At 41.2% G+C, this 72089-nt stretch overlaps 2 long non-coding RNA genes across 2 annotated transcripts; both read left to right on the top strand.

Moving 5' to 3' along the window:
- Window positions 1–22420: 22420 nt before the first annotated feature.
- On the top strand, window positions 22421–23538 carry LOC145118949 (uncharacterized). Its single transcript, XR_013713558.1, has 3 exons — window positions 22421–22593; window positions 22786–22855; window positions 23469–23538. It is a non-coding gene; the product is annotated as an uncharacterized LOC145118949 (long non-coding RNA).
- A 6023-nt stretch (window positions 23539–29561) lies between these two features.
- On the top strand, window positions 29562–30753 carry LOC145118837 (uncharacterized). Its single transcript, XR_013713517.1, has 3 exons — window positions 29562–29734; window positions 29927–29996; window positions 30610–30753. It is a non-coding gene; the product is annotated as an uncharacterized LOC145118837 (long non-coding RNA).
- Window positions 30754–72089: the final 41336 nt, after the last annotated feature.

The raw sequence follows: 72089 nt of genomic DNA, 5'->3' as shown, positions 1-72089 counted from the left end.
TCAGAGCGTGCCTGACCTTCTGGTCAGTAGAACATGAACATGTAAAACAACATCCCTCCACGTCATATGGCTACCTCATGGCTATAACCGGGTCCTGAACCCTATCAAAAGTCGGGGCTTCGCATTATCGAAGTCCTGATACTCGAAAGCCTAACCGGCTTCTCCGCCTGCCGTTGTTACAGCTGCTATAGTTGCCACGAAAATCGTCTCGGCACTAGCTGTATAGCGCTCGTCGAAATACTCGACCGTAACGGTCTTGATAGACCCAACCATCTCCGCCAACAGTCCCCGAACAATCTCAATCACCTCCTCCCGGATGATCCTATTAACACGATCCTCTAATCAATGTTGGCCCATCCTAGCTGCCAACTCCCGATCCTAACCTGGATCCGTTCTCAAGACGCCTCGTAACCACCATTCTGGTAAGACACCAGAAGGATCTCTGATAATGCATAATATGACAGGGGACCAACTCCTTACCCAACCCTAGGGGTCGTGACTTACTTGCTACGCGTATGGGTCCTGTGCTTTCAGTAGTATGGGCCCATACTACCTTCCACACCTACCCATATTTGTCTCAAGTATCATCACAACGCCCTAACAATGTACATAAACATAGCGAGCGCTCAGTCCTCACTCCTAGAGGAATGCTAAATATCTCATAACTGTCCTCCCGGTCTCACACAACCCACCCATCCATGAAACTTCCATCAACCCCTGCAGCACTAGTGTATGCTAGCCATACATAACGCTGGACCCTATAGACTTTCGAATATCCATTCCTACCCTAAGCCCTAATCAATAAGACAGAACATAAGGCCGGATCAAACATTCTTAGGCTATAAGATCTTAATTATATACAACTGTGATGCATACACAAGTAACTACAGTAATGATGTAAATTTCACATAAAGGAAACCCTAGGCTAGCAAGCATCATGTAATCAGGCAATTCTATCATGCAATTCCTGAAGATCCCTAGTCTAGTACTAGCATGTTGTTCTAACATATCACAATATCAAATAGCTGTATGGTATTTTTGGGTCTACTTACTGGCTCCGGCTGATCGTACCCTCTTCATCCTCCTTTACTTATTTCGAAAACCTTTTGAAAACCATTTTGAAAATCCCTCCTTGATTTGAGACTGGATTCACATGAATATTCCTCCAATTCACTCAAACCAAGGCTCTGATACCAACTTGTAACACCCATAAAAATTGAGCCAATTTAAAACATTTTAATTCATTCAAAAACCATTAAGTTCATACATCTCGTTTTCAAAATAGTTTAAACATCAAAGTATCCCCCAGAACCATATCACATAAATCATAAAACATGAGGAGCGGTACGATCACGCCTTCGCCTTGCCACGACCTCTTGAAGTACCTGAAACATTACACTAAAACTATAAGCCCGAAAGCTTAGTGAGTTACCCCCAAAATACCAACCACACATAAACATACTCATAACATATCACAAACAGAACAGCCATGCACATCGAGTCTACTGTGTGACTGGTCCGCCCGCACCGGGCCTTCAGTCCACCTGGTCCACCCTCCGAGTCTAGCCATATACATCGAGTCTACAGTGTGATTGGTCCGCCCGCACCGGGCCTTCAATCCACCTGGTCCACTCTCTGAGTCTACAGTATGACTGGTCTGCCCGCACCGGGCCTTCAGTCGGCCTGGTCCACTCTCTGAGCCTCGGCATGTCTGGTCCGCCCTCTTGGGCCTTCAGCCTATCCGGACCGCTCGCTGGGCCTTCGGAATATCCGGTCCGCCCTGGGTATGTTGGCCTACAGCATAAAGCAGGATCCGCCTCAACCCAACCCCCGTCAGCTAACCATGTGCACATAAAACAATCAATTGCATAACAAATCCTTAACCAGACAAACAGTCTAACAGATCACATAGCATATCAACATCCTAACCAGGATTCCGACCTAACCGGTCACTAGCATAACATTACCCTATATACCGGGTACCGACCTTAACCAGGTCACTAACATAACACCATCCTAAGTACCAGGATACAGATCTAGCAAAGCAATAACATAACAAACAATACCCGGATTTCCATCCGATAAAGGGCCGGCCTTGGTGCCGTATACCCTGTCGATATAGTGAGGATAACTCACCTGAAATTGCCGACTGAAGAGATACGACCAAGCTGGTCCGACCACCAACACGAACTTCACCACAGCACACTACCAAACGACCAATACCAAGATTACCAAAATACCCTTGGAAGTCAAACTGGTCAACTCTTGGTCAAAGTCAAAGTCCTCAGTCAAAGTCAACTTCCTGACTGACCCTACTCGCTGAGTCAACCCGTTGACTCGTCGAGTCCTTATACTCTGAAAACTCTTAGAACACGACTCAACTCGCCGAGTCACCCCAAGACTCGTCGAGTCCAATGATCTCCGAGTCCCATCCTGTCCAACTCACTGAGTCACCCCTTGACTCACTAATCTGCGTCTTAATCAGAAGAGGTTAGGGGTTCTGTGACCTGACTCGCCGAGTCCAAGAACAAACTCGCCGAGCCCAAGGCAATCTTCAACAGACTCGCCGAGTTGTTCTTCCAACTCGCCGAGTCCATGCACATGTTCATACAACTCGTCGAGTACACCCATGTGGCTCGCCGAGTCTCTCCAGTTCTCAATCCATACAGTGGCTTTTCGAGCCATGCAGGGGCTCCAATCCATAGATCCACCCTTCTACAATCCAACCCTCGCATAAAGTTGCAAACTTTACGTGAAACAAGGGATTTAAAAGTCCAAATCACTCTAGGGCTTGGGTTTGAGACAAGGATCCTTTCAAACAAACCCAAAGGATGATGCTTTCTGCTCTCATAGCTCAAAACTAACCTAGATCCGAAGTTGCAACCTCAAATCTAGCCTCTAAACCCGAAATGGATCTCAAACAAGCTAAGGGACCCCAAATCCACCACCATAAAGGAAATAGGTTAGGATAAAGGATTCTTACCTCTAAGATGTGCCCGAACTACTGTAGATTCCAGATCTACACAAGCCCCTTGATGCTAGCCTCTAATTCCTCAAAGCCTCTTACACCAAAATTTTCTTCCAAGCTCCAATCTCCTCAATCAATGGTGTTTCATACGAACTAGGGTTTGCTGGAACTCTCAGGGTAGTAAGGAGGCTAAGGGTGGGTTATAATGTTCTTTATATAGGGCACAACCCCTGGGATTAGGGTTTTCTCTCTACAGCACCAACTCGTCGAGTCCAAGCCGCCGACTCGGCGAGTTGGCCACTTAATCCGTGACAGATTCCCGCTCCGACTCGGCGAGTAAGTGTGCCTACTCGTCGAGTCCCTTTCCTTAATTTACACTTTAAGTCCTTCAATTGCACCTCTGGAATTTGGGGTGTTACAATTAATGCCTGTGTGAATTCGGTTTTTAAAAATGTATCTGAAAAGCAGTCCAGAAAACCCTGTGTTTTCTGATGTAAGTAAAATAATGTATAATTGTGTTTATTCCAGAAAATCCGATATTTTCTACCTATGAGAGTGTTGAAATTATGAAAATCCCAAGAGCGAGTATCGATGTTTGTGTGTTTATAGTATCGTCAAGACTGGTATAAATATACCGAATCTTTGATGGAGTTAGTCTCTAAGTGAGCCGTTACAACCATGCTTGATAATTACTAGTTCGCCTGTCCTGGCGTTTTCAGGCGCCGGGTTTGATGTAGATAAGGTTTGTCGCCCTAGACTGACCTAGTCTAGCAGTAGCGAACAACTAAGGCATGGGGGGTCACCCCGTATAGATATATACACAAACTCCCGCTCTCCCTCCAGGAGACTCTGGTTATAACTATAGGCTACGATCATACACTCAAAGGTGTCAATCGACAAGTCTCACTAGATTCTCCACTTGATCAAGAGTAATGTATTTCACCATGTATAATGTTTACGAGAATGTTTTTAGTGTTCCGAATTCCAAGAGTAAATGATGTAACGTCCAAGCCCAATTATCATGTAAATGGACCACTAAGACCCAATAAACACGTAAAAGGGTAACTTAGGCCCAATAGGCATGTAAATGGGCCACTAAGGCCCAATGAACATGTGATCCATAGTTCAGGCCTAAATTAACATGTAAATGGACCACCAGGCCCAATAAACATGTCATGGAAAATATTAGGCCCAATATACACTTGAATGGGCCACTAAGGCCCATTACCCATGTAACGAGAGTATTAGGCCCAATAGACGTGAATGGATGCTTTTTATTTGCTCGTTTAAACATTGCTCATTTTAACTTGACCGTTTTTCCAAAGCGTTGAAAAAGCCACATTAATTATATGGATATTTTGATCCGTTAAGTCGTGTCATTTCGGTTTGAATTCGTATTTCATAAAAATTGTCACTTAGGGTCCCTTAAGACTTAAAATAGACATTTTTGGACTTATTTCAAATAAAATGACACTTTTGGTCTATTTTTATTAAAAATAACATTTTAGCCCATTAATATATGAAATTTGGCATTTTCAGCCCAATTGTAAAATAATTTACAATTTTGGTCCAAAATACATCCATTAACATTTTCAGCCCTTACTTCTTGATAATTGACATTTCCAGCCCTTATTTCGCAAAAGTTTACATTTTCAGCCCTTACTTTGTAAAAGTGCATTTTCGGCCCAATTTTTATAAAGTTGACATTTTTGGCCCAATTTCAAATTAAGTGCTATTTTCAGCCAATATTTTCGTTTATTTTCCGTTTTGGCTCAAATCTTGATTAAATAACATTTTAATCCTTAAAAATTGGTGTTTTTGCAAATTTGGGCCCCTAAAACCGTAAGGCCCAATTTTTAGGGCCCAACATGCTAAATTTCACACTTTTGGCACTTTGAAAAGTATGATTGTCATAAAAACTCAATTTTATACAAATGTGACATTTTTGATCCTCATAAAACCGTAAGTGTCAAATTTGTCCCAATCTTTTGTTTATTTTGACAAAAATGATCCTTATACACGACTTTTGTTTTGTGTTTCACATTTTAAGCATCTATAACACTTTTATCTTTGTAATATGATAACTAGTGCGTTTTAGTTCGTGAATCTCACATGTTTTTGTTAGAGATTTTGAGATATATCATGTTTCACCACACATTCACAACATAAACGATGAAAATCACACATAACATGCATAAATACATAGATCTACACATAAGACTTGTATTCTTCCCCCAAAAACATATAAAAACCGAAAACAAGTGGGCACGGGATTTAAACGGGGAACTCGGCGAGTCGATGCATGGACTCGGCGAGTTAACCTGTCTGGATGAAACCTCTATTTTAAGACATTGCACCCTTTCTTTATACCCATTTTCATCCCATTTACTCCTAGAGAACTGTAAAGCGACCCATTAGCCCCTATTTCATGTTTGTGAGTGATTTTGGCCTCGGAAAGGAAGGTTTTGGAGCTTAAGGAAGAAGGAAGAAGTCGGAGTGCTCCAGAAGTGAAGGTAGATCCGAATCTACTCTGTGGAAGGCTTCAAATCAGGTAATAAAACTCCCCACTTTGCTCATTAGCTTCTTAGGTTCCTTTTTATCCCCAATATGTGGTTTGCTAGCCCTAGAAACCCCCATACTACATGTGTTTATACCTTAGGAGCTTAGATATAAGGATTGGAACCGTTGCATGTCTCAGATTTGGCCAGTTTGGGTGAAGAGTCGAAGAGACTCGGCGAGTGCCAAAGTGCACTCGGCGAGTTCCATGTAGATGGCCTCAGACTCGGCGAGTTGGATGATCAACTCGGCGAGTCCCTTGAATGTAGCCTTGAACTCGACGAGTTGTTCCTCAAACTCGGCGAGTCCTATGAAGATTTCTTGGTACTCGGCGAGTTGCTCTTCCAACTCGGCGAGTCCAGTCGCGAGTCTGTCAGTTGTCCCCGTTTAGCGAGTCAGGCTGACTCAGTGAGTGGGAACAGGGACCCGGTGAGTCAGAATCGGACTAGACGAAGAGGGACTCGGCGAGTCGCTATATGGACTCAGCGAGTCCAGTCAATCAGAGCGTTGACTTTGACCAAGGAGTTGACTTTGACCAGTCATTTGACCTAGGAGGTATTTATGAGTACCTAATCCATGTTTATGGGTTTATAGCCGGAGGGATTACCGGTGCAGCCGCCAGGCGTAGGTTGAGCAGGTTTTCAGCAGCTACTCTCGAGGTGAGTTACCTTCCAGTAGCGGTGGGTCTACGGCCACAATGCCGGCCCACCAGTAGGAGTTGTATGTTGGATGATTGTCTTTGTGATATCATCTAGGTTTGTTACTATCTGATATGCTTTATGTGTTAGGAGATTATGATATATGGGTTATGTGATATGTTAATATGTGATAGTAGTAGTAGGGGGAGAACAGTCCCCGATCCGGTCGACAGGACCGAAGGGGTAGGCCAGCACCCAGATATGCTAGGCAGTATCCGGTCTACAGGACCGAAAGGGAAGGTCGGGCACCCAGAAATGCCCGGCAGACATGTATGCTATGTGATTGTATGGTATGAGGTTCGTTGGGGGAACTCACTAAGCTTTGTGCTTACGTTTTATAGTTTTGTTTTCAGGTACCTCTTCAGCTAAGGGGAAGGAGCCGGCGCGGTAGCGGCATATCACACACACTCTTATTTTCCGCATTATGAGCTATTCTGGGATTTTATACTCTGACATTATGGTTGTTTTCTTGTATGTTTGGTTTCAGACACTTAACATGTTTTAAAAAAAGTTATGATCGAATGTTGTTTATTTTCAAATGTTTTGCAAAGTGTTTAATTAAAAATGAAATTTTTGGACTAGAAAATTGGGTCGTTACAAATTGGTATCAGAGCCCTGGTTTGAGGGATTCGGACACACCTTCGGGGGTGTCTGGACTCAAATCGAGGGATTAAAAGGTTTTTATAAATAAATGATTTTCAAAAAAAAAATAAAAAAAAAACTAAGTAAAGGAGTTTTCGAGAAAGAACAAGGTGTGTGATGTGCGCGACCGGCCAAGCTCAAGTAAGTTTTCCCCAAAGTACCCATACAAGTTATGTTATGATTATCAGTTTCAGTTTCAGTAGAACAGCATGCTAGAATAGGACTAAGGATCTAGGAATGATGCCTTATGTGCCTGCTTTATGTGTTCCAGCTTTGTGAGAATTGAATGCTAGTACTGAGTTGACAGTAGTAGGGTAGCCTGTTTAGGTTATGCCTGGTAGTATGAGCTTAGCACTGAATGCTAGTACGGATCAGTCAGTATGATAGCCAGAATAGTATATACTTGATTATGTGTACTCAATGCCCGAATGCTGCTTGCTATGTGCTTTTAGGAGTTCTAGTTGTCTTTCACTAACTAGCAAGCGAATATGTTAAGTTACATATTACAAGGACTAAATAATTTCAGAAGGTTGGGTCTAGCCCTACCTCGCAGCTCTTGTTTGAGTCCAACCGTTGTAGGGTAGGACCTCTCATTCGAAGAACTATCTAGTCTGAGTAATATGTAATAGTATTCGTGAGCTAGTTAGGGGAGAAAGCAGGGACTTCTTATGCAGCTGATGGCGGAGAGTGGGATGGCGGTCACCTAGGGCAAGCCTAGGGCAAGAGTAGAATTAGATCAGCAATAGTAGTAGAAAGGACTTGGTTGAGTTGAGGCAATTCTTGAGAAAAGTACGGATAGACGTGGAAGGTAGTATGGGCCCGTACTACTGAAAGCGGAGGATCCGTAATCGATTCAAAAGGGCCGAGACGAGACTGGGGACTTGTGATGTGTATGTGAGCCACGTTAGTAGAATGTATTTTGATGGTGGTTATATTATGTTTTTCAGTATGGTGACCACACGACATGGAGCGGGAGGCTCAGGATCAGGATCGGGTTCGGGTTCAGGGTCTGAACCGGTTGATGAGGGTCTACGCGAGTTCATCGCGTCAGAGATTACCAGGGGCATCCTTGAGTCGACTCCCATCATCTTCGGGTCGATCAAGGAGGGTATTATTGAGATGATGGAGGACCGCCTCAGGGCGTTCATGAGTGATATGGCGGCTAGCCAGTCAGGACCGCGCACACTGTCCTTTAAGGACTTCAGGGGCAGTGGTGCACCAGATTTCCACGGGGAGAAGGACCCCATTGCCGCCAGACGATGGATTGCAGACATTGAGTCTGCACAGATGATCAGCTTCTGCACCGAAGGGTCGAAGGTGCGATTTTCAGCAGGGTGTCTACGTGACAGAGCTAGAGATTGGTGGGAGTCGGTTTGTGACTCTTTGGGAGCCGCGGCCCTTGAGGCTATGACATGGCCGGACTTTATGACACGATTCAAGATGGAGTTCGCACCTGCGGTGGAGCTCCAGCTGTTAGCCAGGGAGTTTTTGGATATGAGGCAGGCGACAGAGACAGTGGCGGAGATCACCGCCAAGTTCCGAGAGAGGGCGTTACTGGTACCTCAGTACGCGGGTGATGAGGACATGAGGAGGACCCGCTACCATGACATGCTCCCGGCCGACATCCGGGAGCATGTCAGTTTTTCAGCATGCCCTACCCTGGAGTCCATGATTGCCAGGGCAAGGGAGAGGGAGATTGACTTGAGTCACATTCAGAAGAGGAAGGCTGAGGAGAGACAGGTGACTGGGGCTTCGGGGAAGAAGCCCAAGGGATCAGATCCGGGCCCAAGAGGCCCATCGGGACGTAGCCGCTGCAGGAAATGCGGCAAGTCACATGAGGGACCATGCATATTAGGATCGTCAGGCTGCTATAAGTGCGGCAAGGCGGGGCACTTTAGCAGGGATTGTACTGCCCCTACTCCGGTATTTCAGACGACCGAGTTGCTGTGTTTCCACTGCAACAAGAGGGGCCACAAGAGGGCTAACTGCCCCCAGTTGACAGCAGCAGCGCCAGTGATGGCGCCAGCTCCAGCGACCCTGCGGATTACGGATGGCCGACAGGGCAATGCAGAGGCTCCAGTGGTGAGGAGTCAGACATTCCAGCTGACAGCCGAGGAGGCACGCGTTGCACCCGACGTGGTGACGGGTATGAATCTTTCCCTCTGACTTATGTATATGATGTTATGAGATTGATATGTGCTCTGTGTATATATGTTCAGGATCGTTCCATGTGAATGGTATCCCAGTACAGGTGTTGTTTGACTCGGGTGCCACCCGATCGTTTGTTTCCCTTGCGCTTAGCAAGAAGTTTTCTGAGTCTTCGGGCATGTTGGATTGCCCTCTATAGGTAGAGATTGCGGATGACCGATCAGTGCGAGCATCGACAGTATTCCGAGATTGTGTGCTGAGATTATTCGAGGAGCGCTATTTGGTAGACCTGGTTCCCATTCCTTTGCGTGGGAACAAGGTCATTATTGGCATGGATTGGTTGAGCCCCAATGGGGCAGTGATCGACTGCGCTCAGCAGCTGGTGCGGATCAGGACCCCAAGTGGGGGAGAGTTGGTAGTTCAGGGCGAGAGGCCACAGCGAGGACCGGTTTTGTGTTCAGCAGCGAGAGCTAGGCGTTACCTTCAGCAAGGTTGCGCAGGTTATGTCGCGTATGTTATGGATACCCGGGAGTCGGGTAGGACTACGGTGGACGACATGCCCGTGGTGCGAGAGTTCGCGGACGTATTTCCCGAGGAGTTGCCTGGGATACCTCCGGAGCGACAGGTGGAGTTCAGGATCGACCTAGTCCCTGGTGCGGCTCCGATATCCAAGGCACCATATCGGTTGGCTCCTCCCGAGATGCATGAGTTGTCTACACAGCTACAAGAGCTGTTAGACAAGGGATTCATTAGACCGAGTAGTTCGCCCTGGGGAGCCCCGATACTGTTTGTGAGGAAGAAGGACTGGTCGCATCGGATGTGTATAGATTATCGGGAGTTGAATAAGGTAACGGTGAAGAACCGTTACCCACTCCCGAGGATTGATGACCTCTTTGACCAGCTTCAGGGAGCATCTTGGTTCTCCAAGATTGATCTGCGTTCGGGGTACCATCAGGTGAGGGTCAGAGAGGAGGATGTACAGAAGACCGCGTTTCGGACGCGCTATGGCCATTATGAGTTCGTGCTGATGCCGTTCGGGCTCACCAATGCTCCTGCCGCGTTCATGGATCTCATGAACCGCATGTGCAGACTGATGCTAGACCGGTCGGTGATAGTATTTATCGATGATATCTTGGTTTACTCTAAGACGCGAGAGCAGCATGAGGAGCATTTGCGGGAGGTTCTGGAGACTTTGAGGAGGGAGAACTTGTATGCTAAGTTCTCCAAGTGTGAGTTCTGGTTGCGCGAGGTGCAGTTTCTTGGGCACCTTGTCAACCAGAACGGGATTTCGGTGGACCCGGCCAAAGTGGAGACCGTGATGAGTTGGGAGGTTCCGAGGTCTCCATCAGAGATTCGGAGTTTCCTAGGTTTAGCAGGGTACTACAGGAGATTCATCTAGGATTTCTCCAAGATAGCAGTTCCGCTCACCCGACTGACTAAGAAGTCAGTGGTGTATCATTGGGGGCCTGAGCAGCAGGCCGCGTTTGAGACACTGAGATAGAGATTGTGCGAGGCGCCAATCTTAGCCCTGCCAGAGGGCATGGAGGATTTTGTGGTATACTGCGATGCGTCCATCTCAGGTTTGGGCGCAGTATTGATGCAGAGAGGGCATGTTATCGCCTACGCATCGAGGCAGCTGAAGCCTCACGAGGCGAACTACCCGACGCATGATTTGGAGTTGGGGGCTGTTGTGTTCGCCCTCAAGATTTGGCGACATTACCTCTACGGGGTTCGTTGTACGATTTACACGGACCACAAGAGTTTGAGGTACCTCATGGATCAGCCAAATCTGAACATGAGGTAGCGTAGGTGGTTGGATGTGGTGAAGGACTACGACTGCGAGATTCTTTACCACCCGGGGAAGGCCAATGTCGTGGCCGATGCGCTTAGCCGCAAGGCAGCACCGATCAGAGATATCTGTTTGAGGATGACGGTGGTGACTCCGCTTCTGGAGCGGATCCGGGAGGCTCAACAGGAGGCTATGAAGGAGGAACATCGGAAGAGTGAGCGGATTGTGGGACAGGTTTCATCCTTCGATTATGATAGCCGAGGGTTATTGACCCTTCACCGTAGGGTGTGGGTCCCGTATCATGGAGGCGTGCGCCAAGTCCTGATGGAGGAGGCGCACAAGTCCAGATTTTCCATCCATCCCGGAGCGACGAAGATGTATAGGGATCTTCGTCCCGATTATTGGTGGCCCTGCATGAAGCGGGACGTAGCTTGGTATGTGGAGCGGTGCCTGACCTGCAGGAAGGTCAAGGCCGAACACCAGAGACCGCACGGCAAGATGCAGTCGTTGGATATCCCGCTGTGGAAATGGGAAGACATCACGATGGACTTTATCACCAAGCTTCACAGGACCGCGCGGGGAGTGGACTCGATTTGGGTCATCGTCGACCGATTGACCAAGAGCGCCCATTTTATCCCGATTCAGGAGAGCATTTCGGCCGAGAAATTGGTCGATATCTACATCCGAGAGGTGGTGACACGGCACGGAGTGCCAGTTTCGGTGATTTCGGATAGGGATGTGCGGTTCACTTCCAGGTTTTGGAAGAAATTTCATGATGACCTGGGTACTCGTCTGCTTTTTAGTACCGCCTTCCACCCGCAGACTGATGGCCAGAGCGAGCGGACCATCCAGACTCTAGAGGACATGCTGCGGGCGTGTGTTTTAGACTTCGGAGGTAGCTGGAATACCTACCTTCCGTTGGCGGAATTCTCGTATAATAACAGCTATCATGCGAGTATTGACTGTCCACCCTTCGAGATGTTGTATAGAAGGAAGTGCAGGACCCCGATATGTTGGGGCGAGGTTGGACAGAGAGTGATGGGGAGCACCGAAGTGGTGCTCAAGACGACGGAGAAGATTCATCAGGTCTGGAGCAGGCTTCAGACTGCCCAGAGTCGGCAGAAAAGTTATGCCGACAAGCGACGATCAGACCTGGAGTTCCAGGTCGGGGATATGGTTCTCCTAAAAGTGTCGCCTTGGAAGGGCGTCATCCGATTCAGGAAGCGGGGCAAGTTGGGTCCCAGGTATATTGGACCGTTTACGGTTGCAGCCCGAGTGGGCAAGGTGGCATACCGGCTGGATCTGCCAGCCGAACTCAGTTAGATCCACAGCACTTTCCACGTCTCCCAGCTGCGGAAGTGCCTGGTGGACGACTCAGCAGTGGTACCTTTGGAGGACATCCAGGTTGATGACAGCCTGAATTATATCGAGCGGCCTATAGCGATTCTCGATCGGAAGACGAAGGATCTGAGAAACAAGAGGGTCGAGTTGGTGAAGGTGCAATGGCAGCACCGGAAGGGCTCAGAATGGACATGGGAGCCGGCAGAAGAGATGATGGAGCACTACCCAGAGCTGTTCCAGGATCGAGCGACAGACTTCGAGGACAAAGTCTAAAATAAGTGGGGGAGATTTGTAACAGCGGATTCCTGGTACGATTTTATTTAAGTATTTTTCTTAAATTTTTTTTTGCCATGAACTCGGCGAGTCTGCGTCTCGACTCGCCGAGTAGTAGCGAGGTGGGCACGGGATTTAAACGGGGAACTCGGCGAGTCGATGCATGGACTCGGCGAGTTAACCTGTCTGGATGAAAACTCTATTTTAAGACATTGCACCCTTTCTTTATACCCATTTTCGTCCCATTTACTCCCAGAGAACTGTAAAGCGACCCATTAGCCCCCATTTCGTGTTTGTGAGTGATTTTGGCCTCGGAAAGGAAGGTTTTGGAGCTTAAGGAAGAAGGAAGAAGTCGGAGTGCTCCAGAAGTGAAGGTAGATCCGAATCTACTCTGTGGAAGGCTTCAAATCAGGTAATAAAACTCCCCACTTTGCTCATTAGCTTCTTAGGTTCCTTTTTATCCCCAATATGTGGTTTGCTAGCCCTAGAAACCCCCATACTACATGTGTTTATACCTTAGGAGCTTAGATATAAGGATTGGAACCGTTGCATGTCTCAGATTTGGCCAGTTTGGGTGAAGAGTCGAAGAGACTCGGCGAGTGCCAAAGTGCACTCGGCGAGTTCCATGTAGATGGCCTCAGACTCGGCGAGTTGGATGATCAACTCGGCGAGTCCCTTGAATGTAGCCTTGAACTCGACGAGTTGTTCCTCAAACTCGGCGAGTCCTATGAAGATTTCTTGGTACTCGGCGAGTTGGTCTTCCAACTCGGCGAGTCCAGTCGCGAGTCTGTCAGTTGTCCCCGTTTAGCGAGTCAGGCTGACTCAGTGAGTGGGAACAGGGACCCGGTGAGTCAGAATCGGACTAGACGAAGAGGGACTCGGCGAGTCGCTATATGGACTCAGCGAGTCCAGTCAATCAGAGCGTTGACTTTGACCAAGGAGTTGACTTTGACCAGTCATTTGACCTAGGAGGTATTTATGAGTACCTAATCCATGTTTATGGGTTTATAGCCGGAGGGATTACCGGTGCAGCCGCCAGGCGTAGGTTGAGCAGGTTTTCAGCAGCTACTCTCGAGGTGAGTTACCTTCCAGTAGCGGTGGGTCTACGGCCATAATGCCGGCCCACCAGTAGGAGTTGTATGTTGGATGATTGTCTTTGTGATATCATCTAGGTTTGTTACTATCTGATATGCTTTATGTGTTAGGAGATTATTATATATGGGTTATGTGATATGTTAATATGTGATAGTAGTAGTAGGGGGAGAACAGTCCCCGTTCCGGTCGACAGGACCGAAGGGGTAGGCCAGCACCCAGATATGCTAGGCAGTATCCGGTCTACAGGACCGAAAGGGAAGGTCGGGCACCTAGAAATGCCCGGCAGACATGTATGCTATGTGATTGTATGGTATGAGGTTCGTTGGGGGAACTCACTAAGCTTTGTGCTTACGTTTTATAGTTTTGTTTTCAGGTACCTCTTCAGCTAAGGGGAAGGAGCCGGCGCGGTAGCGGCATATCACACACACTCTTATTTTCCGCATTATGAGCTATTCTGGGATTTTATACTCTGACATTATGGTTGTTTTCTTGTATGTTTGGTTTCAGACACTTAACATGTTTTAAGAAAAGTTATGATCGAATGTTGTTTATTTTCAAATGTTTTGCAAAGTGTTTAATTAAAAATGAAATTTTTGGACTAGAAAATTGGGTCGTTACAAAAATTCTTTCAAAAGATAGGTTTACGAATGAGAGAATAGGTGAGGGTACTTCTGTTTCATCTGGTCTTCGCGTTCCCATGTGAATTCCGATCCACGCTTAGCGTTCCAACCAACCTTCACAAGCGGAATGCGACTCTGCTTCGTACGCTTCACCTCCCTATCCAGTATCTCGACTGGTTCTTCGACGAACAGAAGATTCTCGTTTATTTCGATTTCTTCTAGAAGAATGATAATATTTTCATCTGATAGACACTTTTTCAGATTCGAGACGTGGAACACGGGGTGTACGTTGCTGATTTCGGCAGGTAGTTGCAGCTTATAAGCCACTGGACCAATCCGAGAAAGAACCTCGAACGGTCCAATGTATCGCGGGTTCAGTTTTCCCCGTTTCCTAAAGCGGATCATCCTTTTCCAGGGAGAGACTTTCAATAACACTCGATCTCCGACTTGAAACTCTAGAGGTTTTTGCCGTTTGTCGGCATAACTCTTCTGTTGGTCTCGAGATGCTTGAAGTGGAGCTTTGATTTGGATTATCTTCTCTGTCGTTTCTCGAATAATCTCCGGCCCTGTGAGAGTACTGGCTGGTGATTGCCCTTTCGCTAGTTGGGTGTCACCCACCTCAGCCCAACATAGAGGCGATCTGCATTTACGACCATAAAGAGCCTCGAAATGAGCTACCTTGATGCTCGTGTGATAACTGTTGTTGTATGAGAATTCAATCAAGGGAAAATGGGTATCCCATGACTTGCCGAAATCTATCACACAAGCTCGTAGCATGTCTTCGAGTGTTTAGATAGTTCGTTCGCTTTGGCCATCGGTTTGAGGGTGGTAAGTCGTGCTCATGTCAAGCTGCGTTCCCATTGCCTTTTGAAGAGATTGTCAGAATCTTGAAGTGAATCTACTATCTCGATCAGAGATGATAGATACTGGTACCCCATGAAGTCTTACGATTTCTTTGATGTAAATCCGTGTCAACCTTTCCGTCTTATAAGATTCCTTTATTGGCAGGAAATGAGCGGATTTGGTTAGTCTATCGACAATTACCCATATGGCATCCAATCCATCAGTTGTCTTGGGTAACTTGGTTACAAAGTCCATAGTAATCCGTTCCCATTTCCACTTGGGTATCACTAGCTGTTGTAATAGTCCCGAGGGCTTTTGATATTCTACTTTCACCTTGGCGCAAGTGAGGCACTTGCCCACGTAAGTGGCGACCTCTGCCTTCATATTTGGCCACCAATAGTGTTGTTTGATGTCCAGGTATATTTTGTCTGAACCCGGATGGATGGAGTATCGTGTCTTGTGGGTCCATTTAGAGCCCAATTAGGGTTTCTAGGCCCAAAATAGTCAACTGGGATACTTATTGGTCCATTAGGCCCAATAAGAATGTCCTAGACCATAATAGACTTGAACCGAGAATTTTAGAGTTTCAAACTCTTAGTTGAACATGAGAGATGTATTTGAATGAGCATTGAGTGATATTTACTTAGAGTACATGCTTTACAATAGTTGAATGATTATATGTGAATAGAATTTCCTAGCTAAAATGCTAGTTGTGACAGAATAGATCTAGATGATTACCTCTTCTTGAATGTCTTGAATCTTCTTGTCTTGGAGCTTAGAGTCACAAATGTCACTCCTCTAATGGCTTACAAACACCACAAGCAAGAGAATGAAGTAGAAGAGAGAGGATGAGAGGCAAAATCGGCTCTAGGATTCCTTAGGATCAAGTGTAGCCGATTTTCCTAGCCCTAGGGGTCCTTATATACTTGTGCTACTAGGGTTTCAGTCTAAAACCCTAATGGATAGCTTAAGCCTTAAGCAGTCCAAGGAACCTTCTGGAATAAGGCCCCTTTGGACGAAATTGGATGGCCTAGCCTCCAAAATTTCGTCCACCCTTATTCCTTAGGGTTTCCCAGCCCAAATTCAACTATCATACATTTGACAGTTTTAGTCCCCTTTATTTAATTAATCTCTTTTAGCAACAAAATTAATTCTTATTAATTCTTGACCAATATTAATTAAAAAATATGATTTCTCCTTTAATATATTAATCTTATAATATATTAATAAGTCATAATTAATCCTCTTTCTTCATAAATCATCCCATCAAGTTGTTTTGGTGAAGGCAACCCAAAAGGACCATGCACAACATGATCAAGTACATACCAAATATAGTTATGGACTTAGACACTAATCCAACAGTTATAATATATATATATATATATATATATATATATATATATATATATATATATATATATATATATATATATATATATATAGCATGAGAGAGAGAGAGAGTTAGGTTCATGTGAAACGGCCTAATTTTGTGAGACCGTGAGACGCAATCATAGCCACTCATTTAGTAGATAAAACAAAAACATTTTTAAAATGTAAAATAATTGAAAATTTTCGAAATTTCTTTTTTCCAATTATATTTTCGGAATATATATTTTCCAAAAAAAAAATAAAAAAATACCAAAAATAAATACAAAAAAAAATACATTTTTTACATATTTTAGTAGAATATTTAGAATATTCTACATATCTGGTAAATCTAGTAGAATATTCTAAACATTCTAAAAATCATATTAGAAATGTAGAGTGTAATATTCTATTAGAATATTTCACGTATTTAAAAAAAAACGGTAATTTTTTATTTATTTACTTTTTTTATTTACTATTTTTTTTAGGTAAATAAAGTTCCGAAAATAATAATTAAAAAAAGAATTTTTGGATTTTTCATTTTATTTTGCATTTTAAAATTATTTTTAGATTTGGTCTCACGGTCTCACTAAATTAGCATGGTCTCAAATGAACCTGAACCTATATATATATATATATATATATATATATATATATATATATATATATATATATATATATATATATATATATATATATATATATATATATATATAGGGGATAGGGAATATACATTACAACCCCACCTAAGCTTAGTTACTAAACCTCTAAAATATGTCGTTTTAACTTGCTAAATATACCCGGTTTGGTTCACTTGGTAAATATATCATCCTCCATAACATTTCTTTCTTTCATTATTGTTTTACCATATCTGTTTTCTTTCCCCCATTATCATTTATTACTTCACCCAAGTGAACATTACTAAACCCTAAACCTAAACCCTAAACCCTAACCCCTAAACCCTAAACCCTAAACCCTAAACCTAAACCCTAACCACTTGGGTTGTGGTGACTTGGTAAAGCATGTGGAAGATATGGTGGATAAACCTTAAACCTAAACCCTAAACCCTAAACCCTAAACCTAAACCCTAAACCTTAAACCCTATTGTGTCGATCTTGAATTTACATCTTGAAGTATTAATCATGAATCCATTAACCGTAATCTTTATATAGTAAAACAATGTATTTTTAATAAGTTTAGTACCTAAGTTTAGGTGGGGCTGTAATGTATATTCCATTTTCCCATATATATATATATATATATATATATATATATATATATATATATATATATATATATATATATAAGAGGGCCGATATAATACAAATGGGCCAGGATGTATCCTAAAACAATATAAATACAAATATAGCGAATGATATAGCGAACACATCAGATTTAGCACTTTGATACAAATGGGCCAGGATGTATCCTAAAACAATACAAATGTAAATATAACAATGGTTTGATATTTTCGCTCGACCATTTTGTTACCATAAAATTTTCAAACACATGAGAATCAGAACAAGACGGATATACCTACACAAAATGCGTAAAATCATCAAAGAAATATGACATAATATTTGATACCATTTATGCTAGCAATAGGAGATGTCCAAACATCCTAATGAACAAGTTCAAAAGGAAAAGTAGTAATATTGTTCGAAGCTTTAAATGACAACTTAACATGTTTGCCGGTTTGACATTCATGACATAAAGAAGTGTCTTTATAATTAGAATGACATGAAATAAAACTACTAGAAACAAGGTGCTTAAAAACTTGATGTCCCGGATGGCCAAGTCGTTGTTGCCAAAGGGAAGAACCAACTACAACGAGAGCTTGGGAGAAGAGTTCGTGACACGATAGAGCTCTCCTGTGCTATCACATCTTATTACAAGTTGACAGGTAAGAAAATCCTTCATAGAAAAACCAAGAGGGTCAAATTCAGTAGTGCACACTTATTTTCACGAACAAAACGACAAACATAAATAAGATTTTTAATAAAGGAAGGAGTAATCAAGACATTATTAAGATGTAAAGGACAATAAGGGTTTGAAGAGGGAAGAGAGAGGTGTGTTCTATAATAGTTACAGGAATAGCTAAACAGATGGCAAAGAATTACTATTATTATCAGGAAACAGACTTGAGCTGCATTTGAGTGAAGATGAGATGTATCATGTACCATTCAGTTTGCCCCAGATGATTTAATGTCATGGCATTGAACATTTTAGGGAGGGCGGTGGGCTCGTTATTTTGTTGTAGGGACTGATGAGACGAGTGAAAGACTTGAGGTGGTGTAAACGAGCTGTTGGGCTGTAAAGGAGTAAAAAATTGGTGCTATTGGGCCGGTTGAAATGGAGTCGTTTGTTGTGGAGGCCCAGAAGGTACAAGCATAGGCTGTTGTTGCTGATTGGTTGGGCTAGGAAGACCAGGTTTAGTTGATGCAATATTAGGGTGTTGGACTTGAAAGTTGAAACCAACCATAGGCCCAAGGTGCAGTACCTTCTCATGTACATTGTTGCTGCCGCTGTCCACTTTGAAATTTTCCACCGCTGCCATTAAATTGCTGTCGTCCCCACAAACCGGCCGCCATCACCACCGTTCCTGCCATGCCGGCCACCACGTACGCCACGGTGATCGTGGTTGCTGGTGCTGCTGGTAGAATCCACAGTGAGGGCCGATTGTGAAGAGGGGTGATCGGAGTGAGTAAGGGAAGCATCAAGTTAATCATCCAATAGCATTTGTTGTTATTCACAGATGAGAATCAACAGGGCATTGCAATATACCGAACTTTAGAGGATAGGCCATTAAGCATGTATGCAACAAGATTACTTTCAGATACCATTGAGTCCATGTGTTCAAGACGATCCGACAAGAGTTACCAATCGTGATGTTGCGAAGCTCACGGTCAAGCTGAATAACTTTGGACGATCTGTTATCACGAAACACTTTTTCCAGACTTGTCCATACTTGATACTTCATACTCAGTGGCTTGTCATTTGAAGATCATGTGAAGAAGAGGAATGGAGAGAGTTCCGTACATCCAAGATCTGACAATCGAATCCATACGGGTCCATGAAGCTTTGGCAGCTGCTGATTCAGCAGTGGCTTTGTCCTTCTCTTTGTCGGCTGGATCAGTGGTTGCTTGGGGTGGCTGATGGTGATGCTCAACACCATATCGGATGCAGTGAATTTCAAATAATTCTCTCCAGATGTCATAGTTCATCTTATCTAGATCTAGCACAAGAGGCACTGCATGTTTGATAATAGTTGAAGATGGCTTATCATTGATCATGGTAGTCGACATGCTGAAAGAAGATGAGGAGAAAGCGTAGCAGAGAAGGGAGAAAGAATGAGAGATCTGCTGCAGTAATGGTGCCGACGGCTAGGGTGAGAAAAAGATGGGAACCAGAAATCGCTCAAATACCATGAAACAATTAATATTTTCCCATAAAAGAGATCTCTCGACTCTCATTCATTAAATACAATATATACATCATACAACTAAAGAGGGCCGATATAATACAAATGGGTCAAGATGTATCCTAAAACAATACAAATACAATAATATATATCGCTAAAAAATACAACTATGGTCATCGGTTGGGCTACTACTTGGCCTTACTATTGATTGAAAACATATGCAGTTATTTTTTCACTAATATTGAGAAACTCTTCTAATACAATTGATATTACTGATATCTTTAAGGTTTTTTTTTTAGAAGATATATATTTAACGTTAAAACGTTGTAACGGCCATTAACCGCTGTCTTCCATGTATAAAAAGAAGAAGATGAGCATTGCATGCAAAGATAACTGGTTATAATAACCGAGAACTGATCTTTTCTTTGAATCAAATTGTCTATCTGAAAACGCAAAACAACATGGAATTTTTTGTGTTTCAGATTTGATAGAAGGTTGAATTCGAAATCAATTGTTCTTTGATTATCCTAAATCAAATTTCATGATACCCACAAACAATAGGGTTAAATCACAGATTTTGAAAATTGTTACAAACACAATCCTAAAATTATGCAAGTTATTATTGACATTCAGGGCGGTCCATTAATTTTGAGGGCCCTGTGCAAAATATAAAAATGGGTCCTTCAATTTTTTTTTTGTTATACGAACAAAATCCATTAATACGACAAAAAGTCGATAATTATTATAAAAATAATAAAGAAAAAGAACCATAATACAATTGATATTATTATATAGTTACATGAATCGTCGTAAGACTCTTCCAACATCCTAGCATTTGATTAAGGTATATGACGGTGATTTAAAAAAATGGTTGGTTAAACGATTATGCAGAAATTTAGAATAAAGTGGATTAATAAACATAAAATTACCAAAAAGCAAGAAAAAAAAAAGAATTGAACATTTTTAGGATTAAGGTAAGCACTTAGACGGGTGGGAGCGGGCAACGCCTTTAGGCGTTATTTCGACGTGGACGACAAATAACGGCGTTATAACGCCCTCTAAACCCCCCTGCGTTTTTTGGTGTTATGGTAACACATGTTATGGTGGTAACGGGAGGAAACGAGGTATTTGATTGGAACGGTCACATTTTCGACGGTTTGCAAATGGTCACGAATATAAAAAAAATCCCTATTAATATAAATACACAACATTTTTATCTCCATTTTACCTAAAAAACTCAACAAATTCTTTCATTAATTCCTATTTCTTTAAATTTCATTTTATTTTCGGTAGAGTTCGAAGTATGTTGGGTGGTGTCGAAGTACAGATAGGACTGGTTAGATTTGAAGTTTGTGTATTGTATTTCGAATGTAAGTACTACATAAAGCATTGTTAGAAGGTAGAAGCTATCATGTTTAGTCCTTGTGTTTTTTTTTGTACGCGTTTGTATATCCCTATAATTAGGGGTAAATATAAGGGTGAGAGTAACTTTTGTGTACTAGTGAGCGAGAACACTTTACTCTTTCAGAACTCTTGTATTCTTTCAGACGCAATCAAAGAGCCAAACATATTCTATTTACATCTTTTGTCACACCCCCGAACCGAAGAGTACGGCGGAAACGTCCGGGGGTTGGGTGACTTCGTCTTGGAATATCATCACAGTGTATATAATTGAAACAAGACAAACATCATCATCATACATTCAAAAATACAACCATCATCGTTTACATCAAGTATTGTATTGAATATTACATGTCCAGACAATCAATGTGTAACGCCCGGGTTTCGGGGCTAAGCATTTTTAGACGATGTAATAGTCTAGGTCAACTATTGTAACTCTTTTGATGTAATAAAAATGAAATATTTGAGTATTTTGTGAATTTATGTGCTTATTATTTATTTATAAATGTATAATTAATAAAGAATAAAAATAAGCGTCAAAATTAAAATATAAGATAAGCCCGATATCTTTACATAAAGTTGTAGTGGTCAAAACAAGGATTCCGGAGATATAAAGAACGCCGAAATCCGAGTTATAACGAAGAAGTTATGACCCGACGAAGTTTCACGACGGAACCGGCACGATACCGGGAAGCGTGAATAGTGAATTTATGATAAAGCGAGTTTTTAGCCGACACGACCTAAACGAGAATCGAAGAGCTCTTTAATTGTGGCGTAACAATAAAAAGACAGACGAAAACGGACGTCGGATGAAGAAGTTATGAATTTTTAACGGACCAATCCTGTCCCGGCCTGTTAAAAATATAACTTTTAAAATAAATTCAAAATTAGCCAACGGAGTCTAAACGAAAGTTGTAGATTACGTTCCCGCCTTCGCGTGGATATAAATAACGTCAAAAACGGAGCTCGTATGCGAGAGTTATGATTTTTCTAAGACGGGAGGCCGATACGCGATATTGGGTGACATGGCACCACCAGAAATTGGACATGTGGCACCACCAGAAATTGGACACATGGCACCACCAGAAATTGGACATGTGACACCACCAGAAATTGGACATGTGGCACCACCAGAAATTGGACATGTGGCACCACCAGAATTTGGACAAGTGGCACCACCAGAAGGCCACCACATGCCCCAACTCACTATAAATAGAAGTGCCGGGTTCTCTCATTTCTTACACCTTTCCTCTTCCACTCTCTCTCTCTCTAAACTCTCTCTCTCTAAGCTCCTTGAGCCCCTAAAGTCTAGGTAAACCCCCTAGCACCCGAAGGAAGTTCCGAGGCTCCCGGAGTCCCGAGAAAAGAACCTTTCGGCTCGGAAACGCTGCTCCAGCGAAGCCCGGTTTTGAGAAAAACCCGCTGTAAGTAAGGTACGCCTACGAAAATTTTAATATAACTATTAAATAATTATAGTAATGTTATTAGGTCCTTAAAATAATTATTTGGGCTATTATTATTTATATATTGAGTGTTATTTAACGCTTATATAATAATAATCATAGCTAGACTATTAATTAGTCACGGTTAACGTTAAAACTAAACTCTAGTGGTATTAATACTAGGTTTTGGTCAAGGAAAAATTGTTTTGAGATAACGAAGTGCTGTTCAAATACCGAGTCACCACCTAATCAGGTGAGTGCATAGTTACTTTCATCTTACACATAGATATGAAGTATTTTATATTAATTACGTGCTATGTGGGCATATTATCTGAATACTTGCTGCCTATGCTGATGAAAGATTTTTATACATGTTTTAAATAATTTAAACTGTATATGTATTTTATATCTACAAAAATGTTGGGGTAAAACATGGGTAGATGTAATAAGACGACGTGTGAAAAAATGATGAGAGGCCTCGATGTTGTTGTTGTTGATTCTGTCATCTAGCGGAGTATGGATGACGACCACAGACTCTTCTAGACAGTCCAGTGGAACGCTAGCAGGCTCGCAACCTGTAGGTGTTTGTGAACGATGTGTTCACCGGTGTACTCCATCCCCCTCATGGTTGCCTTTAGGACATTTATTGTTGAGGAAACCCCTTGGCAGTAGTGTCCATCCCGATATTGATCCTTAGTCTAGGTCCCTTATGATAGGTGTTTTAGGGACGTAATGTGAGGATAACGGGAACGGGTAATCGGGTTATTGTTGATTGATGAAATTAATAAACTTATTTATTGTGGGTTGAAAACCCTATGTGCTCACCAGGCTCCCAAGCCTGACCCACTCAGTTTCTTGTATTACAGGTAGTGGCGCACGAGCATAGATATGATGTTTGGGATGAGAGAATTACGGATATAGGCCTGTAGATATGAATAAATGTAGTAACGCTTATATTGTACTGTTTATGCTTTTGATCTATATTGAACATGACATCCCGAGGTTTTTAATGAAATACATTTCTACGGAAATGCTTTGATAAATCTTTATCATATTTTATTTTGGGAACAAATTCCGCAACACTTTTATTTAAAATGTTACTCTGATTTTTAAACAAAGCATAAACAAAATCGGTCTTTTCTGGCCGTGAAAATGGGGATGTCACAGTTGGTATCAGAGCATTAGTTTAAGCGAACTAGGAATTTGTAGGATTTCTAGACTTAAACTTAGAATGCTAAGCGATGATTGTGAGGTGTGAGCACTAGCTTATTTTAGGAATTGTGCCTAAAATGCTTTTATGTGCTAAATGATTTATGCCTTATATGTTGTTATTTGTTCGGATCTATGGTCTGTTGCCGACCGGATCTGGAAACCTTATGTGTTTAGGATTCTAAACGTACGACTACGATATTAGAACTAACATGTAAACGTTTCGGAGAGATAAGGATGATTTAAACGTCTATCCTGAATAAAGATCTAAATTCACCTTATTCGGTGTATAGATCAAAATGGCAAGAACCCGCAGTGGAGCTGGAAACGCAAACGAAAACAGGAATCGACCACCTGTAATTGAGCAAATACCTGTTGTAGCTGCAGCACCTGAGCCAGTAACGATGGCTGGTGTACAATTGATGATTCAGGCGATGTTGGATAATCAGATGGAAGAAACTAGACGTCTGCTTCGACAAAATCGTGAAGAACTTTCAATCCAAGTTGAAGAGCCCGAAGTGAATGGAGGGCCATCGGAAGGTGGAAACTTCAGTGGTACCGTTGGTCAAGACAACCCACAAATTGTTAGACAAGGCAATCGTAATGGAGGAAATGATGGAAGAGGATGTAAATACAAGGATTTTATGGCGTCTAAGCCACCGTGTCTATCCGGAAGCCCGACGCCGGTGCAAATTATGGATTGGATCTCCGAAATGGAGACAATGTTTGAAAGTTGCGAATGCAGCAACAGGCAGAAGACCGCTCTTGCGATCCCGTTGTTGAAATCTGGCGTGTTGAGTTGGTGGAAGCTGTTAGCTGATTCTATGCCCAAGGAAGAAGCGAGTAAAATGTCTTGGGAAGATTTTGTGGAACAACTGAAACTGCAATACTGCTCAGAGCAGGACCTACTGGAAATCAATAACGAGTTTCAGAATTTGAAGAAGGGAAAGATGAGCGTTGCTGAATACGCTGCAAGTTTCACGGAGAAAATGAAGCTTATCCCATACCTAGTTCCAACAGAACTCTCAAAGGTCAATAAGTTTGCCCTTGGACTACCAGCGGACTATGGTCCAATGGTTAAGCAAGCAACCACGTTGAAAGCCGCCATCTGGGCTGCCAGAAATGTTGAGACCCAGATCAGGGAGAAAGGTCTGGAAAGGTCAGAGGTTGGTGAGAAGAGGAAGTTTGACGGACCCTCGGGGTCCAGCAAAAAGGGTAAATTCTCAAAGTCTAGTTCGAAAGGAGGTGGAGGAGGCGAAGTGAAGTGGTGTGACAAGTGTAAGAAGAAGCACTCTGGGAAGTGCGACGGAGGAGTCACTTGTTTCAAGTGTGGGAAGCCTGGGCACTATGCCAATGAATGCACATTCACTAAGAAGGTCTGTTATGAGTGCAACGAGGAGGGGCACATTTCGAGGGACTGCCCGAAGAAGAAGGAAGCAGGAAGACCCAACATTCCACCAAAGCCGAAGGCTAGAGCCTTCCAGATGACACTGGAAGCTGCTAAGGAAGAAGCTGATGTCGCTTCAGGTACCTTTCTCGTAAACAAATTGCATGCCCAAAATTTATTTGATTCTGGAGCCAACTACTCATTTATTTCGCATGAATTTGGTAGAAAGCTAGCTTTGCCTGTCGATAGACTAGATAATGCCTTATTAGTCGAAGTTGCTAGTGGCAAGTTTGTACCTGTTAGCCATCGTATGAAAAACATCTTAATTGATTTGAACGGGAATAAGTTTCACGAGGAATTATTGACTATCGAACTTAACGGTTTCGACATCGTGTTGGGAATGGATTGGCTTAGCACCAATGATGCGGAAATACTGTGCAAAAAGAAGATCGTAAAAGTAAACCCGCCTAGGAAAGAGTCGTTTATGGTGTATGGGGACAAACGCAGGGTAAATTCTGGAATCATTTCTCTAATGAAAGCCAGAAAATGTTTGACCAAGGGATGTACATCATATTTAGCATTCGTGATCGATGCTAAGAAGGAAAAGAAGGTGATACAGAGCATTCCTGTCGTGTGTGATTATCCGGAAGTATTTCCCGAAGATCTTCCCGGATTACCGCCTGATCGACAAGTAGAATTCCGTATTGACTTGTTACCAGGAACGACACCAATAACAAAAGCACCTTACCGATTAGCACCGACGGAGATGAAGGAGCTGATGATGCAACTTCAGGAGTTATTGGACAAAGGTTTCATTAGACCTAGTTCATCACCCTGGGGAGCTCCGGTGTTATTCGTGAAAAAGAAAGATGGAAGTATGAGAATGTGTATTGATTACAGAAAGCTGAACAAGGCAACAAAAAAGAATAGATATCCGTTGCCAAGGATTGATGACCTGTTCGATCAACTGCAAGGTTCAAGTTATTTTTCAAAGATCGACCTAAGGTCAGGATATCATCAGCTAAAGGTAAGAGAGCAAGATATAGAGAAGACTGCATTCAGAACACGATATGGACACTACGAGTTTTTGGTTATGTCGTTTGGACTAACCAATGCTCCAGCAACATTCATGGATTTAATGAACAGGTTTTGTAATCCGTTTCTTGATAAATATGTGATAGTGTTCATAGATGACATTCTGATTTACTCAAAAAGCCAAGAAGAGCATGGTAGACACTTGCGGGAAGTGTTAGAAGTCTTGAAGAAGGAGAAGTTGTATGCTAAATTCTCCAAATGTGATTTTTGGATTCGAGAAGTCCAATTCTTGGGTCACGTGGTCAACCAAGAAGGGATAATGGTCGATCCAGCAAAGATTGAAGCGGTAATGAAGTGGGAACAACCAAAAAGTCCCACGGAGATCCGAAGCTTTTTGGGATTAGCCGGATATTACCGAAGGTTTATCCAAGGATTTTCTTCAATCGCTAGTCCATTAACAGCGTTAACCCACAAAGGAGTTACCTATGCTTGGAGTGATAAGCATAAAGAAGCATTCGAGAAGCTAAAGAAGAAACTATGCGAGGCACCGATACTTTCTCTACCCAATGGAGTTGAAGAATTCGCTGTTTATAGCGATGCGTCTGGTGTTGGGTTGGGTTGTGTTTTGACCCAAAGAGAAAAGGTGATCGCATATGCGTCTCGACAGTTGAAGGAACATGAAAAGAACTACCCGACTCATGACTTGGAGTTGGCGGCGGTAGTTTTCGCTCTAAAAATATGGAGGCATTACCTCTATGGCACGAAGTGCAAACTTTTCACCGATCATAAGAGTCTCCAATATCTCTTTAATCAGAAAGAATTGAACATGAGGCAACGACGCTGGCTAGAATTACTCAAGGACTATGACTGTGAGATACTTTACCACCCCGGTAAAGCAAACGTTGTCGCTGATGCTCTCAGTCGAAAAGTCAACCTTGAAAGAAAAAGGCCAAGAGCGTTGAGAATAGAAGTTGTCTCGACCATTGTGGAAAGTATCAGGGAAGCTCAAGAAGAAGCTTCAGAGAAGAGTGACCGAAAAGAAGAACGTTTGGGAAAAACATTAGTGTTCGGTACAAACAGTCAAGGACTAAAGGTATTCCAAGATCGGATTTGGGTACCTAAGACTGGAGGAATAAGAGATCTTCGGATGGAAGAAGTTCACAAGACCATGTACTCGATTCATCCCGGTAGCACTAAAATGTATAGGGACCTAAAACCCTACTACTGGTGGCCGACGATGAAGCTCGACGTTGCGAAATATGTGGCCGAGTGTGTAACTTGTGCAAGAGTTAAGGCCCAACATCAGAAACCATATGGGAGTTTAGAACCCTTACCTGTACCCATGGGTAAATGGGAAGACATCACCATGGATTTTGTGACTAAACTACCCAGGACGAAGAACGGTCACGACATGATTTGGGTGGTCGTGGATCGTTTCACAAAGAGTGCACACTTCATAGCTGCCAATGAAAGGTGGTCTATGGATAAGCTTGCAAATGCTTACGTGAAGGAAATTGTGAGACTTCACGGTGTTCCTCTAACAATTGTATAGTCGTTTCACGTCAAGGTTTTGGAGAAGTCTACAAGAGGAATTGGGTACGAAGTTATGTCTGAGTACAGCTTACCATCCGCAGACTGATGGTCAGAGTGAAAGAACGATTCAAACGCTTGAAGATATGTTGAGAGCATGTACCCTCGAGTTCCAAGGTAACTGGGATGAGCACTTACCTTTGGTAGAATTTTCCTACAACAACAGTTTCCACTCGAGCATCAAGATGTCACCTTATCAAGCTTTGTACGGACAAAAGTGTCGTACGCCTTCTTGTTGGCTTGAGGCTGGAGAAAAGCAGTTTATGGGCCCCGAGATAATCCATGAGACTGCTGAGAAACTAAAGGTGATAAAGGAAAGGATGTTAGCAGCTCAGGATCGTCAGAAGAGCTATGCTGACAAGAAAAGACGACCGATGACCTTCGAAGTTGGGGATTCCGTTTTGCTTAAAGTCTCACCGTGGAAAGGACTTATACGATTCGGGAAACGAGGAAAGCTGAGTCCAAGGTTTATTGGACCGTTCAAAGTTCTTCAGAAGATTGGGAACCAAGCTTACAAGCTGGAATTGCCCGAAGAACTCGATGGTATTCATAACACCTTCCATGTATGTTATCTGAGGAAATTCACGGGAGAAGTTCCCGACATAATTCCGATCTCGGAGTTAAGAATGGATGAGAATAAGAGGCTAATCGAACAGCCCGAGGCAATTGTTGACCGTAAGATTTAAGAAGTTACGACGCAAGATGGTCGACTTAGTGCTAGTCCGATGGAAACATTCGAATGGGCCGAATCTCACTTGGGAAACAGAGGATGACATGATGAGTCGCTATCCGCATCTGTTTGCTGACGCATGATTCCGGGACGGAATCATCCTAAGGGGGAGAGAATTGTATCGCCCGGGTTTCGGGGCTAAGCATTTTTAGACGATGTAATAGTCTAGGTCAACTATTGTAACTCTTTTGATGTAATAAAAATGAAATATTTGAGTATTTTGTGAATTTATGTGCTTATTATTTATTTATAAATGTATAATTAATAAAGAATAAAAATAAGCGTCAAAATTAAAATATAAGATAAGCCCGATATCTTTACATAAAGTTGTAGTGGTCAAAACAAGGATTCCGGAGATATAAAGAACGCCGAAATCCGAGTTATAACGAAGAAGTTATGACCCGACGAAGTTTCACGACGGAACCGGCACGATACCGGGAAGCGTGAATAGTGAATTTATGATAAAGCGAGTTTTTAGCCGACACGACCTAAACGAGAATCGAAGAGATCTTTAATTGTGGCGTAACAATAAAAAGACAGACGAAAACGGACGTCGGATGAAGAAGTTATGAATTTTTAACGGACCAATCCTGTCCCGGCCTGTTAAAAATATAACTTTTAAAATAAATTCAAAATTAGCCAACGGAGTCTAAACGAAAGTTGTAGATTACGTTCCCGCCTTCGCATGGATATAAATAACGTCAAAAACGGAGCTCGTATGCGAGAGTTATGATTTTTCTAAGACGGGAGGCTGATACGCGATATTGGGTGACATGGCACCACCAGAAATTGGACATGTGGCACCACCAGAAATTGGACACATGGCACCACCAGAAATTGGACATGTGACACCACCAGAAATTGGACATGTGGCACCACCAGAAATTGGACATGTGGCACCACCAGAATTTGGACAAGTGGCACCACCAGAAGGCCACCACATGCCCCAACTCACTATAAATAGAAGTGCCGGGTTCTCTCATTTCTTACACCTTTCCTCTTCCACTCTCTCTCTCTCTAAACTCTCTCTCTCTAAGCTCCTTGAGCCCCTAAAGTCTAGGTAAACCCCCTAGCACCCGAAGGAAGTTCCGAGGCTCCCGGAGTCCCGAGAAAAGAACCTTTCGGCTCGGAAACGCTGCTCCAGCGAAGCCCGGTTTTGAGAAAAACCCGCTGTAAGTAAGGTACGCCTACGAAAATTTTAATATAACTATTAAATAATTATAGTAATGTTATTAGGTCCTTAAAATAATTATTTGGGCTATTATTATTTATATATTGAGTGTTATTTAACGCTTATATAATAATAATCATAGCTAGACTATTAATTAGTCACGGTTAACGTTAAAACTAAACTCTAGTGGTATTAATACTAGGTTTTGGTCAAGGAAAAATTGTTTTGAGATAACGAAGTGCTGTTCAAATACCGAGTCACCACCTAATCAGGTGAGTGCATAGTTACTTTCATCTTACACATAGATATGAAGTATTTTATATTAATTACGTGCTATGTGGGCATATTATCTGAATACTTGCTGCCTATGCTGATGAAAGATTTTTATACATGTTTTAAATAATTTAAACTGTATATGTATTTTATATCTACAAAAATGTTGGGGTAAAACATGGGTAGATGTAATAAGACGACGTGTGAAAAAATGATGAGAGGCCTCGATGTTGTTGTTGTTGATTCTGTCATCTAGCGGAGTATGGATGACGACCACAGACTCTTCTAGACAGTCCAGTGGAACGCTAGCAGGCTCGCAACCTGTAGGTGTTTGTGAACGATGTGTTCACCGGTGTACTCCATCCCCCTCATGGTTGCCTTTAGGACATTTATTGTTGAGGAAACCCCTTGGCAGTAGTGTCCATCCCGATATTGATCCTTAGTCTAGGTCCCTTATGATAGGTGTTTTAGGGATGTAATGTGAGGATAACGGGAACGGGTAATCGGGTTATTGTTGATTGATGAAATTAATAAACTTATTTATTGTGGGTTGAAAACCCTATGTGCTCACCAGGCTCCCAAGCCTGACCCACTCAGTTTCTTGTATTACAGGTAGTGGCGCACGAGCATAGATATGATGTTTGGGATGAGAGAATTACGGATATAGGCCTGTAGATATGAATAAATGTAGTAAGGCTTATATTGTACTGTTTATGCTTTTGATCTGTATTGAACATGACATCCCGAGGTTTTTAATGAAATACATTTCTACGGAAATGCTTTGATAAATCTTTATCATATTTTATTTTGGGAACAAATTCCGCAACACTTTTATTTAAAATGTTACTCTGATTTTTAAACAAAGCATAAACAAAATCGGTCTTTTCTGGCCGTGAAAATGGGGATGTCACACAATGTATAATGATAACAATATAAGACAACTTCTACATGTTCTTGCTGACCATTCCGCTTAAAGATTCCATGAGAATACAAGTTATTTTGAAAACGTCAACATATATAATGTTGGTGAGTTCATAAGCATGTTTGAGTAAAATGTTTTGTATTGCTTTGTAAACACCAGAAAATTCGATATTTTCTGAAAAATGGTTTGGAAGGTTTGTGTCCGATCTTCTATTAATGCATGTGTGTTATTGTTTGAAAATGTATAAAGTGAGTAATCCCAGAAAATCCGATATTTTCTGTTGTAAGTAGAAGGTATTGTACAGTTGTATGTTTTCCTAAAAAATCCGATATTTTCTGTTTATAAAATATTGTGGTCTTAAAACCCTAAGACCGAGTACCAGTGTATGTATGTTTTCGTGTTATCAAGCTGTATATGTATTCCGTAAATTTATAATGGCGTTAATTTCTCTGTGAGTCGTTATAACCATACTTGATTTGACTGATCTGCCTGTCATGACGTTTTTCAGGCGTCGACTTGTTTAAGGTAAGGTTTCTCATCCTAGACTAGCCTAGTCTAGTTGTAGCGAACAACTCAGGGATGGGGTGTCAACCCCGTATAGATCTATACACAAACTCTCGCTCTCCCTCCATGAGACTCTGGTTATAACTACATGACTTAAGGTTGTACGCTAGGTAGGTACGGATGAATACGTGTCTCACAAGAAACTTAACTAAATTTACGTGAATATTGTATCACACTATTTAACGTAGTAAATCATGTTTTCCGAGTATGTTGTAAGTATACAAGGCCCAAAGTGTATGTATGTGAATGTATGAAGCCCACAAGCATGTAAATGGACTACAAAGGCCCAATAAACAGGTAATGTGTGTTCCAGGCCCAATAACATGTAAAAGGACAACTAAGGCCCACTAAACATGTATTGTATATTCCAGGCCCAATAAGCATGTAAAAGGACAACTAAGGCCACTAAACATGTATTGTATATTATAGGCCCAATAAGCATGTAAAAGGACAACTAAGGCCCACTAAACATGTATTGTATATTCCAGGCCCAATAAGCATGTAAAAGGACAACTAAGGCCCACTAAACATGTATTGTTTATTCAAGGCTCAATAAACTTGTAAAAGGACAACTAATGCCCACTAAACATGTAAATTATATTCCAGACCCAATAGAAGTGAATTTCACGTATTTGACTCGTTTGTTATTGTATTGTTCGTTCTTGTTCAATTATTTACCAAAATGACATAAAAGCTCACTTTTTGTAATATTGACATTTTTGGTCCAGTAGACTAAAAATTTACAATTTAGGCATGTTTTTGGTAAAAATGACACTTTAGGTCCCTTAAGACCAAAAGTTTACATTTAAGGGCTAGTTTCAAATAAAATAACATTTTTATCCAACTTTTGTCAAAAATATCATTTTCGGTCCAATTTTATGAAAGTTGGCATTCTCGGCCCAATGGTATGAAAATTTACATTTTCGGCCCAAAAGCATATAATTTAACCTATTTTGGCAAAAGTTTAATAAAATTATCATTTTCAGTCCATATAACCGAAAAATAAAATTTTTGGCTCAAATTTGTTTAAAATGACACTTAAGTCCACAAAAGTCCAAAAATTTACAAACTTAGCCGATGAAACCGTGAGGGCCCAATTTGAGGCCCATTTGTAAAAATTTACACTTTTAGCCCTTTTAAAATCATGAATATCATAAAGATCCATGTTTATTTACAATAACCCTTTTTGGTCATTTCAAAACCGTGAGTTACATAAGAACCTTACTTTTTGATTATTTTGTCCATTTTGGCCCCTTACACGATTTTCTTAGTTTCAAACATCCTTGAAATGTTTTAATCCTTTTATTTTCATAATAAGTTGCATCAAGTGTTTTGTTTTACAAATATCATCATGTTTTAGCAAATTTTTCGAGTTTAGTAAGCTTTCAACACATAATCACAACACATATCATGAAAAACACACATAAACATGCATATACACATAGATCTACACAAAGCAACTTGTATTCTCCCCCAAAACTTAGTAAAAACCGAAAATAGGAGGTATAAACTCACATTGGGAGATGGATTTGGTTTTGGAAGGAGATTGGAGGAGTTTTCGGCCTAACTCACCTCTTTGAAGAGATCTTTGAATTCTAGGATATTTTATGAACATGGATCATGAAATGGAGTGTTAAGGAGTGAAGGATTTATCATAAAATGAAGTTAAACATCTTGTTTAGAGAGTAGTTTATCCCAAAAGTGACGGTCTTTGATGAAGTGTTCTTGAATACCACACAAGCACACACGAATTTGGAGAGGGAAATGAGATTTTCTTGAGAGATCTAAAGAGAATTTTTTGGTGAGTTTGAGAGTAAAAATGAAGGTGGTGGGGTGGTGGCTTCGGCCGAGACTAGAAGAAGAGAGGGATAAGAGAAGATTAGGTAATACTTAGTGGTTAATTGTTATTTTCCTTAGATATTTGTGGGGTAATATGCATGTTTACATGCAAAACAATATGGAGGTGTCACAAATCTAGCCATTTCCACATTTGTTTTATTAAAGGCCGAGGGGTGGAGAGGGGAGGAAAAGAGATAGGTATTGTGCTTGAACATAAATGGAGACTATATTAGCCCAAATAGAATATTTCCGACCCATTGGGCCCACACAAGTGTTTACGGCCCAATATGATGAGAGTAATGGGTTTTCGGCCCATTAAAGACAAAACTGCATAAATGGTCCCTGTGGTATGTCAAAAATTGCCACTTTGGTGCAAAAAGGTTTGGACTAGCACCAGAGGTCCAAAACTTTCATTTTGTTGTGGTTTTGGTCCAATGTTTTTTGAAAATATTTATAGTGACGATTTTTCCCTTGTTATTTTCTTTTTCTGTTTTCTTTTATTAATTTTATTATTATTTTTTTAATATAAATAAGAAACAAAATGTAATAACCCCTCATCCCTTTTATCTGTGCATCCATCAGCAGTACAACCACCACCGCCACCGGAAGCCGCCACCACCGTCGGAAGAGGAGTGAAACGAAGAGACACGACGTTACGGTTTGTTATGAAAGACGGCGACACTACGGTTTGCTATAATAGGCGGCTGCGACGGTTGGTTTTCAGTGCCAAAGAAGGGCTCCGATGGTGGGTTTTCATCACCAATGAAGGGTTTCGTATCTATTTATTACCCGAGCTTCGACGAGAAGTTTTTCAGATCTGAGGGTTTATGGAGTGAAAACCTTAAATCGTTTGGGTAAAGGGTGCCATATCCGACTCCGGCGTATGCGAAGAGGCGGCGTTTCGGAAAACAGATCCGGAGACGGACGACCTTCATGGTTTCGACATGGGGAAGAGTTTTTTTGTCTGAAAACCGACAACGACCACGAGCTAGATTTAAAGAGGGGGATCTTTTTCAGATCGACAACGTTTAAGGAGGTTTTTGAGGGTTTTTTTGTCTCACCGGAAAATCGGAGGTTTGTCGGTCTATGCCGGAAAATCGAAGGTTTGTTTGTCTTTGCCGTCGGGAAACAATGCTTTTCAGATCGAAGGTTTTTCTAGTAGATGGGGGTGTGGTGTTGACATGCGGTGGTTGAAACGGTCATCTTTTCCGGTGGTGGTGATTGCGTTCTTTTCCAGTGATGGTGGTTGCGTTCATATTTTCCGGCAATGGTATTCAAGCTTTCCGGTGATGGTCAAGTTAGCTGAAGATATATATATATATATATATATATATATATATATATATATATATATATATATATATATAGAGAGAGAGAGAGAGAGAGAGGGTTGGAGTGGGGGACGGAGTGAGGGTGGGGGTTAGTTTCTTTTTGTTTTTTAATTATAAAAGTTTTAGAAGTAAATAAAAAAAATGGAAAAAGAAAATATCAAGGGCAAATTCGTCAATTTAATAATGTTCCAAAACTTTTGGACCAAACTAGCAACAAAATTAAAGCTTTGGACCAGTGGTGCTACTCCAAACTTTTTTGGACCAAAGTGGCAATTTTCGACATACCACAGGGACCATTTGTGCAGTTTAGTCCCCATTAAAATCAAAGGGATAGTTTTTGGCGCAATAAGGCCCATGAAAACAAAGTGAGACATTCTAGGCCCAATAAGGCCCATTATGCTATAGTTTAATGAATGTGTGTTCAACTAGAGCCCAAATGGGGTTCCTTGTACTAAATAATCAAATTGATAGTTTATTGGCCCAACAGGCCCAATAAAAGGATCCTGGTCCATCCCGAGTTTGAACCGGGACATTAGGGTTACAAACCCATAGTTGAGTGTATGAAATGTATTGAAGTAGGTTTTGGACTTCACGAGTGAGTTTCGATTCAGATAGTTGTTTTTGAATGAGCATTGTGCATAACATCATCTTAGAGTTACAAGTTATACAGGAGTTGGTTACAGGTAGACAAAATTTCCTAGCCAAAAATGCTAGTTGTGACATCATCCCCCCGTTAGAGGGAATTTCGCCCCGAAATTCTTTTGAAGGATAGTACTAAGAACGAGAGAGTAGGTGAGGGTACTTTTGCTTCATCCGTTCTTCGCGTTCCCATGTGAATTTCGGTCCACGCTTAGCGTTCCGTCGAACCTTCACAATTGGAATGCGGCTCTGTTTTGTACGCTTCACTTCTCTGTCCATTATCTCAACATGCTCTTCAAATAATAGGATATTTTCATTTACTTCGATCTCATCCAGGGGAAGGACTCGGGTTTCATCTGATAAGTACTTTTTCAGGTTCGACACGTGGAAAACGGGGTGTACGTTGTTGAGCTCCGCAGGTAGCTGATTGGTTTTTTTACAAAAGAACAATCATATGTGCTCATACAAAACCCTAAAGCTTGGATCTAGGTTTCTCTATTGTACATGCAACTCATCCAAGACTTGAAACCCTAATCTATCATACTACAAAACTTGAGATCTATATAAACCAAGTAATAATATTACCTCTTGATTGTAGTAAGAAACTTGAATCTTTAAATCTTACGAGAACCAAGCACCTCAAATGTGATGCCTCTAATGGCTTACAAACACCAAGGCAAAAGGATGATGTTTAGGAGAGAGGATGAGAGGCTAGAATTCGGCTCCAAGCTTCCAAGGGATCGAGTGGCCGATTTTGCTAGCCCTAGGGGTCCTTATATACTTATGCTGCTAGGGTTTCAGTCAAAACCCTAATTGGATAGCTTAGGCCTTAAGCAGTCCAAAGAATCTTCCAGAATAAGGCCCCGTTGGACGAATTCAAGATGGACTCCACCTTAATTTCGTCCATGCCCTAATCCATAAGGATTCTCAGCCCAAAATCAACTATCACACAATTGACAGTTCCAGTCCCCTTTATTCAATTAATCTCTTTTAGCCACAAAATTAATTCTCAATTAATTCTTGACTAATATTAATTAAACTATATGATTTCTCCTTTAATATATTATTCTTATAATATATTAATAAATCATAATATCCACTTTCTTAATAAATCATCCTGTCAAGTTGCTTTGGTGAAGGCAACCCAAAAGGACCATGCTCAACCGGGTCAAGTACATACCAAATATAGTTACAGGCTTAGACACTAATCCAACAGTCTCCCACTTGGATAAGTCTAGTAACTATAAATGCAAATACAACTTCAGGATCCGATTAGCAATTGTAGTTCTCATAAGCCGCTGTCAACTTTGATCAGTCGCCTGTCCTTTAGATAAGGGATCGTATAGTCCTCCGTTCTAGATATCGTGCGGACAATCACATGGAACTAAGTCATACTTATTGTCCAATAGTTTATTTCTCGATCTCTGATTTGTTCGACATAGAAATCCGTTGAACACATCAACTTTGTCCTGACCGGGCCCGACACATAAGTCAAACCAAATCATCGAGGGGCCCATATATCGCTTTTACCCTCTTAGGATAAAAGGAACATATAAACTTCGACTTATATGTATTTACTATTCACTCATCGAATCGTACACAACAATGCATTTTATAACATCAAGTTACTGATGCGTTTACGCATTATCAATGCACAACCAACTCACAAACAATAAACCATATATCTAGGTTTAAAGACTATATGATATTATCGTCTTGCGATCACTCGTGATAAATTCCATGAAGTGATGCCAGCAAGCGTGGGTTTAATCCAATGCTCAAATCCTTATTCATAAGCACTCATGAACATTGCAGCAAACCTTTGTTATGTCTAATACACTTTAGATAGTCTACAAACAATTCATGACAGTCTTCATTCATACCTACTTCCAAAGTATGAGCGACTGTGGACAGTTCGAATAATCTTATTATTAAGGAAGTCAAAACATGCAAAATGAAACAACAGATAAATAATTAACATAGGACAGTAACGTTACTCATAAATAATACTCCTTTATTTAATCATCAAATGTCAATTACAATTTATCTATTACACGTTTCGAAATTATCTAATCTAAACTAATATCGTCCTTCAGCCCAATGCTCCTAGCGTGCTGCAAGTGCTTAACCCTACTCAGTCCCTTTGTAAGGGGATCTACTAGGTTATCCTCTGACGATACCCTCTTCACTACGAGGAGTCCCTCTTCCACCCGATGTTGAATAAAATGATATTTCCTGTCGATATGTCGAGATCTACCGTGATCCCTTGGTTCATTTGTCAAGGCAACTGCTCCTTCATTATCACAGAAAATTTCCATAGGCTCCTTTATGGCTGGTACAACTCCAAGGTATCCGATGAAGTTCTTCAACCATATCGCCTCCTTTGATGCTTCGCTCACCGCTATGTACTCTGATTCGCACGTTGAGTAAGCTATGGTCTCCTGCTTGGAACTTTTCCAAGTCACTGCTCCTCTATTTAGGGTAAAGACCCAGCCCGACTGAGAACGGTAGTTGTCTCGCTCGGTCTGAAAATTGGCGTCACTGTACCCTCGCACCCTTAAGTCGTCACTCCCACCGAGGACTAGAAATCATTCATTGGTCCTCCGAAGGTACTTAAGAATATTCTTGACTGCGGTCCAATGTGCTTTGCCAGGGTTCCCTTGATATTTACTGACCATGCTCAGAGCGAATGCCACATCAGGGCGAGTGCAAGTCATAGCATACATGATCGAGCCAACTGCGGAAGCATAAGGTCCTCGGCTCATCTCTGCTATCTCGACTTCGATACTCGGGCTTTGAGTCTTACTCAACTTTGCATTGCTTTGGATCGGTAACCCCCCCTTCTTGGAATTCTCCATATTAAAACGTTTTAGTACCTTGTCCAAGTAAGTATTCTGACTAAGTCCTATTAATCTTTTACTCCTGTTTCTCACTATCCTTATTCCCAAAATATAGGTAGCCTCACCGAGATCCTTCATAGCGAAACACTTCCCAAGCCAGGACTTGACTTCCTGCAAGGTCGTCATGTCATTTCCTATGAGTAGTATGTCATCAACATACAATACGAGGAAGCTAACTATACTCCCACTGGCTTTGATATATACACATGAATCATCCTCGCTTCGTAGGAAGCCAAACTCTTTGAGTTTCTCATCGAAACAAAGATTCCATCTGTGAGATGCTTGTTTCAATCCATAAATGGACTTCTCAAGCTTACACACTCTATTAGGATGCTTCGCATCGACAAAACCCTCTGGCTGGCTCATGTAAACATCCTCAGCCAACTTCCCATTAAGGAAAGCGGTTTTGACGTCCATCTGCCATATTTCATAGTCATGAAATGCAGCAATGGCTAGCATCACCCTAATAGACTTTATCTTCGCAACTGGTAAGAAGGTATCATCATAGTCAACTCCGGGAGTTTGAGTAAAGCCCTTCGCAACCATTCGTGCTTTATAAGTGTGTACTTTCCCATCTATGTTGGTCTTCTTCTTGAAGATCCACTTGCACCCAACCGTCTTACGACCTGGCACATTATCAACCAGATTCCAAACTTGGTTGTCATTATTGGACTGAATCTCGCTGTCCATTGCCTCTTTCCATTTCGCAGACTCCGGGCCTGCCATGGCTTCCTTGTAACTGTTAGGTTCGTCCAAATTTACTAGTGTACTATCACTAATAAATGTATCCCCTTCAGTAGTAATATGAAAACCATTAAATTGGGGTGGAACACTAACTCTATTGGAACGTCTAAGAGGTAAGGACTCGTCAATCGGTTCAACAAGAGTTTCCTTCTCAAGTTGAGTGCCAGTGCCAGAGGTTCCTTCATCGCTCGATTCTTGAAGCTCTTCAAGATCGACTTGCCTCCCACTCTCTCCTTAGCTTATGAGTTCTCGTTCTCGGAAAACCCCTCTCCTCGCAACGACGACAACATTGTCACTCAGTCTATAGAAGAGATATCCAAAAGACTTATGTGGGTAGCCGATGAAATACACTGCTCACTGCGAGGTTCGATCTTGTCGTGAGTCTCTCGTCTTACGAATACCTCGCAACCCCAAACCTTGATATGTGCCAACGAGGGAGCTTTCCATGTCCACATCTCATGAGGTGTTTTGGCAACCTTCTTTGTTGGGACTAAGTTAAGGATATGGGCGGCAGTCTCTAAGGCATACCCCCAGAATGAGATAGGTAGCGAAGCATGACTCGTCATGGAACGAACCATGTGTAGCAAGGTTCGATTACACCTCTCAGCTACACCATTCAACTGCGGTGTCCTGGGCAGCGTCAATTGCGAAACGATTCCGCATTCCTTGAGGTAGTCGTGGAATTCAAGACTTAGGTACTCTCCTCCTCGATTGGATCGAATCATCTTGATTTTCCTTCCCAACTGATTCTCCACTTCCTGCTTAAACTCGTTGAACTTTTCAAAGGTTTCTGACTTGTGCTTGATTAAGTAGATATACCCATATCTGCTATAATCGTCGGTGAAAGTCACATAGAAGCGGCTCGCATCCCTTGTGGTGGATCTAAAGGGACCATACACATCGGTGTGTATGAGATCCAATAAACCCTCACTTATTTCACAAGTGCCAATGAAGGGTGACTTGGTCATCTTTCCAAGCAAACAAGACTCGCACACGTCATCGTCCCTAAGGTCGAATGACTCCAACACTCCATCCTTTTGGAGTTGGGCTATGCGTTTCTTGTTGACATGTCCAAGACGACAAAGCCACAATCATGCTTTGTCCAAACTATTGGAAGAATCGATATGCAACACATCATTTCCTAAGTTGTCTACAACCATCACAGTTTCATATATTCCATTACAAGGCAATGCTTCAAAATAGAAAACACCATTAAGATAAGCATTAATAGAACCTTTTTCATTATCAAATGAAAATCTAAATCCTTGTCTGTACAAACCATGAAAAGAAATGATGTTTCTAGCCATTTCTGGCGAATAGCAACAATTATTCAAATCTAGCCCTAACCCACTACTAAGCACTAAAGAGTAAACTCCAATCTTGGTGACAGGCGACGATCTTCTGTTTCCCATGATCAATTTTATATTCCCATGCTCCACATCCCTATTTCTTCTTAGGCCCTGCAAATCAGAACAAATATGAAAACAACACCATGTATCAAGAACCCAAGAAATAGCATGCGATGAGTTATTAGATTGAATAGCATAAATACCTACGAAGGATGGTTTGATCTTTCCATCCTTTATGTCTTGCAGATACTTCGGGAGCATGTCTTCTAGCGTTTGAATCGTCCGCTCACTTTGGCCGTCTGTTTGGGGGTGGTAGGCAGTGCTCATGTCTAGTTGTGTTCCCATAGCTTTCTAGAGCGACTGCCAAAATCGTGAAGTGAATCTACTATCTCGATCTGAGATAATAGATATCAGTACTCCATGGAGTCTCACGATCTCTTTTATATAGATCCATGTTAATCTTTCCATCTTATATGTCTCCTTTATTGGCAGGAAATGGGCGGATTTGGTTAACCTATCGACAATCACCCAGATAATATCCAATCCATCTGCTGTCTTAGGTAACTTGGTTATGAAATCCATTGTAATCCTTTCCCATTTCCACTCGGGAATTTCAGGTTGTTGCAGTAATCCCGAGGTCTTCTGGTTTTCCACTTTAACTTTAGCACAAGTGAGACACTTGCCCACATAAGTAGCGATCTCTGCCTTTATGTTTGGCCACCAATAATGTTGTTTGATGTCCAGGTACATTTTATCGGAACCTGGATGGACGGAATATCGTGTCTTATGAGCTTCGTTCATGACTATGTCTCTGAATCCCCCAAATTTTGGGACCCAGATTCTATTCATGAAGTAGTAGGTTCCGTCCCCTTTGGCTTCAAGGTTCTTATCCATCCCACATAGCGTTTCATTCACAGTTTTCTCCGACTTCAATGCCTTTGATTGAGATTCCTTGGTCTTTGAGGTTAGGTGGGAATGGATGGTTATTGTTAGCGTTCTCACTCGGCGGCCCGAGTACTCTTTCCTGCTTAAGGCATCGGCCACCACGTTAGCCTTGCCTGGGTGATACTTGATCTCGCATTCATAGTCATTTAGCAGCTCAACCCATCTTCGCTGCCTCATGTTCAGTTCCTTTTGATTCAATATATGCTAGAGACTCTTGTGGTCTGTGAAAATGGTGAACTTGGTACCATAAAGGTAGTGCCTCCATATTTTAAGAGCAAAGACCACTGCTCCCAGCTCGAGATCATGCATACTATACTTTACTTCGTGGGTTTTTAGTTGTCTGGATGCTTATGCAATCACCTTTCTGCGCTGCATCAACACACAACCTAGCCCTTGGTTCGATGCATCACAATACACCACGAAGTCTTCTGTTCCCTCCGGCAAGGACAACACTGGAGCACTGTAGAGAGCTCGCTTTAAAGCTTGAAAATCCATTTCTTGCTTGTTACTCCAATTGAAAGGTACACTTTTCTGGGTTAGGGTGGTGAGAGGTTTGGCTATCTTGGAAAAGTTCTGAATAAACCTTCTGTAGTAGCCTGCAAGACCCAAGAATTGTCGGATCTCCGTTGGCGTCTTCGGAGTTGCCCAACCTTCAATAGCTTTAATCTTAGCAGGATCCACATGTATCCCCTCTCTGCTAACCACATGACCCAAAAAGTTTACCTTGCGAATCCAAAATTCGCACTTAGAGAGTTTTGCGTACAACTTCTCTGCTCTGAGTGTTTCCAAAATTTGTCGTAGGTGTTGACTGTGTTACTACTTGCTTCGAGAGTATATGAGAATGTCTTCAATGAATACGATTACGAAATTATCAAGGAATGGGTGACAAACTCGGTTCATGAGGTCCATAAACGCTGCAGGAGCATTTGTCAGACCGAATGGCATAACAACGAATTCGAAATGGCTATATCAAGTTCGGAAAGCCGTTTTTGGAATATCTTCTTCCTGGACTCGAAGTTGATGATAACCAGATCTTAGATCTATTTTAGAGAAGTAGCTGGCTCCTTGGAGCTGGTCAAATAGATCGTCAATCCGTGGAAGTGGGTATCGTTTTTGATGGTAAGCTTATTCAACTCTCTATAGTCGTACATATTTCGAAGGATCCGTCTTTCTTCTTGACGAACAAAACCGGAGCTCCCCATGGTGAGAATCTTGGTCTGATGAATCCTTTACCCAGAAGTTCACTTAACTGGCTTGATAATTCTTGCATTTCAGTGGGAGCCAGCCTTTAGGGTGATTTGGCAATTGGCATTGCCCCAGGTACAAGGTCAATTCTGAATTCGACCTGTCTCTCGGGAGGTATTCCTGGGAGATCTTCAGGGAATACATCGGGAAAATCTCGCACTTCGGGAATATCATTGATGTTCGTCTCTTCTTTTCGCTTATCTACCACGTGAGCGAGAAATGCATGATTCTTTTTGTGCAGACAATTTTTTGCCTTGATGCACAAGATAAGACGAAGATTGACGCCCGACTTGTTGCCGTAGATGATTAGGGTTTCTTGGTTAGGGAGGTAAAGGCGAACGACCTTCTCGTAGCACATAATGTCGGCATGATGGGGGCTTAACCAATCCATGCCTATAATCACATCAAAGCTCCTAATATCTATCGGCATCAAGTTGACTGGAAATGAATGATTATTTAATGTGAGTGTGCAACCTATGTATATATCTTTTGTTGTTTCGGTTTTCCCATTAGCCATCTCCACCGTGAAGGCTTCGCTTAGCTTCTGGGTTTGTTGGTTCAGTAAGTGTTTGAATTTATTACTCACAAAACTTCGTTCAGTGCCACTAACAAATAGGATGCATGCTTAAGTGCTGTTGAGTGGGAACGTACCAGTGACAACGGCTGGGTCCTAAACCGCTTCACGCCGCCCTATTGTAAGGATCCTGCCCGATCCTCTGGTACCTTGAGCATTGGCTTTGGGGCAGTTTCGTCTATAATGGCCCGTTCCGCCGCATCCGTAACAAGTATGACTCGCCCCTGCATTGTTGTTGTTTCCATTGTTGTTGTTGTTGTTGTTGTTGTTGTTGTTGTTGTTGTTGTTGTTGTTTTGATGCTGGTTTGGTTGGGGTGGAGATCTGCAGTACCGGGCGGTATGCCCCTTATGGTTACAGTTAGTACACTGCATATCTCTGCATTCTCCATGGTGGTGGTAATTGCATTTGTTGAACTTCGGTAGAGTTCCTGAGTAAGGTTTGGTGGTAGTTTGCACAGATGAGGCTGGAGCAAGTGGTGCTGGCACAACCTGAGCAGCAGCAGCATGGACTGCTACGGTTTGTTGCTTTTTCGATGATCCTTGGTTTTGTCGCCCTTTTCGTTTGTTATTCCATTCCTTCTTGTTTCCCTCCTTCTTAACCTCAGTTTCACCAGTTTTGGCTAGGGATGAGCGTAGGCGGGTACCCGCCTTAATTATTTGGAACCGGAACCGGCGGTTCCTAAAATGTTGGGACCAGAACTGGAACCGGCGGGTAGCGGTTCCACTAGCGGGTACCCGGTTCGTTAAACATGTTGAATTTTTTAAACATTTAAAACTATATCTATGAGTTACCATTCAAAGAATTGAAGTCCATAGCTAAACAAATATTTCTATGAATTAGAATCTAACTTGAACATAATAGTAACCTATGTCTATTATCTATAAATTCATTTTAAGAAGGGATAATTTAATTTCAAAGTGAAAATCATATATAGACATTTAAAGGTTTAAAACAAATTATTTAAAATTCTAGAATTTTAAATGATGTTATTCAGGAAGATACTATATAATGTATGTGATTGTGATATATATATATATATATATATATATATATATATATATATATATATATATATATATATATATATATATATATATATATACACACACACACACACACACCAGTTCCGGCGGGTACCCAACGGGTAGCGGTTCTGTAAACATGAAAACTGGAACCGGAACCCCTTAAGGCGGTTCCGATTCCGGAACCGGCGGTTCCGAGGCGGTTCCGGTTCCGAAAGCGGGTACCAGTTCCGCTGCTTATCCCTAGGTTTGGCACCCTTCTTGTTGCCATGATCATATAACTTCTTAGCTAGTCTTTTAGCACTGTCATACGTCTCAGGGTTTGCTGCTATTACATTTCCTTGGATTGGAGAGCTTAATCCCCAAATGAATCTTTCAATCTTTTTTCCCTCGGATGTGATCATACCCGGGCATAGGAGTGACAATTTACTGAACCTTGAGATGTAAGCATCGATGTCTGAGTTCTGTACTGTGAGATTCCATAGTTCCTGCTCCATTTTCTGGATTTCCCCTCTGGGACAATACTCTGCCGTTAACATTTTCTTAAGCTCCTCCCATGGCATAACATTTGCCACTGGGAGTGTCATAGCCTCTACATGACCATTCCACCACGAAAGAGCTTGGTCAACAAATATGAAAGCTGCAAAATTTACTTTGCATTCCTCAGGACATTCGTAGATTTCGAAAACTGACTCGACCTTTTCTATCCACCGCTTTACAGCTATCACTCCTCCAGTTCCATTATACGTCCGAGGTTTGGAATTCGTGAAGTCTTTGTAAGTACAGACTTTTGTAGGTCCTTGGTTCATCCCTTGGTTCTAGCTTCCAGCTCCTTGCCCGTTACCGCCACCATTGTTCCCTGTTTGAATGTGTGCCAAGGCTACTGTAACTGCAGCCAAAACTGCTGATTGAAATGCAGCAGAGTTCACCTCTGGTGGTGGCGGTGGTGGTGGTGCATCTGTGTTGTTGTTCCTACGCGGGGGTCTTCAAGGCATCTTCTGTCATGGAACAGAAAGACGATGAGCACATAGTGTATTTTGGTTTCGAGATCCTTGAGTATATAACGGTTTCGGTGATTCGGTTGCGCGTGTAAGTGAATGCATACAATAACATGAAATAAGGATAATAGAACATATAGCAGATAACAACATCACGTTAAAACACATAACTGTTTTACTAGTAATAATCATTTTTAATACATGAAAATTTGCCTCAAAAAGGCATACAGTACATAGAGAAATATATAATCCGACAACATAACAGCTTTATGAGTAATGTAATCAGTTAATCATAAAGTCGATAGTACATAAAGTAGTACATAATAGGGAACCATAACATTAATGGTGGTAGAGAGTGGAGCTGATCCTAGTCGCGGTGAGAAGTGTATGGTGGTGGTGCTAATGAAGTGGAGGCACCCTGGAGACGAGCTACCCGTCGCTCGGTGTCTCGTAGTCGTGCCTCCCAAGCTGTCTGTCTCACTTGGAAGTCTCTGATTACCTCATGTGTTTCTCTCTCAGCTCTCGCGACAGCAGCTCGCATTTGATCCATCTGATCAGCAGTAACCTGATCCTGGTTGCCAATATCTCGCGTACGCCTCACTATGACCGGAAGCGCTCGATCTACTGATCCACCATTACTAAGATCATAGAACCTTCGCTCCATACCAAACGGGGGTCGTTGCCCCTGCTGCCTACTCCACCTCCAAATATCATGAGCCCATGGAGGCGTAGGGCCATTGGGACTAAATAGGTATGCGGGCACCCTCACTGGGTATGGTGGGTTGATGACCTCAGACTTCGCGTCCGAGTCACCATCGTCACTGTCACTGAGCTCCTATTCCTTGAAATCCACCACTGGCTCAGCAGGTCCATCTTCAAGTTCCACTTCCTGTTCCTCCTCTGGGTGTTCCTCTGGTTCTTCCTCTTGGTCTTCCTCTGGGTCTTCCTCTGGGTCAATCCACCCTACATTCCCCTGATTGGGGAAATAGGCGTCTCCTAACAAATGAAACCCGACCATAGCGTCTGCACAAAAGTGTATAAATACTAGAAATAAATAGCACATCAAATACTCCTATAGTATTTTAATTGTTAAGTTTGGTTCAATAAACTCTTTGGATAGTTTAGATGGTAAGTTTTTGATTCATTGACCATCACAATTACTCTCGAACAAATGTGGGTCCTATATTGAATAAATGTAGTTGATGTGACAACCCGAAATTAATTCCGTCGCTGTAACCCAACTCCGTTAATAAAAGTGATTTTTATCATTAAAGTCTTCCGTTAATTTTGGGTTTAAGAATTCATTTGGAATTCTTGTTGTAAATTCTTAAGGTGTAAAGATGAATTTAAAATCATGAAATACCCACATAAATTATTTTGTTAAAAATAATTAGTCGGGTTACGTTAGTCTTACCGGGTAAAATGTTAAGCCCCGTTTAATGCCGGTAGAGAGTGGGACTTCCACCTAGTTTGGACTCCCACATATAAATAGAGTGAGTGGGCATCTTTGACCACTTTTCCCACTCCAAACACTCTCTCTCTACTCCCTCTCTCTCTAGCACTCGATTTTTTGGCAAGAATCATCAAGTTTCAAGCTCAAGTCTAGTAAGTAATCCTTCCTAGTTGTTGTTTATCCTTAGTGTGCATACATTTTCGGGATTGGAAGCATCCCATTTCACCATAAACTTGTGTTTACGGTTTGGGAACATCTCCCAAAACCGTAAACTCCCAATAAGGGGGTTTTGAAGCCCCAAAACCCTTCCAATCTTCTTCTAATGCTTAGATATGGCCTGGATGATTGCATGCATGAGCAAAGAACCAAAGAATCATGTGTTTTAGGGGTGGACCATGAGTTTACGGTCCATGAACATTCATGAACCGTAAACTCCCCTAGATGGGGTTTTGGTGCCCCTAAACTCCTCCAAATGCATGTCTATTAGCCTTGGAACTTGCTTGAATGGCCTAAAAACCCAAAAACATGTCCAAGAAGTTTAAACATGAGTTTACGGTTCATGAACCGTAAACCCAAAACCGTAAACACCTCAAAGGGTGTTTTGGTGCCCCTAACCCCTTCCTTAGCTTGTTTGATGAACTAGAAACTTGTGTAAATGAGCTTAGGACCTCAATTCATGAAATAGACGAAGTGACCAGGGGTTTACGGCCGTAAACCCTAGAGTTTACGACCGTAAACTCCCAAGGAGTGGTCCAAGGACCGGAAACTCCAAGGGAGTACCCTTTTGAACCCTAATCACTTCTCAAGCCTTTGAATTGATCCTAGAAGCCTTCCTTGTGATGCATAAGACCTTTGGACACTCAAAACCGCACCACCATGAGTTTACGGCCGTAAACTCATGGGGGACATGGTCCCAGGACCGTAAACACCCCTAAAGGGTTTACACTTGAAGAGTAAACTCCTTTACAAGGCCATACACTCCTTTCATGCATCTCGCATCATTCCTAACACTTGAAATGGAGTGTTTTCATCCGTCGGAGTGTGTCATCTTTCTTAGTTAGTTATGCATTAACTAATTAGATACAAATGTGTATCTCCTCATGTACATAGGATCCTCGCGCGTGTTCAAGTCCTAGTGTGGCACTTAGCATCCTATCCGGCACACATTTTCTCTGGGTGAGTTCATACCCCTTCATTTTCTGTGTTTTCAATGTCTTCAGGGGGGAATACAAGCAAAACCTAAATGTTTTCATAAAACTCTTGCAATTCTCATACTTTAATCCCTTTTGTATTGTGTTGAGCATAAGGGACGTTTTCACTAAAATTGCATAGTTTTCCGAATATGCTATTCACTATACATGCAAACTATAATCGGGATAGTTTGGGTTTTCATATACATAACGAGTACAATAACTTTCACTACTAAACATATGCATGGAACAGAAACAGATTACAGTTACATTACTATTTGAGCATGGTATTCATACAGTATTCATTGCTACATGCGGTATACATACAGATTTTCAATATGGTAGAATGCTGCCACACTTCATGTAAACTAGATTTTTACGATACTGTGAGGCACTACTTCACTACTGTACCCTTAGGTGTACAGGGATAAATCCTACCACTGTATAACCAGAGTCTCCTGGAGGGAGAGCGTGAGATTTGTGAATAGATCTATTCGGGACTGACGATCCCACACCTAAACTGCTAGCTACAGTTAGGCGGGCACGCCTGGGGTGAACAAATGTCATTTAACTTAACGCCTGAAGAACGTTAGAAAGGTCACTAGTCATATCAAGTATGGTTATACGACTCATATTATGTATAAATCATAGATAGTTTACCAACCTGGTTTTTCTTCAATAGTTTTATGCATATTCAAATAGAACTATATACACTATACATACCGGTCTAGCCAGCCACCATTCATTACGCTATTTTCATTAGAAAACATGGGGTTTTCTCAACCAACGGGATTCATTACGCTATTTTCATTAGAAAACATGGGGTTTTCTCAACCAATGGGATTCACTACATGACATGGGATTCACTACACTACTTTTATAAGAAAATATGAGATTTTCTTGGAAACAGCTTTTCATAACTAAAAGAAATACATTCTTTTACCGAAACAAACCGCTTATGAACTCACCAGCTTTATGCTGATATTTTTTTTAAAACTGCTTGTGTTCTCAGGTCATCATTAGACAGGTTTTCAGCTGCTTTTGGAGGAGACGGAGCGTTAGAAGTCTCGTCTTATTTTTGTAGTTTAACTTGGTCACTTTTGGATCTTGTAGTACACTACATTTCAAACAATGTAACTTTTTCATATGTAATGTAATGGTTGTGTTTACTATGCTTGTTATGTACATTGGTTGTGATACTTTACATGACGTCCTCCGCCTCGGGACGATTCCGCCGTCGGTCTCGGGGTGTGACAGATTGGTATCAGAGCCCTTGTTTATAGCGAACTAAGTATGCCACACCTTACATGGTATACAACTATAAACACTAAGGGGCCTAAGAGCTCTAAACTAAAAGTATGCTTTTTAAAATATAAGTATTTTTACAAAAAGTATACAAGTATACCCGAGTACCATAATCCGCATTATCTAGAACAAAAGTATTTAGGAGTTGAACATTGTGGTTAAACCTGGGCAGTTATGTAATCATGTCTAGGGTCAATATAGCCTGATCAACTATATTTATTCGAGACATGACCAACATGTGCTTGGGAGTGACTGTGGTGCGCAACAGGCCTAAAACTTACCAAATATCCATTCAATTTAAAATACTATGGGAGTATTTTAGTCCAAACCAAAATCATTGTAGAAATTCCTTCCGAGTGTTGTTACTCATTCCCGCTCTAGTAATGGTTTACTTGCTATAGTGAATCTTTCTGTTCTATCGCTTAATAGAACACTCTGCTTGCTATAATGAGATATCTCCTGTTTCATATCTCTTAATTCCATTCCGAGGACTTACCATCGTCTCTTTTCTGATCTTTGCAGACCAAGATGCCTCCTCGAAGGAGATCTGTCAGGAGAAACGAAGACGCTCCGCCGCCACCACCGCCAACACAACTCGATCCTGCAATGTTCCAGGCGGCTGTTACTGCTGCCGTGGCTGCTGCAATGTCCCAGATAAATACGGGTGGATCTGGTGGGCAGGGGAGTGGTACGCATCCCCGATTCCCAGAGGGGACTCCGGAGCAACCGAAGGAATGCTCCTACAAAGACTTCGTGAACACGAAACCCCCGACCTTCGATGGCACTGGAGGTGTCATTGCTCTGACTCAATGGTTCGAAAAGATTGAGTCTATCTTCGAAATCTGTGCCTGTTCGGAGGACAGTAAAGTGAAGTTTGCCGCTAGTACCCTCTCTAGAAAGGCGCTGACTTGGTGGAATGGCCGAGTCAAATCTCTAACTCTACCGGTGGCCAACGCTATGGGTTGGCAAAACTTGAAGGAGCTAATGATAGCCCAATACTGCCCGCGGGGTGAAATGCAGAAACTTGAGCACGAGCTTTGGAACCTGAAGATGAAGGGTTCCGATATCGAAGCCTACATTTCCAGATTTGAGGATCTGGCACTTCTTTGCCCGGGTATGGTCACCCCAGAGAGTCAAAAGATCGAACGATTCACTTTGGGGCTGACCCAACCCACCAGGGGCAATGTTTTGGCTGCAAAGCCAGACACCTTCGATAGCGCCAAGTGTTTGGCGCAAATCCTGATTGACCACGGTGACGATTCCGAGGTGGTGACCATCGCTCCTGAACCTGCAAAAGGGAGCGGTGAAAACAAAAAGAAATTTTGGAACAAACGGAAGGGTCAGAGTTCACAAGGATCCTTCAAGAAGCAACAAACAGTGGCAGTCCGCGCTGCTACTACTCCAACTACTACCACCACTGCAGTTCCAACCACTCAAACTCCTACCAGTGGCTATTCAGGAAAGTTACCTCTGTGCACCAAGTGTAATTTCCACCATCACGGACCCTGCCATGAATTGAGTTGCTACAACTGTGGAAGGAAGGGACACACGGCCCGATACTGCAAGTCCCCAGCCCAGCCAACAAATCAAACTCCCGGAGCGAGTGCCGGTCAAGCCTGCTACAACTGTGGAGAGGCTGGGCATTTCAAAAGAAACTGCCCCAAGGCTGCAACTGGTGTCACCGGGAGAGTTCTATCCATGGGGCAAGAGGAGGCAGTCGCTGATCCTACCATTGTGACGGGTATGTTCCTCCTCGACAACTCTTATGCATGCATCCTTTTTGATTCCGGTGCTGAAAGAAGTTTTGTTAGTCATTCATTCAAACGTTTTCTTAAACATAAATCTCAACCGTTAACCGAAAAATATACCGTCGAGATGGCTAATGGCGAGAAAGAGAGCACTAACGAAGTATACGTAGGTTGTACTCTTACTCTGAATGGTCATTCCTTCCCTATCGACCTTATGCCAGTCTCCATAAAGAGCTTTGATGTCATCATCGGTATGGATTGGCTGAGCCCCAATCGTGCTAATATCCTTTGTTTCGAGAAAGCTATCCGTCTCCATCTTCCCTCGGACGAAAATCTTGTAATCTATGGCGATAAACATAGCTCGAATCTTTGCATCATTTCGTGCATTAAAGCTCGGAAACTCCTGCGGAAGGAGTGTTGTGCATTCCTAGCCCATGTCATTAACATAAACCAGGAAGTTAAAGGCCTCGAGGGCATCCCCGAAGTCTGCAACTTTCCCGATGTCTTTCCCGACGAGCTTCCGGGAATTCCTCCCGAATGTGAAGTCGAGTTTTGTATTGATCTAATTCCTGGAGCTACCCCCGTAGCCAAGTCTCCGTATCGATTAGCTCCAGCAGAAATGCAGGAGTTATCCAGTCAGCTCAATGAGCTGCTCCGTAAAGGGTTCATCAGACCGAGTTCCTCTCCTTGGGGAGCTCCGGTGCTGTTTGTAAAGAAGAAAAATGGATCCTTCCGGATGTGCATCGACTACCGTGAACTGAACAAGTTAACCATCAAAAACCGTTATCCTCTTCCTCGGATAGACGACCTTTTTGATCAACTTCAGGGAGCCAGCTACTTCTCAAAGATAGACCTCCGATCCGGATACCATCAGCTTCGAGTTCATGAGAGTGATGTTTCCAAGACAGCATTCAGAACTCGGTATGGTCACTATGAGTTCGTAGTAATGCCCTTCGGTCTATCTAACGCACCGGCAGTGTTCATGGATCTGATGAACCGAGTGTGTCGTCCATTCCTGGACAAGTTTGTTATCGTGTTCATCGATGACATACTTGTCTATTCCAAAAGCGAAGAAGATCACAAGCAACAGTTGCGGTTAGTGTTGGAAACTCTTAGATCGGAGAAACTATTCGCAAAATTCTCCAAGTGCGAATTCTGGATTCGAAAAGTAACCTTCCTTGGTCACATGGTAAGCGAGGAGGGTATTCATGTAGATCCGTCCAAAATCAAGGCGATAGAAAACTGGTCGGCACCAAAGACACCCACAGAAATCCGTCAATTCTTGGGCCTCGCCGGCTACTATCGTCGATTCATTCAAAACTTTTCCAGAATCGCCAAACCCCTCACCACTCTAACACAGAAGGGCGTACCCTTTTGTTGGAATGAGAAACAAGACACTGCATTCCAAACCTTGAAGCGAGCCTTGTGCAGTGCGCCTATCCTGTCCCTACCCGAGGGGACAGAGGACTTCGTTGTCTATTGCGATGCATCCAACCAGGGTTTAGGCTGTGTGCTTATGCAAAGAGGAAAAGTCATTGCTTATGCCTCGCGTCAGCTGAAAGCACACGAAGTCAACTATACTACTCACGACCTAGAGTTAGGAGCAGTGGTCTTCGCATTGAAAATCTGGAGACATTATCTCTATGGAACCAAGTGCACCATCTTCACTGACCATAAAAGTCTACAGCACATCCTCAACCAGAAGGAGCTGAACATGAGACAACGGCGATGGGTTGAACTACTCAACGACTACGTGTGTGAAATTCGCTACCATCCCGGCAAGGCCAATGTGGTGGCAGATGCCCTTAGCCGAAAGGAGTGCTCCGGACGAAGGGTGAAGGCACTATCCATGACTATCCATTCCCATTTGTCCGCGCAAATCAAAGAGGCTCAGTTGGAAGCCTTAAAACCTGAAAACCTGCCGGGCGAAGCCCTGAGAGGAATGGAAAAGAACCTAGAAACCAAGGAAAACGGAGCCTATTACTTTATGAACCGAATCTTGATCCCAAGATTCGGCGACTACCGAGAGGTTGTCATGAGCGAAGCTCACAAGACCCGATACTCCGTTCACCCAGGGTCGGACAAGATGTACCTCGATCTCAAAGGACTGTATTGGTGGCCGAACATGAAAGCCGAGATCGCTACCTTCGTGGGCAAGTGTCTGACTTGCGCCAAGGTAAAGGCCGAATATCAAAAACCCTCCGGTCTACTCCATCAACCCGACGTGCCTGAATGGAAGTGGGAAGATATTGCCATGGATTTCGTCACCAAATTACCTAAAACTCCGAGTGGGTACGACGTCATCTGGGTAATAGTCGACCGACTAACCAAATCCGCTCACTTCCTTCCTATCAAGGAAAACTTCAAAATGGAGAGACTCACTCGAATCTACATCCAAGAGATAGTCCGATTGCACGGTGTGCCTGTGTCCATTATCTCTGATAGAGATAGTAGGTTTACCTCTAGATTCTGGCAATCTCTTCATAGAGCTCTTGGAACTAAGCTGGACATGAGTACATCTTATCATCCTCAAACTGATGGACAGAGTGAGAGAACCATTCAGACCTTGGAAGACATGTTGAGAGCTTGCGTCATCGACTTCGGCGCATCATGGGACACTCATCTTCTTTTGGTTGAATTCTCTTACAACAACAGTTATCACACCAGTATCAAGGCTGCACCCTTTGAAGCTCTCTACGGCCGCAAGTGCAGATCCCCTCTGTGCTGGGCTGAGGTGGGCGACACGCAGTTGGCCAAGGGGAAGGTCCCCGACCGCTCTCTCACTGGTCCAGAAATCATCCGCGAAACCACCGAAAAGATCTTCCAAATCCGAGAGCGACTTAAAGCCTCCCGTGATAGACAGAAGAGCTATGCCGATAAACGCTGAAAACCCTTGGAATTCCAGGTTGGAGACCGTGTCCTATTGAAAGTCTCACCCTGGAAAGGCGTGATACGCTTTGGAAAGCGCGGGAAGCTTAACCCGAGGTACATAGGACCTTTTGAGATCCTCGCAAGGATCGGTCCCGTAGCCTATAAACTCCGATTACCTCAAGAGCTTGGAAACATCCATCCCGTCTTCCACGTTTCAAATCTTAAAAAGTGTCTTTCTGACGAAACCCTTGTGATCCCTCTTGACGAGATTGAGATGAACGAAAACCTGAACTTCGTGGAAGAGCCAATCGAAATCATGGATCGTGAGGTCAAGCAAACGAAACAAAGCCGCATCCCGATAGTGAAGGTTCGCTGGAATGCCAAGCGAGGGCCCGAATTCACTTGGGAGCGCGAAGATTCAATGAAACAGAAACATCTGCATCTCTTTCCAAATCCATGATTGTATTTTGATTCTGAATTTCGGGACGAAATTCCCTCTAACGGGGGGATGATGTGACAACCCGAAATTAATTCCCTCGCTGTAACCCAACTCCGTTAATAAAAGTGATTTTTATCATTAAAGTCTTCCGTTAATTTTGGATTTAAGAATTCATTTGGAATTCTTGTTGTAAATTCTCAAGGTGTAAAGATGAATTTAAAATCATGAAATACCCACATAAATTATTTTGTTAAAAATAATTAGTCGGGTTATGTTAGTCTTACCGGGTAAAATGTTAAGCCTCGTTTAATGCCGGTAGAGAGTGGGACTTCCACCTAGTTTGGACTCCCACATATAAATAGAGTGAGTGGGCATCTTTGACCACTTTTCCCACTCCAAACACTCTCTCTCTAGCACTCGATTTTTTGGCAAGAATCATCAAGTTTCAAGCTCAAGTCTAGTAAGTAATCCTTCCTAGTTGTTGTTTATCCTTAGTGTGCATACATTTTCGGGATTGGAAGCATCCCATTTCACCATAAACTTGTGTTTACGGTTTGGGAACATCTCCCAAAACCGTAAACTCCCAATAAGGGGGTTTTGAAGCCCCAAAACCCTTCCAATCTTCTTCTAATGCTTAGATATGGCCTGGATGATTGCATGCATGAGCAAAGAACCAAAGAATCATGTGTTTTGGGGGTGGACCATGAGTTTATGGTCCATGAACATTCATGAACCGTAAACTCCCCTAGATGGGGTTTTGGTGCCCCTAAACTCCTCCAAATGCATGTCTATTAGCCTTGGAACTTGCTTGAATGGCCTAAAAACCCAAAAACATGTCCAAGAAGTTTAAACATGAGTTTACGGTTCATGAACCGTAAACCTAAAACCGTAAACACCTCAAAGGGTGTTTTGGTGCCCCTAACCCCTTCCTTAGCTTGTTTGATGAACTAGAAACTTGTGTAAATGAGCTTAGGACCTCAATTCATGAAATAGACGAAGTGACCAGGGGTTTACGGCCGTAAACCCTAGAGTTTACGACCGTAAACTCCCAAGGAGTGGTCCAATGACCGCAAACTCCAAGGGAGTACCCTTTTGAACCCTAATCACTTCTCAAGCCTTTGAATTGATCCTAGAAGCCTTCCTTGTGATGCATAAGACCTTTGGACACTCAAAACCGCACCACCATGAGTTTACGGCCGTAAACTCATGGGGGACATGGTCCCAGGACCGTAAACACCCCTAAAGGGTTTACACTTGAAGAGTAAACTCCTTTACAAGGCCATACACTCCTTTCATGCATCTCGCATCATTCCTAACACTTGAAATGGAGTGTTTTCATCCCTCGGAGTGTGTCATATTTCTTAGTTAGTTATGCATTAACTAATTAGATACAAATGTGTATCTCCTCATGTACATAGGATCCTCGCGCGTGTTCAAGTCCTAGTGTGGCACTTAGCATCCTATCCGGCACACATTTTCTCTGGGTGAGTTCATACCCCTTCATTTTCTGTGTTTTCAATGTCTTCAGGGGGGAATACAAGCAAAACCTAAATGTTTTCATAAAACTCTTGCAATTCTCATACTTTAATCCCTTTTGTATTGTGTTGAGCATAAGGGACGTTTTCACTAAAATTGCATAGTTTTCCGAATACGCTATTCACTATACATGCAAACTATAATCAGGATAGTTTGGGTTTTCATATACATAACGAGTACCATAACTTTCACTACTAAACATATGCATGGAACAGAAACAGATTACAGTTACATTACTATTTGAGCATGGTATTCATACAGTATTCATTGCTACATGCGGTATACATACAGATTTTCAATATGGTAGAATGCTGCCACACTTCATGTAAACTAGATTTTTACGATACTGTGAGGCACTACTTCACTACTGTACCCTTAGGTGTACAGGGATAAATCCTACCACTGTATAACCAGAGTCTCCTGGAGGGAGAGCGTGAGATTTGTGAATAGATCTATTCGGGACTGACGATCCCACACCTAAACTGCTAGCTACAGTTAGGCGGGCACGCCTGGGGTGAACAAATGTCATTTAACTTAACGCCTGAAGAACGTTAGAAAGGTCACTAGTCATATCAAGTATGGTTATACGACTCACATTATGTATAAATCACAGATAGTTTACCAACCTGGTTTTTCTTCAATAGTTTTATGCATATTCAAATAGAACTATATACACTATACATACCGGTCTAGCCAGCCACCATTCATTACGCTATTTTCATTAGAAAACATGGGGTTTTCTCAACCAACGGGATTCATTACGCTATTTTCATTAGAAAACATGGGGTTTTCTCAACCAATGGGATTCACTACATGACATGGGATTCACTACACTACTTTTATAAGAAAATATGATATTTTCTTGGAAACAGCTTTTCATAACTAAAAGAAATACATTCTTTTACCGAAACAAACCGCTTATGAATTCACCAGCTTTATGCTGATATTTTTTTTTAAAACTGCTTGTGTTCTCAGGTCATCATTAGACATGTTTTCAGCTGCTTTTGGAGGAGACGGAGCGTTAGAAGTCTCGTCTTATTTTTGTAGTTTAACTTGGTCACTTTTGGATCTTGTAGTACACTACATTTCAAACAATGTAACTTTTTCATATGTAATGTAATGGTTGTGTTTACTATGCTTGTTATGTACATTGGTTGTGATACTTTACATGACGTCCTCCGCCTCGGGACGATTCCGCCGTCGGTCTCGGGGTGTGACAGTTGATCAGGCTACATTTACCCCCAATACGACTACATAACTGTCCGGGCTTAACCGCGATGTTCAATTCCTCCAAAGACTTTTACTGTTTCTTATTGTGTTATTACCCTAATTGTACACATAGGTATGGATTTTTTTTTGTTCAGAGTATTTTAGTCCCAATGTATTTATAGTTGCATATCCTGTATGATTAGATATGCCAGTTCACTATAAACATTGCTCTGATACTGTAACGCCCGTAGATCAAGGCTAGTTAATTTAGAGACGATAAGCGTCAAAAATGAATTTTTGATGAAAGATTATTTATAATGAATAATCTTAACTAAGTTATAGTATATGTTACAAGGATTCCGTACATATAAAGAACGCCGAAATCCGAGTTATAACGAAGAAGTTATGACCTGTCGAAGTTTCGCGACAGAACCGACACGACGCTGAATGACGTAAAAAGTGAATTTATGTTAGAGTGATATTTAGCCTTAGCAATCTAAACAAAAGTTGTAGAGTTCGTTAAACCGTGAGCGTGCATAAAAAAGAACGTCCAAATCTGACTTCGTATGAGGAAGTTATGATTTTTCTAAGTTTCGACTTAGCAGTATGCAGCCCGAATACTCGATTTGAGATCGAGCGGTTTTTAGCTGAAACAATCTAAATGAGAATCGAAGATCTTGTTGATAGTAGTGCAACGGTAAAAAGACAGACGAAAACGGAAGTCGGATGAAGAAGTTATGATTTTATAACGAAGTTTTCCTGTCCCGGCCTCCTAAAAATAATATAATAAAAATAAAGTGAAAATTAGCCGACAGAGTCTAAATGAAAGTTGTAGAGCATAATCTCGCCTACGCGTGGATATAAAGAACGTCGAAAACGGAGCTCGTATGCGAAAGTTATGATTTTTTGAAGATCGTGGCACGCATACCAAAGCTTATCCGAAGAGTACGCCCAGCGTACTGATTACGCCCAGCGTAACTGGAGCATTACGCCCAGCGTAATACCAGTTTCAGCCCCTATAAATACCTTGCGAAGGCAGCCAAGTTTCTTTGCTAATTTCTCTTCTCTCTCTCCCGTTTTGCCTCGATTTTCGTGTAAGAAATATCCCGAAGCCCCGGTATCATTCCTGAGCCCCGAAGCAAGTCCCGAAGCCCCGAAGATCCCGAGAAGTGGAGTTTCCGAGCCGAAGCCCTGCCCGCGAGAAGCCCGGTTTTTGTGAAGATCTCCCGGTTTCACCGAAGAATACTACTTCTACAAGCCATAGTGTTGTCCGATCATCTTCTGATCAAGTGTATAGTTACTTTCTTCTAACACATAAATATAAAGTATTGGCTATGAAATACATGCTATGTGTTATATATTATTTGTCTATTTGAGATAGGCTTGGAGTTGATGTTTTTATACGGGTGTTAAATGATTTAGACTGTGTTTGTATTTATATATACAAAAATGTTGGGTAGAACATGGGTATATGGAATAGTTGGTGACGATGCGACTTCGTGCCTATTGAGTAAGCTTTGGTGACGATGCGACTTCGTGCCTATTTGATAAACCTTGGTGACGATGTGACTTCGTGCCTATTGAGTAAAGTCTTGGTGACGATGCGACTTCGTGCCTATTGAGTAAGCTTTGGTGACGATGCGACTTCGTGCCTATTTGATAAACCTTGGTGACGATGTGACTTCGTGCCTGTTGAGTAAACCTTAGTGACTATGGAGTTAGCGTCGGATAGTTATGGATTTAGTATCTGATGGATAAATTTTTGGCAGCAATAGACTTCGTGCCAATTCCTTGGGTAAATCCTTAGGAACGAATGAATGAAGGATAGTTGGTTCTAAGGGTAAAAACTTAAGAAATAAAAAAGATAATGGGGATGGGTAATTTTGTTGATTGTTTGCTGATTAAATATAATAATTATATTATTGTGGGTCGAAAACCCTATATGCCCACCAGGTTTCCTAACCTGACCCACTCAGTTTTCTTTGCATCACAGGTATCAATACGAAGACATATTTCACTGAGAGGTTAAAGGAGATATAAATCATTAGTGTAAATAAATGTAAGTTCTGTTTATGCTTATGTTTCTGTATTGGCAATGACATCCGAAATGTTTTAAAATGAATAAAAATACATTTCTTCGGAAATATTTTGATAACGTATTTATCATGTTTTTCTGGGAACAAATTCCGCAAGATTTTTATTAAAAGAAGTACTCTGATTTTTTTATAAAGCATAAACAAAATCGGTCTTTTCTGGCCGTGAAAATGGGGATGTCACAGTTGGTATCAGAGCATTAGTTTAAGCGAACTAGGAATATGGATTTATTTCTAGACTTAAACTTAGAATGTTAAGTGATGATTGTGAGATGAGTGTCTACCATATTTTAGACACGAGCACTAGTATATTTTAGGAAATATGCCTAAAATGTTTTTATGTGCTAAATGTTATATGTTTTCCATATATAATATTATTTGTTCGGATCTATGGTCTGTTGCCGACCGGATCTGGAAACCTTATGTGTTTAGGATTCTAAGCGTGCGGCGACGGTATTAGAACTAGCATGTAAACGTTTCAGAGCGATTTGGATAATTGTCTATCGTGAAGGAGGATCTAAATTCACCTTGTTCGGTGTATAGATCAACGATGGCAAGAACAAGAAGCGGCGCTGGAAACGCAAACGAAAATAGGAATCAACAACCTGTAATTAAGCAAATACCTGTTGTAGCAGCAGCACCTGAGCCGGTAACAATGGCTGGTGTGCAAGCGATGATTCGGGCGATGTTGGATCATCAGATGGAGGGAACTAGACGTCTGCTTCGACAAAATCGTGAAGAACTTTCAATCCAAGTTGAAGAGCCCGAAGTGAATGGAGGGCCGTCGGAAGGTGGAAACTATAGTGGTACCATTGGTCAAGCCAACCCACCAAGTGTTAGACAAGAAAATCGCAATGGAGGAAATGATGGAAGAGGGTGCAATTACAAGGATTTCATGGCATCCAAACCATCGTGTCTTTCTGGGAGCCCGACACCGGTGCAAGTCATGGACTGGATCTCCGAGATGGAGACAATGTTTGAAAGTTGTGAGTGTAGCAACAGACAGAAGACCGCTCTTGCAATTCCTCTGTTAAAATCTGGAGTACTGAGCTGGTGGAAGTTACTGGCTGGTTCGATGCCCAAGGGGGAAGCTAGCAAGATGTCTTGGGAAGAGTTCGTGGTGCAACTGAAAATGCAATACTGCTCTGAGCAGGATCTTCTGGAAATCAACAATGAGTTCCAGAATCTGAAGAAGGGAAAATTAAGTGTCACTGAATACGCTACAAGCTTTACGGAGAAGATGAAGCTTATTCCATACCTACTTCCAACTGAACTTTCCAAGGTTAACAAGTTTGCCAATGGATTACCAGCGGACTTTGGTCCGATAGTCAAGCAAGCAACCACTCTGAAAGCCGTCATCTGGGCAGCCAAAAATGTTGAGACCCAAATAAAAGAAAAGGGTATGGAGAGAGCTGAAGTTGGGGAGAAAAGGAAACATGAAGGATCTTCAATGATCAACAAAGAAATCAAATTCTCAAAATCTGGAGGAAGAGATGAAGCTAAGTGGTGTGAGAAGTGTAAAAAGAAACACATCGGGAAGTGTAGCGAGGAGACGACCTGCTACAAATGTGGCAAGACAGGGCATTTCGCCAACAAATGTGCAACTAACAAGAAGGTGTGCTACGGATGTAACGAAGAAGGGCATATTTTTAGAGACTGCCCAAAGAAAAACACACCTCCACAGCCAAGGGCATTCCACATGCTCCTCGACGAAGCAGAAAACGATGGGAGGATTAAAAGATGAAGACTTCATGCCTATATATAAAGTCTGTATCAGGAAGTGTAGCCTATTAGAGGCATAGTATAGGGTGAACTTGAACCTTTGTGTAATCGTTTCAAGAAATAATATAAACCCTGGTTTTGTTATCTGATGTGTTGAATGATTATATGATTTATGTATGGTGACTTGGTTGACTGCGAGACAATACTTGGGACGAGTATGAGTAGGTGTGAATGGTAGTAGAGATCTATACTACCGGAAGCACATGACTCGCGCTTGGATCAGGGAATGTCACAAGGTTACCAAGAAGCTAGTAATTGATTCCATTTTATTCTGGTATGTCATTACCATTGTTTCGGTAATGACTAGTATGATGGTTGTTGTTCCGACCCTAGTGGTCATATCCAAATTGAGTCCGACAAAGATGATTTGGTTGCATGGTCCAGAGGACCAAGTTCGATGTAACATCTGACTTAACTCAGAAGATTGGAATCATTTTACAAGCCTTATTTCGTTGATGATTCTGGGACGTAATCATCCTAAGGGGGTGATAATTGTAACGCCCGTAGATCAGGGCTAGTCAATTTAGAGATGATAAGCGTCAAAAATGAATTTTTGATGAAAGATTATTTAGAATGAATAATCTTAACTAAGTTATAGTATATGTTACAAGGGTTCCGTATATATAAAGAACTCCGAAATCCGAGTTATAACGAAGAAGTTATGACCTGTCGAAGTTTCGCGACAGAACCGGCGCGACGCTGAATAACGTAAAAAGTGAATTTACGTTAGAGCGATATTTAGCCTTAGCAATCTAAACGGAAGTTGTAGAGTTCATTAAACCGTGAGCGTGCATAAAAAGAACGTCCAAATCTGACTTCGTATGAGGAAGTTATGATTTTTCTAAGTTTCGACTTAGCAGTATGCAGCCCGAATACTCGATTTGAGATCAAGCGGTTTTTAGCCGAAACAATCTAAACGAGAAGCGAAGATATTGTTGATAGTAGTGCAACGGTAAAAAGACAGACGAAAACGGACGTCGGATGAAGAAGTTATGATTTTATAACGAAGTTTTCCTGTCCCGGCCTCCTAAAAATAATATAATAAAAATAAATTGAAAATTAGCCGACGGAGTCTAAATGAAAGTTGTAGAGCATAGTCTCACCTACGCGTGGATATAAAGAACGTCGAAAACGGAGCTCGTATGCGAAAGTTATGAATTTTTGAAGATCGTGGCACGCATACCAAAGCTTATCCGAAGAGTACGCCCAGCGTACTCTATGTACACCCAGCGTACTGATTACGCCCAGCGTAACTGGAGAATTACGCCCAGCGTAATACCAGTTTCAGCCCCTATAAATACCTTGCGAAGGTAGCCAAGTTTCTTTGCTAATTTCTCTTCTCTCTCTCCCGTTTTGCCTCGATTTTCGTGCAAGATATATCCCGAAGCCCCGGTATCATTCCCGAGCCCCGAAGCAAGTCCCGAAGCCCCGAAGATCCCGAGAAGTGGAGTTTCCGAGCCGAAGCCCTGCCCGCGAGAAGCCCGGTTTTTGTGAAGATCTCCCGGTTTCACCGAAGAATACTACTTCTACAAGCCGTAGTGCTGTCCGATCATCTTCTGATCAAGTGAGTGTATAGTTACTTTCTTCTAACACATAAATGTAAAGTATTGGCTCTGAAATACGTGCTATGTGTTATATATTATTTGTCTATTTGAGATAGGCTTGGAGTTGATGTTTTTATACGGGTGTTAAATGATTTAGACTGTGTTTGTATTTATATCTAAAAAAATGATGGGTAGAACATGGGTAGATGGAACAGTTGGTGACGATGCGACTTCGTGCCTATTGAGTAAGCTTTGGTGACGATGCGACTTCATGCCTATTTTATAAACCTTGGTGACGATTTGACTTCGTGCCTATTGAGTAAAGCCTTGGTGACGATGCGACTTCGTGCCTATTGAGTAAGCTTTGGTGACGATGCGACTTCGTGCCTATTTGATAAACCTTGGTGACGATGTGACTTCGTGCCTGTTGAGTAAACCTTGGTGACTATGGAGTTAGCGCCGGATAGCTATGGATTTAGTATCTGATGGATAAATTTTTGGCAGCAATGGACTTCATGCCAATTCCTTAGGTAAATCCTTAGGAACGAATGAATGAAGGATAGTTGGTTCTTAGGGTAAAACCTTAAGAAATAAAGAAGATAATGGGGATGGGTAATTTTGTTGATTGTTTGCTGATTAAATATAATAATTATATTATTGTGGGTCGAAAACCCTATATGCTCACCAGGTTTCCCAACCTGACCCACTCAGTTTTCTTTGCATCACAGGTATCAATACGAAGACATATTTCACTGAGAGGTTAAAGGAGATATAAATCATTAGTGTAAATAAATGTAAGTTCTGTTTATGCTTATGTTTCTGTATTGGCAATGACATCCCAAATGTTTTAAAATGAATAAAAATACATTTCTTCGGAAATATTTTGATAACGTATTTATCATGTTTTTCTGGGAACAAATTCCGCAAGATTTTTATTAAAAGAAGTACTCTGATTTTTTTATAAAGCATAAACAAAATCGGTCTTTTCTGGCCGTGAAAATGGGGATGTCACAGATACCAATCTGTCACACCCCCTAACCGAAGAGTACGATGGAAATGTCCAGGGGTTGGGTGAGTTCGTCTTGGAATATCATCACAATGTATATAACTGAAACAAGAAAATGATCATCATCATACATTCAAAAATACAACCATCATCGTTTACATCAAGTATTGTATTGAATATTACATGTTCAGACAATCAATGTATAATGATAACAAAATAGGACAACTTCCACATGTTCTTGCTGACCATTCCGCTTAACGATTCCATGAGAATACAAGTTATTTTGAAAACGTCAACATATATAATGTTGGTGAGTTCATAAGCATGTTTGAGTAAAATGTTTTGTATTGCTTTGTAAACACAAGAAAATCCGATATTGTCTGAAAAATGGTTTGGAAGGCTTGTGTCCGATCTTGTATTAATGCATGTGTGTTATTGTTTGAAAATGTATAAAGTGAGTAATCCCAGAAAATCTGATATTTTCTGTTGTAAGTAGAAGGTATTGTACAGTTGTATGTTTTCCCAGAAAATCCGATATTTTCTGTTTATAAAATATTGTGGTCTTAAAACCCTAAGATCGAGTACCAGTGTATGTATATTTTCGTGTTATCAAGCTGTATATGTATTCCGTAAATTTATAATGGAGTTAATTTCTCTGTGAGTTGTTATAACCATACCTGATTTGACTGATCTGCCTGTCATGACGTTTTTCAGGCGTTGACTTGTTTAAGGTAAGGTTTGTCACCCTATACTGGCCTAGTCTAGCTGTAGCGAACAGCTCGGGTATAGGGTGTCAACCCCGTATAAATCTATACACAAACTCTCGCTCACCCTCCAAGAGACTCTGGTTATAACTACATGACTTAAGGTTGTACGCTAGGTAGGTATGGATGAATACGTGTCTCACAAGAAACTTAACTGAATTTATGCGAATATTGTATCACACTATTTACGTAGTAAATAATGTTTTCCGAGTATGTTGTAAGTATACAAGGCCCGAAAGTGTATGTATGTGAATGTATGAAGCCCAAAAGCATGTAAATGGACTACAAAGGCCCAATAAACATGTAATGAGTGTTCCAGACCCAATAACATGTAAAAGGACAACTAAGGCCCACTAAACATGTATTGTATATTCCAGGCCCAATAAGCATGTAAAAGGACAACTAAGGCCCACTAAACATGTATTGTATATTCTAGGCCCAATAAGCATTTAAAATAACAACTAAGGCCCACTAAACATGTATTGTATATTCTAGGCCCAATAAGCATGTAAAAGGACAACTAAGGCCCACAAAACATGTATTGTATATTCCAGGCCTAATAAGCATGTAAAAGGACAACTAAGGCCCACTAAACATGTATTGTTTATTCCAGGCCCAATAAACATGTAAAAGGACAACTAAGGCCCACTAAACATGTAAATTACATTTCAGTTCAATAGAAGTGAATTTGACGTATTTGACTCGTTTGTTATTGTAATGTTCGTTCTTGTTCAATTATTTACCAAAATGACATAAAAGCCCACTTTTTGTAATATTGACATTTTTGGTCCATTAGACTAAAAATTTACAATTTAGGCATGTTTTTGGTAAAAATGACACTTTAGGTCCCTTAAGACCAAAAGTTTACATTTAAGGGCTAGTTTCAAATAAAATAACATTTTTATCCAACTTTTGTCAAAAATATCATTTTCGGTCCAATTTTATGAAAGTTGGCATTCTCGGCCCAATTGTATGAAAATTTACATTTTCAGCCCAAAAACATAGAATTTAACCTTTTTGGCAAAAGTTTAATAAAATTATCATTTTCAGCCCATATAACCGAAAATAACATTTTTGGCTCAAATTTGTTTAAAATGACACTTAAGTCCACAAAAGTCCAAAATTTTACAAACTTAGCCCATGAAACCGTGAAGGCCCAATTTGAGGCCCATTTGTAAAAATTTACACTTTTAGCCCTTTTAAAATCATGAATATCATAAAGATCCATGTTTATTTACAATAACCCTTTTTGGTCCTTTCAAAACCGTGAGTTACATAAGAACCTCACTTTTTGATTATTTTGTCAATTTTGGCCCCATACACGATTTTCTTAGTTTCAAACATCCTTGAAATGTTTTAATCCTTTTATTTTCATAATAAGTTGCATCAAGTGTTTTGTTTTACAAATATCATCATGTTTTAGCATATTTTTTGAGTTTATGAAGTTTTCAACACATAATCACAACACATATCATGAAAAACACTCATAAACATGCATATACACATAGATCTACACAAAACAACTTGTATTCTCCCTTAAAACTTAGTAAAAACCGAAAATAGGAGGTATGAACTCACATTGGGAGATGGATTCGGTTTTGGAAGGAGATTGGAGGAGTTTTCGGCCTAACTCACCTATTTGAAGAGATCTTCGAATTCTAGGAGATTTTATGAGCGTGGATCATGAAATGGAGTGTTAAGGAGTGAAGGATTTATCATAAAATGAATTTAAACATCTTGTTTAGAGAGTAGCTTACCCCAAAAGTGATGATCTTTGATGAAGTGTTCTTGAACACCACACAAGCACACACAAATTTAGGGAGGGAAATGAGATTTTCTTGAGAGCTCTAGAGAGAATTTTTGGGTGAGTTTGAGAGTAAAAATGAAGGTGATGGGGTGGTGGCTTTGGCGGAGACTAGAAGAAGAGAGGGATAGAGAGAAGATTAGGTAATACTTAGTGGTTAATTGTTATTTTGCTTAGATATTTGTGGGGTAAAATGCATGTTTACATGCAAAACAATATGGAGGTGTCACAAATCTAGCCATTTCCACATTTTTTTTTATTAAAGGTCGAGGGGTGGTGAGGGGAGGAAAAGAGATAGATATTAGGCTTGAACATATATGAAGAATATATTAGTCTAAATAGAATATTTTCGGCCCATTGGGCCCATACAAGTGTTCACGGCCCAATATGATGAGAGTAATGGGTTTTCGGCCCATTAAAATCAAATGGATAGTTTTCGGCCCAATAAGTCCCATTATGCTACAGTTTAATGAATGTGGGTTCAAATAGAGCCCAAATGGGGTTCCTTGGCCCAAATAATCAAATTGAGAGTTTATTGGCCAAACAGGCCCAATAAAAGGATCCTGGTCCATCCCGAGTTGGAACCGGGACATTAGGGTTACAAACCCACAGTTGAGTGTATGAAATGTATTGAAGTAGGTTTTCGACTTCACAAGTGAGTTTCGATTCAGATAGTTGTTTTTGAATGAGCATTGTGCATAACATCATCTTAGAGTTACAAGTTATACAGGAGTTGGTTACTGGTAGACAGAATTTCCTAGCCAAAAATGCTAATTGTGACATCTTTGTTCTTAATTCATTCTATACTTTGATTTCGTTCTTAATACTCGATTCATACGAACTTCATTTGGTATCAGAGCAGGATTTAATCAGTAGTTTTCTGGTTTTGTAGTATTTTCAAAAGTTTTGAATCGCTATTTCCGATTCAGAAGTATTCCACACTTTTGATTTAGAAAACCTGATCTAATCAGCTGGTTTGATTCGATTCTGTATTTTGTTTGACAAATCGAGTGTTCTGTGATCTTTTTTTATGAAAGAATCATCTGTTAGATTCCATTTTCTGAAGCTTTACATCATTTTACTCCATACATCAATGGCGAACTTCAACATAAATAGTTGAATACTATGTCTGGTTTCTCCCATCTTCTCAGATCTTCTACCAAAATTCCGATGCTAATTCCCGAATATTACGAGCAATGGGTGGATAGAATGGAAGACTACATCAACGGTATTGATGAGGATCTTTGGCGTTGCATTACAAGTGGAAACTACCGTCCATGAAAGCTACAACAAGTTGGGATAACTGGTTCTTCTGCTTGATAAACAAAAAGAAAATGTCAAGAAATGTTTGAGTGAACTTCGTGGTGCTCTTCCACCGGTGGTTTACAACTATGTTCGTCATAGTAAAATGGCTAAAGAGATCTAGGATACTTTAAAAGAAAAGTATCAGGGAAGCGAGAAGACGAAGAAGAGCTCGATGAAGCAATGTCTACTTGAACTCGGTGAATTCAAGCAAAAGGACGGTGAACCCATCAAATTCTACTATGATCGTCTCAATGAGTTGATCTTCAAATGCAATTATTATGGAGTTACACGCTCAACACTTGAGTACAATCTCACTTTCTTGGTGGGACTTCGAAAGGAATGGAGAAACACCAACTTAATGATCAAGACACAACAAAGCTTTGATGACACTCATTAGGAGATCTTTACAATGTTCTCAAAGCTCATGAGAACGAAATCAATGAGATAGCTAAAGAGGGAAAGTTGAATTTGGGAGGCACTCTTGCTTTGATGTAGAAGGTGTCTACAAAAGAATCTGAGATCGAAGTAGCTGAGAAGGTTGATTATGAAGACGAACTTTTTCTTGTGAATTCGGAAGATGAAGCGGTGGCGTATTATTCCAACAACAAAGTAAAGAAGTTCTTTAAAAAGCCATTTAATCTGAAGTTCAAAGGAAACAATGATTTCAAGGGAAATGTTTCATCTTGAAAAGGATTGAAAGAGGAGTCTAAGGTAGAGAAGAAGCAGAGCAAGAATGTTTCTAAGAAGGTCAAAAAGAAACTGAAGGGATATTTTGGTTTTGACTGCAATTACTGCAATGGTTCGAACCATCTGGCAGTTAATTACATGCTAAGGAAGAGAGAGGAGAAGAAAGAGAGAGTTAAAGATGAGGCATATTATGTTGAAAGGTTGGAGGAATTACGAGCAAGGAAGAAGGGTATGTCACTCTCTGTGAGGGGAAATGGTGATGGGGATGAAACCTACCAGATCTGGTCTTTTGGTTCTGATGACGAGGAAATGCGAAATCTCACCCATGGCGCAATGTATGTGAGGTTTGAAGAAGGTAGTTCTAAGGAAGAGAAGGTGACAGGGAAAGGCTTTGTGTCAACTGGTGCAGACTAATATCCAATGACATCGAAGGTATGTTATCTTCTTGAATCATTTGATATTCCTTTCAGTTCTTATCATACAGTTGTATCTTACTTCAATGATACTCTTTATTATATTAGGGACATGCTTATTTGTTAGATTAGGTGTCTAAGCCCATAACTATTATTGGTATGTACTTGACCCGATTATGAACATGGTCCTTTTGGGTTGCCTTCACTCATGCAACTTGATAGGATGACGAGAGGAGAGAAAGTAGAATTTATTATGTGAATAATAAATTCGGACTCAAAATGGTTTTATTAAAATATTAAAAGATTAATATATTATTTGGAAATCATATTATTTAATTAGTATTGATCAGAAATTAATTTGGAATTAATTTGGTGATCAAAAGAGACCGATTAAATAAAGAGGACTGATATTGCAATTATCTGATAGTTGCTAGTTGGGCTATGGATTCCTAATAGAAAGGGATTGGACGAAATCTATGGAGAGTCCAAGAAGATTTCATCCAAAGGGCTTTCTAGAAAGGCTCCATGGATTGCTTAGGACCTAAGCAAGGAAGTTAGGGTTTCCACCTTAAAACCCTAATGAACTCAACTATAAGTAGACCTCTAAGCTAGGAGATTTCGCCCAATGAGTTTCTGGGAAACCCTGGCCGATTTCCTCCCCTCTCCTAAGTCATCTTGTTGCAAGAGTGTTTGTGACTCCATTAGAGGTGCAACACTTGGGGCACTAAGCTTTCAGAAGTCAAGATCAAGAAGGATTGTGATTGTAATTGCTACATAACAATCAAGGTAAATTTTCTAACTTTTTTATTATGTCAATTTCGAAATAATCATGCTAATCTAGGGTTTATTGCTTTGGTATTCAATGTTGTATGTTCAAATTAGAAAACCCTAGATCAAAGCAATTAGGGTTGCATGAACACCATAGGATTGATGTTATGCCCATAACCCAATAGTGGTATCAGAGACTAGGTCGTTTTTCTAGTTGAATAGATGCAAAAGTGAACTGCCAAAGGATCAAAAAGTCGAAAATTCGCTGTCTAACAGACAGACTCGACGAGTCGGTTCGGCTGACAACAGATTTTCCAGATTTTTGGTCAGATTTTGATTAGGATAATTACCAAAACTCGTTTTTATTGCCTAAAATCGATTTTATGATTGGTATGAGATATCCTTATTAAAATTAATCGATTTAGTTAAATATGGATAATATAGGATTATTATGATTCAAATATTTAACCTAGTAATTTTGAAAAAGTTTTAAATTACACCCTTTAGGTTTTATAGTTTAAATTTGAACTTAAAAGTTTTAGTTTTTGAAATTTAAATAGTGAACCCCTAATATTTTGAAAGGTTTCAAAATTTGTCCTCAAGTTTTGGAATTTAAAATTTAACGAAACATTATTAATTTTGAAATATTAAATTCTAAAACCCTAGTATTTTTGAAAAGTTCAAATTGCACCCTTATGGTTTTATTAAATTAATTAAGTGTGTAATTAAAAGAGAATTAATAAATCCATAATGTAATGGTTTATATTTAATAAAATTAAAAGTATAATTTATTAGATTAGACCATCTAGTATTTTAAAAGTGTAAAATACACCCTTATACTATATAAAATTAAAAGTCTAATATATTATATAAGTATAAGTAAAAGTTAGTCTTACAGTTAGTAGGCCTCATTCATGAAGCTGGTCTATAAGGGGTGTTTAAGGAAGCGGCTTGTAAAATGACCGCCATTGAGTATCGACTCTTACCCACCACACCCTTGACTAGTGAAGGGTCGTTAACCGAAGGGTAGGATAGGACGCTACCTTCCATTATAAGTATAATGAAATACGAAGTAACTAAACGCTTTTATAAAATTCCGAAATGTTAGTTACTTTAGGAAAAATGTGAATTTGGTGCAAATCCATGAAATTACACATTGCACCTTGTTGGTCGTTAGTGGAGCGTGTGTGGTTAACCGGCACACTAATATGGGACCAATGAAGGATGACAATGTGTAGCTCATAGATTATCGTAGATCAATGGAGCGTGTGTGGTTAACCGGCACATTGATTAGGCTTTAAACGGCTTCAAGAGTACCAAGCTAATTTGCATGGTTATTCACACCTTGTTTGTGATCCTCGGTATCCCAGTCACAAACTTGAAGGGCATAATCGAGATTAAACATGCCATTCAAAAGTTCAATGAATCTCAAAAGATCTAGGAGTTTCAATTCATTTAAAACCTAATTTTTCTTTTTCGTTTTTCATGGTGGAAACCGGTAAATCGTCATTTACCTACCTTCAAATATTCTGCAACTGGATTACGGCATCCCTCTTCCGAGTTGTAGAATATTGTGTTGAGTCCTAGCCTTTATATTCCATTTGGGTGTTATATCGAGGACTCTTATCAACTAACTTGAATTTTCTCCCGTTTTGTAGATGTCAAAGAACTATGGTTTTCCTGAATCCTTTGGAAAAAGCTTTCCACAAAAAGATGATGTTCCATGATTGGATCATGGAAATCATGTTTCACTTCCTCCACCTCCTCCAATTATTCTTCCTGACCCACGTATTCGAAGACTTGAAAAGTTCAAGATCACTCAAGCCTATTGGAAAAAAGACATGAAGATTAAAAGTTTGTGTGTGCATACATCTTGGAGATGAAGTCACACATTGACAAGTTGAGAATGTTGGGTGTCGATATCTCAAGGAAGTTGGTTGTTGATTGGGTTCTTCAATCACTTCCTTATATAGTGAGTTCATTGGAGAGTACTATATGATGGACCATGACATGACCCTCATTGATCTCACCTATTTACTTATTGTTGCTGAATCAGCAATGATTTGGCGCACTGGTAAAGTAAATTTGTCTGGTAGATCTACTTCTTAAACTTCCATGGACATAGGCAATGGCGACGATAGTCCAGAAAAGATTTCTTCTCCTAAGGGAAGGAAACCTACCATGGTCAAAAAGTTTGACCATAAGAGAAAGGCAAATTCTGAGATTGTCCCTTGTGTCATTCCCAAAGAGTCAATATGTTTCTATTGCCAAGAGAAGGGGCATTGGTTACGAAACTGCCCTGACTACCTAAGAGATCTAAGAGATGGGAGAGTCAAGATGTATGACTCTGCTTCAGGTAAAATCCACTATCTAACTCTATTAAGTTTCTGTTTGTAGATTCTTAATACATGATGTGATAAGATTGCATTTTGATGTTTTGTAGGATTGAAGAAAAGAAAGAAAGCTTAAAGGAAGAAGTGAGCTGAGTCTGATCGCGAAGAAATGGATTTCGATCACATGGTTCGATGATTGGATTTTTGAGCTAGTACTTAGGAGTTATGATAGATTGCTTAGGAATATTTACATAGTTTTCATTTGTAATTGCGTTGTAAGGACAAGTTTTTCTGCAAATTTTATAAATAAAATAAATTTTGAGTTTTGTCTTATTTATGTTTCCTTGCAATGGCATTTGTGAAAATTGATGTTTGTATGTTTCTATTGTTAGCAATATTGAAAATGGATGTGATTCTTAATTACGTTATTTGTGGTATTGTTGACAGTTTACCAAATAGGGAAAGTTTCTCATCGCCCAAGTTTCAATTGGACCGAAACTTGGAATTATACAACTTGTATTGTGCGATGAATGAGAACCTTTGTATTTGGAAAATTGAGACTAATTCCTTGACAAAGAGTCAAGTGAAGGACTAAAGATTTGGTACGCATTGATGTGCACTGGTCAAGTGGACCACAAAGAACAATAAGACTATTCATCATGATTTAATGAAAGTTTAGTAAACGTGGTTATACTTACAAGATTAAGTGTAATTCTAAATCATTTGAAAAGTTTCAATGAATAGCAGAACGAATAAGAAGAATCAATTA

The sequence above is a fragment of the Lactuca virosa genome, chromosome 6 (genome assembly GCF_052849685.1).
Source record: "Lactuca virosa cultivar CGN04683 chromosome 6, Lactuca_virosa_CGN04683_v6, whole genome shotgun sequence".
In the NCBI taxonomy this organism is placed as follows: domain Eukaryota; kingdom Viridiplantae; phylum Streptophyta; class Magnoliopsida; order Asterales; family Asteraceae; genus Lactuca; species Lactuca virosa.
This window is presented reverse-complemented; position numbering and strand designations above follow the sequence as displayed.